Source organism: Colossoma macropomum, unplaced genomic scaffold (assembly GCF_904425465.1).
Source record: "Colossoma macropomum unplaced genomic scaffold, Colossoma_macropomum, whole genome shotgun sequence".
NCBI classification, from domain to species: Eukaryota; Metazoa; Chordata; class Actinopteri; order Characiformes; family Serrasalmidae; genus Colossoma; species Colossoma macropomum.
In genome coordinates, this window is record NW_023494807.1 from 1,109,635 (window position 1) to 1,181,723 (window position 72,089).

The following is a 72,089-nucleotide window of genomic DNA, read 5'->3' on the forward strand; positions in this document are numbered from 1 at the left end:
ATTGACTTTCAGACAAAGGATTATGGAGATGAGATGGATGGAAAACCCACAGAGAGAAAGGGAAGCTGCGCACTCTACTTAAATATATGATGTATTACCTAATATAGTTGGCCTTCAATACAAATCAAGTCAAAATGTATTTATTAAGTGCTGAGTTTAAGCTCCGATGAGCAAGTCAAAAACTTGAACAAGAACAAAGGGAAGAAACCACGTCTCAAAAGGGGATTCTGTTCAACATCACATAGCAAAACAACAAAACAAGAGCAATTTAGATATAGAATAACATTTTACAGCTAATACACAATATTAAATATAAAAAAAGCAGCCTGTCATTAGACAGAAGTATTTAAATTAACCAGTGATAGTTACTGTTAGAGGCCTATCAGAGTCCCAAAGAGAAATAGATCTATGAAAAACCAGTTACTGTTAGACACCATTATGATGATCTGTTAGTATGAGAAGAGCTCAGTGTGTTGTGAGGCAGGTGGCACAATGTCTATGATTAAATGGTTTGAGTCTGTGCAGACACCAGTATCATCAGGAGGGTCAGTGGGGCATGCAGGTGAGGCCTTTTGCAAGCACTGGACAGCAGGAAGCTTCATGGTGGTCAAACTGGTCCAGAAAGAAGGTGAGCAGTGGGCACCCGACCAAGGCAGATAAAGCAATAGCATCAGACCCCACAGGACGGGCAGCTGTCTCTGGCATCCAATGAGAGAAAAGAAGCCTCTGAAAGTCTGTGGTTCTAATTTAATTAGAGTAATATGCACCAACTGCTTAAAAATGTAAAGAATCAGCAAGAAACTAGCAAGATTAGAGTGCAGAAAACAAAGCGGCAACAGTCCCAACAAGCGATTTCAAAAAACAGGAAATGTCACAGGAAATAGCAGTATCTATATGTAATGTCCTGTATGTGTTACAGCCCCATTTCCAAAAAAAGTTGGGATGCTGTGGAAAATGTTAAGAAAAACAAAATGTAATGATGTGCAAATCATTTAAACCCTATATTTCATTCAAAATGCGGTAACACTTTCTGTGAATGTCACCTTTGTAAGCATCTATAAACACATTCATAACATGTTATAATGCATTCATAAGATATTATAAACATAGCTACAAATATTTATAAAAATGCATTATACGTTATAGCCATGTTTATTATGCATTATGAATTGTTAACATAATACATTATAAGTACTGATCATAACAAATTATAAGAGCTCATAAGTGGTATTTGTCCGCTCTAAGTAAAGTGAAGCATACTGTACTAAAGCCTCCTCCAGTGTTCAGAGTGAGGCTTCAAGTTGAAGTATTTACTGAAGGATTTACTGAAACACTAAAACATTCACAGTAAAGCACATTACAGGCTTCAAATGTCAGAGTTTAAACTAGTGCTGCATCAGTGTTTTACCCAATGTGGGAAAGGTAATGTACACCACCGTTAGCTTGGTATTTGTCTTTACTTTACGCTCTCCAAGCTGGGACTGACTTCTTTGGAACTGACATTATACCATGTTATTAACACTATTTATAATGCATTATATTAACAATTCATAATGTATAATAAACATGGCTATAAAGTGTAATTCAGTGTAATTCTTTTTTATAGATATTTATAACCATGTTTATAATGCCTTATGAATACATTATAACGTTATAAATGTGTTTATAGATGCTTACAAATGTGACATTCATAGAAAGTGTTACCGAAAATGCTTCAAAGACAACAAATTAAATGTTGAAACTGAGAAATTTTATTGTTTTTTGAAAAATGTATGCCCATTTTGAATTTGATGCCAGCAACATGTTCCAAAACAGTTGGGATGGGGCAACAAAAGGCTGGTAAAGTTGTGTAATGCTAAAATGAATTGGCAACAGGTCAGTAACATGATTGTGTATAAAAAAGCATCTCAGAGAGGCGGAGTCTTTCAGAAGTAAAGATCAGGAGGGGTTCACCACTCTGTGAAAGACTGCATGATCAAATCAGGCAGCACTGCATTAAAAACAGACATGATTCTGTAGTGGAAATCACTGCATGGACTACTGTCTGTGAAATCAGTTCTTCGCTGCTGCATCCACAAATGGTAATTAAAACTTTCAAACACAAAGAAGAAAGCATATATAAACAGGATCCATATATATCCATATATAAGGCAACATATGCTGCCATCCAGACGACGTCTTTTTCAGGGAAGGCCTTGATTATTTCAGCAAGACAATGACAAACCACATTCTGCATGCATTACAACAGCATGGCTCTGTAGTAAAAGAGTCCAGGTGCTAAACCGACCTGCCTGCAGTCCAGACCTGTCACCACTGATAACATTTGACACATTATAAAATGAAAAATACGACAAAGGAGACCCCAAACTGATGAGCAGCTGAAATCCTATATCAAACAACAATGGGAAAACATTTCACTTTCAAAATGACAGCAGTGTCTCCTCAGTTCCTAAACGCTTACAGAGTGTTGTTTAAAGAAGAGGTGATGAAACTCAGTGGTAAAAACGCCCCCATCCCAACTTTTTGGAATGTGTTGTTGGCATCAAATTCAAAGTGTGCATATATTTTTCAAAAAACAATAACATTTCTCAGTTTCAACATTAGATTTGTTGTCTTTGTACTATTTTAAATGAAATATAGGGTTTCAATGATTTGCACATCATTGAATATTGTTTTTATTTACATTTTGCACCGCGTCACAACTTTTTTGGAAATGGGGTTGTATAAAAACATCTGATCTATAGACGATAGATTATATACTTACATATATATTATAAATATATTGAGGGTAAATTTTCCTCTGACTTTGCCAGAAAATAAAAGCTAATAAAAAGCCTGCTGCTGTGGGTTTGTTAATGCGCTATTCTTTTCTAGTTTCTTTACGATTTGAAGTGTTAATTAGGAAGAATTTAGTGAATAATCATCAAAGCCATATACTTTTAGAATAGTTTTAACATTTGGAATCATGCTGCCAGCTCCTTCAGGTTCATAACGTGTTTTTTGAGTGAACGGCCAAGACGCTGCTGCATCAAACAGACCATATATCACACCTTGCCTTCCTCTCAGCTGCATTATTTAACCTGACAGGTCTAATGCAGGCCAGGTGAGGATGAGGAGCGCCTCTCTCGTGCCATTCTTTCATAGCTGTTGGCTGCACTCCTTCAGTCCCCCTCCACCTCCGTCCCGTCTGAGACAAAGACACTCTTTTATACCCATCACCCCTTCCACAGCGGCCCATGTGTGAATATTGGGGGGGAAAAAAGAGGAGGCGAAATCAAACACCTTCTCCAAACAGCAAAAAGGTCAGAAATGACGTGAGCTGGTAAAGCCAACCCCCCCCCAACCCCACAACCCCCCACTTTTACCCCCCCAGCATGGCTCTGTCATTAAGCAGCAAGTTCTATAAGTAGCCAGAAAGCCACTACCCAGATAAACACGGAGAGCTGGATGCTAGCTGGACGCCGTTACAGTGGTGCATTTGTGTAAGCACTGCACAGGCAATTCACATTCAAAGTCACAAGGGGTAATGAATAAGAACCCCACACCGAGAAGCAAATAGCTCATTTGTGTTTGCTATCTTTCAATCTAAGTTCTAAAATGAGCAGCGAACTCACATGTAGCACAATGAACAACTGCTTGGTTTTGATATGCACAAGTGAATTGCACGCATACAGGACAACGCACTGTAAAACAATGTGCTAACAATATGCTATAATAAGGCAGACAACTAATGTTGTATGTTGATTGTTTAAAAAAACAATTTTAAACACCAGAACTGCAGTGAAAATGATGTTTTAGCACATTTGAGGTGAATGTCTGATGTTTCATGATGTAAAAGTGCTATTTCTGATTTATTTAAATATAAAACACAACATATAAATCATGCTTTAACTTTTGCACTTGCCACATTTTGTGCTTTTTTTCCCCCCAATATGTTAAATTCAGCAAATCAAGAGCAATTGTCTATTAAAATGTTCTCTGCAGAGGATATGTTCACTCGTTTTCGTGCAGAAAATTAACAAAACATGGAATATGTGCACGGGTGCCCAGACTTTTGCATACCACTGCATATACACACAAACCTTGGGAGCTCCTCTGGGAAAATGTACAGCATGTTTACATGAGCTTCAGTGGCTCAGTGGCTAAAGGCCTTCAGTAACATGACTTCTTGGTTAGCTCCCAAATGAGCTCTTCTTAAGACAAATCAACTTTCAATCACAACAGTGAGCTGAAGCAGTACTTGCTGAGTTTATATTAGCATAAGGTTCTGAAATATTAGTACATAGTTCTGTAATATAGTCCATACAACACTCCTAACTCAGAATTTCCCACTAGGAAAAATCAAGGAAAACACCCTCTCAGCTAGGAATTCCTACTCGGAAAGTTGGGACGGTGTTACTAAACTCTGAGCTCAGCGAATGATGGTAACTCTACATGTTTGCTTCTCTAATTCAATATATATCTAATTCAAACAATGCTTTAAATTAGTGAATATACGGTTGGTTAAATATATAACGTTGACCATCAACATTGACCACACTGATCACCATAAACCCTGCTAGAAAAGCCATGCCTTGTCACCAGCAAAACCAGAACATGTTGAGTTTTGGATGCTGGTATTCTAGTCAATCAGTATGACCATGCTGGGTGACCTGTTAAAATTATGTGTGACCAGCACAGGCCAACTTAGACCAGCACAGACCAGAAGGAAGTTCATATTGAGAAAGTAAATACACTATGAACTTATCATTCATCTTTAATGCTAGCTTTTTGCTAACAATACTTGCTTCGATGTTCTTCTCACTTTGTAAGTTGAAAGTTTCAAGCCCAACCTGCTTTCGAGAAAAGTTGAATGCAGCATAACTCCTGCAGCTAGCTAAAATCTATTAGCATCCAAAAATTAGTTCCTACAAAAGTCCTAATGGAAATCTGATGTATGGCAATGTATGGATTCCAAATCCAAATGTCCCTTAAACCCCACTTATATTAGTCACATATGGACAGATATGTGACAAATATGCCAACTTATTTGAAATAGGCCATTTTCAGGTGGATATGTATGAACGGCATACATTTCATATATATGTTAGCTTCATATTATATAATTTAAGGTTTTTATGCATCTTCTTTGTTTCTTCCACATCTAATGAATGACACATTTATATAACATAGTAATAATTATAATGGTGCAGGGATGTATAACGTTTGATCCATATTTAATGTATACATGTGTTCACCCACCTGTCATTCATATATATGTGTGATCCATATGTTGTGTGTATATGTCCAATATGTGCCACTTAAATATGTACACAACATATGTGTTCATATTATATATGTGTGCATTTATGGCCACATATCAGATTTTCAGAATCTCTCACTAAACATTGACACCCGTAATGTGCCCTATGGTGTGATACAATACAAATGCTGTTAGCCCTTTTCTTTTTTTAGATATATTCCGAATGGTCACTACTAAGATCATTTGGTTTATTTCTAAATTACTGAAATGTTAAAAAAAAAACAGTCATTCTAGGCTTTTTGGAAGTCTAACTATGTTTAACCAGGTTTTAGTTAGTTGTTAGCTAAATATTAGGGCTTTTTACTGAAGGAGTCACTGTAAAACAAAAAAACAGCTGTAAACAAGGTAAAATGTGTGGTGATATGTCTGTTGCAAGCTTCAGATGAACAATTGAATGTCTTTTACAATCTCCAAATATTCATTTTTCATCTATAATGGCCAAAATATGTTTATGTAAATTGCAGGTAACTTTGCACTAATGTACTACTAGAATCCCATAGGGGTGCTAGCAGAAATTACTGTTACCATGCTGGTGTTCTTTTCCTTGTTTTTGACCAAGTTTTGACATTTATGGCCCAAACTGAAGACCGAGTGCTAATAGTCACTGCATTTAAACATGTATTATGAATATTTGTTACTGCAGTGCTGAGATAACATATCAACTGTATTTCTGTGGAATGAAAAGAAAAGCTTTACGTTCTGTTCGGGACCAGTGGAGGGCAATCTGTGCAAAGTGATGAACGTCCCATTGTGCCAAGTTTCCTGCGCTGTGCTGATTTTTGCACTTGCTGTTTGCCACCCCAGGGTTTGATTAGTGCCAGAACTGCAGAGAAGAAGAGAGCGAATAGCAGACTTCACTCTCCTTCTCTCTCCTTCACTTTCTGTACCTTTCCTTTCCTCCTCACCTTTCCTCACCTTCACTTTCCTTCACACAGACTCACTCTTTAAATTCTCTGATTCTCTGATTTAATTACCTTTATAAATATGAAGCTGAAAATAGTGAGGGGTGCGTGTGTGTGTAATGTGGGGTCAGAGACAGGTGGGCACCGAGCGGCCAGGACAACTTTCAGGACACCTTTTATAGACCAGGACGGAAAATTTTACCCAGGATCCTCAGGGCCAAAAAGTGGGCAGAGAGAGAGAGAGAGAGAGAGAGAGAGAGAGAGAGAGAGAGAGAGAGAGAGAGAGAAATTTAAGAGAAATCTATTGGATAGAATATGGTCAAACCAATAAAACGTACTGAAATAAACCGAATAGATAGATAGATAGATAGATAGATAGATAGATAGATAGATAGATAGATAGATAGATAGATAGATAGACGGAGAAAAGAGATCAAGGAATGAGACGGAAAGAGAAATGAATGATGAAAATGAAAGAGAGAAGGGAGAGGAATGAGAGAGAAAGAGGACGGAGAGGAAAGAAAGGGATAGAAAACAGAGACAGAGAGCAAGAGAGCGAGAGAGAGAGAGAGATAGAGAGAGAGAGCGAGAGAGAGAGAGATGGGGAAAGAGAGATGTGTTGGACAGAATGGGGTCAAAACCAATAAAATATACTGAACTGAACAGGAACAGACAGACAGACAGACAGACAGATAGATAGATAGATAGATAGATAGATAGATAAATAGATAGATAGATAGATAGATAGATAGATAGATAGATAGATAGATAGATGCAGAGAGAGAAAAATGAGCAAAACAGAGAAGAGGGTGAGGACAGAGAGAGGGACAAAAGAGAGAAACAGAGAAAAAAGGGAGAGAATGAGTGAGAATGGAGAGAGAGAGAGAGAGAGAGAGAGAGAGAGAGAGAGAAGCTAGAAAGAGAGAGAGGAGAAAGAAATACGTAACAAAGACAGTGTAAGGGAAAGAGAGATAAGAGACAAGGGAGAGAGTGAAGACGGGGGAGAGGGAAAGAGAGAAGGGAGAAAGACAAGGGATAGAAAGAGTGAAAATGGAGAAAGAGAGAGAGAGAGAGAGAGAGTGAAAATGGAGAGAGAGAGAGAGAGTGAAAATGGAGAGAGAGAGAGAGAGAGAGAGTGAAAATGGAGTGAGAGAGATGGAGAGAGAGAGAGTGATTTAGTGAATTCTGGCATTTCAGGATAAATAAATTCTGAGTGAAATACACATATAATCCAAAAGCCCCACACTGACCACACATCACTCTCGACATCACCTGAAACCGTAACCTCTCTAAGAGTACGACATAATGCCTGATCTCAGTTTCTGCTGTTTCTATTCACGGCAGCTTATTTTCACATAGACACTCATATAGAGCATAGCTGTGGGATGAAAACGTCTTCAAATAGCCGTGCGAGTTGTGTGGTACACAGGTCAGCGTGGACGTTTTTGTGTAAGGCTGATGTCAGAAAATAACCCATTATCATTATGAAAACCAGCAATGCAGAGAAAAGCCCCACCACACCACTGGAGTGACCACTGCGAGCATGTAGGGATCACATTCATTAACCCTCCGTGTGGTAGAGCGGGAAAATAGAATAAAATAAAGCTCTGGCCGCCTCTGCCCGGCTTATGTGAAGGTAGTTATTGCTGACCCACAAATATATCACATACACCCATATGAATGCACACACCAAAGTGGTTTATAGGTATTTCCAGCTGCAGAAAGGAGGCCAATGATGATTTCTAACACATGTTGGTCAGTGTGTAATCAGAAACTCGTAATTTTCAGGGGTGCACTCTGCAAAGATCAACAATCTGAAGAAAGCTCAGAATAACTTCACATCACAATAGATTATCACAGGGTAGAGGCAGAATTTGACTAAAACAGAGCAATAGGTGAAAGGATCTTGTTTAAAACATTGTGTTTTAGTGTACTTTACACTGCCTGTCAAAAGTATTGCCTTCTTTTAAAATTTAAATTTTCTCTACTGTTACTTTTCAATCAATCAGGGGAAAAAAATACCTGTAAAGCAGCGACGAACTGGGACTATTAGAACTAGGCTTTCAGTTTGGGTCACAAATATGAAAAGGTTGTCAAAAACACCTCTACAATAATGCTCTCGATGGAATGAGGACAGCTCTCCTTTTTAGGATTTCACAATGAATTCTGCAAAATAAAAATGCATGTCTGTAATTTTAAGTTCATTTTTAGTCAATAGAATCATAATTGCATCTAAACAAGTATTACAGCACCACTCTTGTTTCACTGTAATGTTTTGGATGGAAAACATTCTTGAAACGCTGAGAGGATGATTGGCGAATCACGAATAGTTTATCTCCCTGGTATCTAGGTAGATATCAGAGAAGGTGCTGTGAGGAGAACTGCTACAGTAATGTCCTCTAGGGGGCGCTCCAGAGCGAGTCCAAAATGAATGGGTTAATATGAAGCATTTGAGTAAAATCGGTTTGTAAATGCTTAAACATTTTTAATATAGAAATATGCATTAGTTTCCTGAACACAGAACAGTATAAAACATTTTAACAGCGCTGTTATATTTTTGAGCGCTTCTAAACTCGAGTTATGGAACTTTATAACTGTGCCTCAGTATGTTTATGACATCAGTGAGCACAAACCGCTTCACTCAGCCAATGAGCTGCTCTACTCACCAACTGCTTTTTTTAAAAATGTATGTCCATTTTGAAGTTGATGCCAGCAACATGTTTCAAAAAAGTTGGGACGGGGCAACAAATGACTGGTAAACTTGTGTAATGCTAATAAAAAAACCTGGTGGTTATTTGGCAACAGGTCAGTAACATGATTGGGTATAAAAAGAGCATCGCAGGACTGAGATAAAGTAAAAAATGTCCTCTGGTCCAACAAATCAAAATTTGAAATTCTTTTCGTAAAGCATGGATGCAGCATCTTCTGGTCTAGGGCCAAGACCACCCAGCTTGTTATCAGCGCACAGTTCAAAAGTCGGCATTCGTGATGGTGTAGAGGTGCTTTAGAGCACATTGCATGACTGACCTGCACATTTCTGAAGGCAACATTAATGCTGAATGATATATTCAGGTTTTGGAGCAACATATGCTGCCATCCAGACAACGTCTTTTTCAGGGAAGGCCTTGCTTATTTCAGCAGACAATGCCAAACCACATTCTGCATGTATTACAACAGCATTGCTCTGTAGTAAGAGTCCGGGTGCTGAAATGGCCTGCCTGCAGTCCAGACCTCTCACTCACTGAAAACATTTATGGCATTATGAAATGAAAAATACATCAAAAGATATCCTGAACTGTTGAGCAGCCGAAATCCTGTATCAAACAAGAACAGGAAAACATTTCACTTTCAAAATTACAGCATTTAGTCTCCTCAGTTCCCAAACGCTTACAGAGTGTTGTTAAAAGAAGAGGTGATGCAGCGCAGTGGTAAATATGCCTTTGTCCCAGCTTTTTTGGAATGTGCTGCTGGCATCAAATTCGAAATGGGCATATATTTTTCAACAAACAAGAAAATTCTCAGTTTCAACATTTGATATGTTGTCTTTGTACTATTTTAAATGAAATATAGAGTTTGAATGATTTGCACATCATTGCATTCTGTTTTTATTTTGCACAGCGTCCCATCTTTTTTGGAAACAGGGTTGTACAACACTAGCACAGCTGGCAGAAAATAACCTTATGTAAAATGAACTGTAGCTGAAAAAATGCTGGGAAGCTCTACCCCCACTGCTACCAGACTCAGAGGTAGACTGCTCAACAAGAAGCTGGAAGACCCTTCTCTAACAAAAAGTTGGATCTGCATCTTTCAGAATGCTTAATTTTAAAAGCTATTTAAGAAATACAGCAGATTCCTATAGATAAATTTATTGCAGATGTCCACAACTTTTCATGTGCAGTAATATTTCACATTAAAGTTTCCTTCAAATCTACCCTCTGTCTTTTTGGGTAATTTGGCAAGCTCATCAGCAAATCATGCATGGTCTTGTGTGTTTTTGCAGGGTTTCCTGGCCGCTGGCCGGTCTCTGAGTTCCTTCACAGGCTTGACCTCCTCCCCTGGCCACACCAGGCTGTGAATTTTGACAGAGATCTGATGCATGCCTCTTTTCTGTGCATTTCTGGAACCTTCCTCGGTATCACACCGTCTCTTCACAGCAGTCTGAGAGGGGCTGCTATGACAATAGGTCAGCAAACATTCATAAACATTCATGGGTTTTTCAGTAGTAGGTGGAGAAAACATTTATAACCGAGAAGGATGGATTTCCCTTTGAGGTTTAGAACTACAAATGTAAGTGAAGATATATATATTTTTTTTCACTTGACTGTGTCGGGCACTGCTCTCCAAACACATACACACAAACTCACACACACACACACATACACTCACACCCCCCCCACCCCCACCCCCCACACACACACAATTCAACTCAATTTTATTTGTATGGAGCTTTCTGCAATACCTAGTGTCCCAAAGCAGCTTGTCCAGAAATGAGGGTGCAGTCCTCCCTGTGAACATCACAGAGGGAGGCAGTGCAGGAAACACTTCCTAAGAGCACAAGAACATGAAAAAGAACCGAGAACCAAGACTCATAGGGAGAAACTTCTAAGAGCATGAGTAGGAACACTGAGAGGAACCAAGACTCAAAAGAAACCCCCCCAAGAGCATGAGGCGGAAATACTGAGAAGAACCACGACTCAAAAGGACAAACACCCTAAGAGCATGAGGAAGAACCACTGAGAGGACCCAAGACTCAAAAGCAAAAGCCCTAAGAGCTGGGGGAGGAAAATACTGACAAAAACCAAGACTCAAAAGGACAAACTCCCATGAAAAACTCCACATGAGCTTGAGGAACATGCACTTTGAAGAGGAGCCCATTCTCTTCTGGGCTAGTACAGTTACGATAGGACAAGTTCAAAAGAACTATGGAACTTGTAGAAGAAGATCTAGTGGACTATAATACATACAGTTCATCATTATCATCATCAGCAATCACAGGTTGAAAATGATGGTTCACGATGTCAGCATTGGAGGAAAGAATGATGCAAAGCTATTCACAGTTTCAAGGCTGGTACCATCAGTATTGTTGATTTAGTGCTGTCTGGTGGTCACTGGTGAAGAAGTGGTGGAAACTGCCTATTGCCTTGAGCCTCTGGCCACAACATTTAACATTTTGGCTGCTTTTTTGCAGAGCGGCACGGTGGCGCAGTGGGTAGCGCTGTCGCCTCACAGCAAGATGGGGTTTGATTCCCGGCCGGGCGACCGGGGTCGTTTCTGTGTGGAGATGCATGTTCTCCCTGTGTCTTTCCTCCCACGGTCCAAAGACATGCAGTCAGGCCAACTGGACACGCTAAATTGCCCCTAGGTGTGAATGTGTATGTCTGTCTGTCTGTCTGCCCTGCGATGGACTGGCGACCTGTCCAGGGTGTATCCTGCCTTCCGCCCAATGACAGCTGGGATAGGCTCCAGCACCCCACCGCGACCCAGAAGGATAAGCGGTTTAGATAATGTATGTATGTTAACGCAGACAGCATGAGGATCTGGGCCACTTCTGGCAGAGATATGGAGCTGCCAGCCTACTGCATGCTGCATGTGAGCCAAAAGTGGCCCATATATTAAAAATGCTCATATGGCCCATGTCTCAAAACAGATTTTTGCCACTTCCGGCCAAGATTGCAAGTACTACGAGCTAAGGGTCAATCATGTTTTAAACATGTTTTCTCACTATAGTGTCAGCCAATGTAGTGGGAGTGTTTGACTTACTAAAATCACCTAAAACAAGTAAAAATATGAGAAATAAGGTTAAATAGTCTTAAAATAAGCTTACAACAATGAGAAATATTAAATATATCCACTAGATTTAAGATCATTGCACTTGACAAGAGATCAGCGAGATTTTTTGCACTGAAGCTATACATGTGAATGAATTGTAAACACATATAGTGAGATGAGCACCACAGTGACCTGTTTTCCCCCATTATCTAATTTCAAACGAGCAGAAAAAGGCATTTTTCTGCATGTTTGTCTGTTTGAACAGAAAAAGTTGCTGATATCAGGGCTGTTGTATTTTGACATTTTTTCTTATTAATTATTAAGTCATTTTTTTGACTGACTTTAAAGAAAAAGTGCCATTGCTGACCCACTATGGACCACTGGTTCCACCTCAACATAGGCCTGAGAACCACCAGATGGTGCTTCATGGCCCACTTGTGACCTGTAGCCCAATGGTCGGGAAACCCTGACCTAGATCACCGCATACCACAATGGCAATGTTCTTGTTAATGCAAAGTTTTTAATATATAATTCTTTATAAACATATAATTCTCCCTTTTAAAGCAACACCTGACTGTTTTTTAATACTAAGGATATACAGTAAAAATGTCGCTATAGTTCTGACTGCAAATTCTTAATTTTGGGAGACGATTCATCAGTTTGGTGGCCCGTGTTTTCGTATCCGTCCACTCATTCCTCCGATTTTTCTGAATGTTGCGGTGAGACACAAAATGAATGCACTGTAGATCTTGCTTCACCTGAGCTAAGCTGAAGTTATCATCTGCACACTAAGGCTCCATGGGTCAGCAAGATCAGGTCTGGATTTGAATCTGCTGAGGTTGAAGAGTCTGCCAACCGTTCTTTACAGAATTCAAAATTGAGTGGCAGGTTTTTGCCAATAAGATGGAGCAAAGTTGTGATAAAGATATAAATAGGGTGGGAGCACAGTGCGAAACACCTGGGGTCCTGGTGGTCTGGGACCTCCTAATTAACCTCTTGGACCACTTGAATGTCTCTAATTCAGAATTCTGGGAGGTCCCTGAAAATAGAGAAGAAAAAGAAGAGAAAAAGAGATGCTTAAATACAAAATCAGTGAAAGCTCAGTGTTTAGCTGCCTTACCCACAATCAGCACTGCTCTGCCTAAGGATGGCGCTGTAGCAAATTGGCTCACCAAGTTGGTCCTTCATAGCCAAACAACTGTAACTATGCACCAGATCACCTCTGAAAAACTTTAGTGTGCTGCAGCGCATTTGTAAATCTGAAAACTGTGTAAATCTGTGTAAAATCTTAGTTAATGTAAGGAAGAGCGCATTATCAAACTAGAAAAGAGCATTTCCAGAAAAAAGAATCGTTAAACCAAACATTTTGCTGCCATTGAAGCATCAGCGCCGCTATTAAGAGTGTGTTAACATGGTTAACACTCTGGGTGGGAGCAATGATGCAATGACGACCCCAGTTTCCCTGTTAAAAAGTTCTGATTCTCTGCCACCAGTGCAGAGTATAGTGGTTGAAATGTGGTTATGGAGAAGTGTCAGTGTCCTGACATATTTCCCAGAGAAGCCTATGTTTGAAATGAAAATCACTCTGTTGTTCCCACAGTCTGTCTTCTCATCCTTGGATCCTTGGATCCTTCCTCCTTTTGCCAGATCTTCAGGATTAAGGTCAGTCCCACCTAGCTTGAGTATTTCAAATGGAGTCAGAGTAGCATCTCAGAGTAGCGTCTTTCAAGAGGCTAGCTGGATTTGCCCTCCTTCACAATAGTGTCCTACCACTGTGCCCTCCATCAACTCCAGCCCTGAAGTGCCCCTCCAGGAAGGTTTCTCCCATATTTGTGGTGTCATCATTGATCTGAAGCCTCTTCAGTTCCCCTGCAAAAAAGCAGTCTGTCTCCCAAGTTTAGGAGGAGTCTAGAAGGGTTTGCACACTTAAGTCCAAAATTCCTTTTTCATTGTATCTGACTGCATGGAAGGGGATCCCACTGGATGCAGGGATCCAGGCAAGAGGTTGGTCAGGTGGTCTACTTTAGGGGACATTTTCAGCCCTTTACTACTACATGAGCAGAATAGATGTCAAATGAGAATACTCAAACATAGGAACAGTTCCTATGGGGCTTTTTCCATCTCAGTCCAGGAGCTCCTTGCCCTCATCATCTGCTGGTTGCTGCATGCCTTAAAAATGAGAGTGCTGTTGTTCTTCCCATCAGGTGAACACCTATGCATTACATTAGTGTGGGGTGACTGGTGCGTGGTCATCCACCACATTATCCTCCACAGAGTCAGATTCTTTTCCAGTGGAATGGATTCTACACAGCTACATCAGTATTTGTGTTGTTATAATCTTCCATTCAGGCTGTGGGCTGCACACCTCCCCCTTGGCTCTACTGCCTTGGCTGACCCTTCCAAAACGCTTCCAGCGCTCCAGACAGTATCGCACTTGGGATCAAAGGTGCACAGCATTAGCGTCTTGACTACAAGAAGAGGAATAAGACACGGCTGTCCAGCATCCACCAGCAATGGTCATTGTTTTGGAGAGCTATACGTCATCCAAGGTTGGAACAATGACGTAATCTTTTCCGTGTCAGTTTTTGGAGAAAAGGCTGCATCCAGGATGCCTTGAACTACTCTACACACTTAGATGGCTCTTCAGGGGTTCTTTAGTAAAGAAGATGGTTCTACACAGAACCATGAACACTCAAAGAACACTTTGCACGATTAAAGGGTTCTTCGCATCATGAAAGGATTCTTAAGAATGTTCTGTAGATGGTTCTATATAGAGCCCTTTGAAAAGTGTTCTATGTACCACAAAAAAGGGTTCTCCTATTGTTGCTGTGTAGATATTGTATAAATAGAAGAACTCTTTAAAAAGGTTCTATATAGAACCATGTACATCACATTCTCCATCAATCTAAAGAACTAATTCACTATACAAGAAACCTTTTAATCATGCAAGGGGTTCCTTGAGTGTTCATGGTCCTATATAGAACCATTTCCTACGAAAGAACCCTTGAAGAACCATCGTTTTTTTGCATTGCAGAAGGGTTCTTCAATTTGACGGAGAATGTGCTGCAGACGGTTCAACATAGAGCCTTTCTGAAAAGAGTTCTGGGCTCTATATAGCACAAAAAAGGGTTCTTCTATTGTTACAGTGTGAAACTTGTATAAATAGAGAAAAAACTTTTTGGTGATATACAGGACCTTTCTAAAAAAGGTTCTATGTAGAACGATTTTCTTTACTAAAGAACCCTTAAAGAACCGTATTATTTATTTATTGAGAGTGAATGTATCCTGGATTTGTCAGCAGGTTTTTTTTTTTCCATTTCCAGAAGACGTACCCTCCCTTTTCCTCTTTCAAGTGTCCTTTTTTCCTCTTTCTCTGGTTTCATGAAGAGGGTTCTGGTGATCACAGGGTTGTGTTTGACATGTTTAGTCAATAGAAGTACTGTACTAGAGTTAATGTCACCAAACCACTTGATCCTAGTGTTGCCCCTCCTGTGGTCATGTCCAACTCTGGCCACTCTGGAAGTTCCCAAAAAGGATGATTGCACCGTAGAGCATGATTCAAGCTGGTGCTGACTCTATTCATAGAAAGCTACACATACGCACATACATACTTATCACTGGTGTCGAAAGAAAACCTCATATCTCCAAAATGGTAACTTTACAGGAGAAGGAAAAAACCTACTTTACTATTAATGTAAGTCAATGGAACCAGACTTTTTTCCAAGTCATATTGGGTCGTTTCTTTTAGTCCATTCATTGTGAAATTTACACACAATGTAAAGGACAACAGGCATTTTCAAATTATGTCAAAAACTGAAAAATGTCAAAAATGGAGATATGAGGTTTTTATTCATACAACAGCGATATATATACCATTAACAACCTCTTAACCTCATGCAACAAGCTTTCAGAGTTTGTGAGACAGCTTTTAACGCCAACTAAGGAACTTAGAAAAGAAAAACACAGCATGACGTTCCAGGCAGAAAAGAAAAACTTTCACAGGTATCAAACCTTAAATCCTTCTGATGTGTTACTGTCATATTCACTTCAGCATAATGAGATCAGCGTAGATTAGCAGGAAACGAGAGTCAGGGAAGAGTGACGGAGGCCCAAAGCTGCTCTGCTATGCGTGTGTGCCAGGCAGGGAGGAAATGCCATCCAGGATGTGAGATTGAAATCAACACACACACACACACCATCACAATGCCCACCTTTGTCTGCGGTGCCTTTGCTGTGCCAGCAGGGCTCGAGTGTTTTAGCATGAAGTGTGATCAGCTTTCGTTCTTTTTCCCTTCTGCACATCTCAGCTTTTTTAAGCGCTGGAAATCTCCAAGACTAACACAACTGCACTGTAAAAACAATGCATGGTCATCAAGGTTTAGGCTTATTTGCAAAGCATAATAAGCTGGACAGGCACTAATGGTTCAGAGCTGTATTGAAGGGGTTTTTGATCTGCGGTCATCCTAGCATTTTTCTACCTAAAGCAGTTTAGCGGAAAATTTAATTTACCAGGTTTTTTTGTAACACAAATGTTAGGACATGACTGGCCTTTGACTGAATTGCAGTATCAATGGTGCTCCATCAGTTTAGTGCTGGAGCTACAAGGCTAATGTAACTAGAAAGTGATGTTAGCATGTAGCATCATGGAATCTGTGGGTCTAAATCATCACTTTCTTACATAAACTTAGTTTACATGGTGTGTAACACTGTATGATGATATACAAGGGGAAAAAATTGCATTCATAAAAAAAATAGTAGCAAACAACTTGAAACCTAAAGGTACTGGATGGAGCTTTGTCACTTCAGATAAGGCATGGCGACCATAGGCTCTTGTGCAATGACTCCACCCCATTTAGAATCTTGGTCAAATTACATTTTCTTTATTTTTAAGTGAAAAAGTACCAATACTCTACAGAGAACACGCTTCTGCATATTTCAATGCGCAATTACTGTTTATTGTCTGAATTTAGTAGTGATGGGCATTGCAGCTCAGTCAGATCAATCAGCTCTTCAACAACAGTCGACTCTTTCGACTCCCAAAAGGCTCTTCATTCAAAAGCAGGGTCCATTTTTTTTGATTAGCCAAGTTAATAATACAGTGATTCAAAAAGATCAATCCAATTTCAAAGCTTCGTATTTTTACAACTGTGAGGCACCTAGGAACCAATCACAATCCAACTGAAAGAGGGGGTCATAGAGTTTCTGACTGTCAGTGGAAGATGGCTCCCTTCAGTCTGAGAGGAGATGAGACCCCTGAGCAGAAAGCGTTCTGCGTTCTCCACTTCAATAAGAGTGAATCAGTCATAACTGTGCAGCGTGATTTTCGTGGGCAGTGAAGCTCCAACAGCTCAGAGCGTTCGTCGTTGGTTCCACAACACTGGATGATCTCCGAAATCGCACTGAAAGAGCCGTGAGTGCAGCGACACCCGACACGCTCAATCGAGTATGGGATGAGTTTGACTATGGTGTTGATGTTGTCTGTACAGCTGGAGGAGGTTCATACTGAGACCTTGTACAATTACATAATAAACTTTATGCTCATTAAACCATTTACAGTTCACTGCATTGATCTGTAATCATTTACAAGTGAAATAAATCATTTTGAAATTGGATGAATCTTTTTGAATCACCCTGTATTATAGACCATTGGTGTGGAAACTAAACCTTTGTCTACTTTCTAATAAACAACAATTGTGTTGTATTTGTTGTAGAACAAAAAAGCTAGACATTGGTAAGTAGGTTGAATGGATGGATTTCAAGAGGCAGGACTCACGGGACAAAAGCATCAACCAGTCTTCAACAAACAAGGCAGGTCAGAGTCAAAAATCAGAATAACTAGCGAGGTGCGCTTGGACATACAGCCAAGATCTAACAAAAAGCAGGTGTTGGGAATAATGACGGGGCGGAACCTTTTGTGGGAATAATAATTGAGCAGAACCAGCAGAACAAAAAAAAATAAAAATAAATAATAATAATATTAATAATAAAGAGTAAACAAAAAAGGCTCCTTAATGTGAGGCGGCTCCCAACGTTCACCTAAAAGAGCCTCACAGCATAAAATGTGGCCTGTGCAAAAGTTATGGCACATTTTATATTTGATTTTTTTTCCAAAAAAAGGAAAAAAAAAAGAAATTCTGAACTAAATTCTGCAGAGAATTCCATATTTAGGTTTGTTCCCTATGAGGATGTGTTGATTTTACAAGATCAACAAAACACTGCATATGACACATCATACAGGCTATTATACAGGAAAGAAAACCACATCAGCTTTTGTAATTTTCCGGTTTATTTTAATGTAAAAATAGCACTTACTCCTTATTTCATATTACTCAGAGACAGGTTAAATAATAGTCCATGGCCATCTGCCTAACTGATAGCATACTTTTATTCAGCATGGTGGAATAATAAATACATGTAGAAGAATGTCTCGCCGCCCTCATGCTCTCTCATGCTCCTCTCGTGGAAAATTTCTCAAATTCTTTCAGAACGAATTCCTTCCTGGCCTGCCAGGTAACTCCATTACAACAGCCTGAAAGCGCACACTGCAGAACGCACGGTAAGCAGCATTAGAACCAACACTGCTCTAAAAAATACAAAAATAGAAACTTCAGAAACATCGCAACAGGGTGTGATCTCTCTCAAAAGCTCTCGGCTGTTTAAAATATTGTTTATGTGCATGCACATTCTTTTACTTGACATCATAACCAAAACGTTTATGTGCTTAAAATCACTGTACAGAACCACGCCCACCCCCAGCTTCCCCAACCGCGCCCCACCCCCTGCAAAAAGAATAATTGTCAGCAACAAAAGAGATGTTGATCATTTACAACATGATATCATACATAGCACATGCACTGCCTATCAAAAGTTTGGGGACACTTAGCTCTCCTAAACGTTTTCAGTACAAATGAGCTTCAAGTCGGGTTATTTTGAGGGAAACAAGATCCCATGTGTAAATATTTGTTTTTTTATTTTTATTTTTTTAATTAAATGATAATTTAGTAGCCTGCCCATCTTGTTATTTCCTTATGATGTCAGCAGTCAGACCTTTCAGGTGTTTAAAACACTTTGGAGCTAAAAGACATTCAATATGCACTTTTAAGAACAGTTTGGAAAAGAAAACTCTCAAATCATTATTTAGGCAAAAGAAGATACTTTGATGAACATGTTTAAGCTGCAAAAAACTGAAATGTTAAAATTACAGGCAAAGTGTCCCCAAAATCTGATGGTCATCATGCAGGAAAATAAAAGCTGAAGTCAGAAACTTGTGGACGCTTCTTGGGGCCAGATGGAGTCAATGTCAATCTCTTGTGTTGTTTTTCCCCCCATTAAGAAGACTTTTCGGTCGTAAACAAGGCTCAGCGTGAACGAACGCTGTGACTGCTGGCCGCTGCGCTACGAAGTGCTGTGTTTGGATGTGTGTCCTTGGAGTGTGTTCAGATGACTGCGAACACTCTGAACGCTTTGCCTCCTGTGGGATTCTGCAGGCTGAGGGGGAAAAACAGAATAATGTCTAATTTTTTCATTTGGCTTTCGAAGGACAGAGATAAATTATTTATGTGCTTTATGAGTCAAATAACCACCCCCTACTCGACAGGCCACAGCCAGGGTGGTCCGGTCTAATCTCTATAAGCTTTGGGTTCATCTGCCCATTAAACGAAATAATTGGCTAAGCTCGTAAAGACAGGAGGGTTATTAGTTGAATTAGATCAGCTGATTTATCGCCAACCGGTAACCGGCAGATAGAAGAGGTCATCGTTGGCGCACTGTGCTACTAAAACAACCACACAGTGTTCCACTCTTCTTTAAAGAGGTGGTTTGGCCAAAAATCTAATTTAAGCCATTTTCCCACTTACCTCAAAGGCAGTGAACCAGCCAAGTCATGTTTGGCGTCTGTAGTTCTTTGCTTTGGTTTTGCACTAAAGCTATGAGGCTAATGCAGCTAACAGGTAATGGAAGCATGTACGCACCAGTTAGCACTGTGCCTGCATAAACAACCACACACTTCGTTCAAACTGCAGCGACTTGTTTACGTGGTTACTGACACTGTAGGACATACAGTTACTGATAAAAATGGACAGATATTCAAGCTTCAAGGTGGCTGGTACAGCTGTTTCCAGCAACCTGTATGCCTAAATGATCATGCACTTAGGTCACACTGCGTTGAGCTGTTAAAGCTACATTAGGTAAGTTTTGGGGAATTGGAGACCTCTTTGGTGGAAATGTGTAATATCGATATTTAATGTATTTAAAACTTTCACATATCTAGGACAGTTTCCATCTACCTCAGAGGTGGTAATGAAGCCACAAGGCCTTTCACTGTAAGCTTTAGTTTTACAGACAAAAAAAAATGTTGAAACGAGTTTTTTAAAACATAAACATTAACAATAATGGTGTTTTTAAACGTATGGTTTGTTCAGTCCTTTTAATACTCTGAGCTGAAGCAGTGTCTCATCACAAACACAGCTCCTGTGTGAGCTGGCGATTAAGCTTTTTTTAGCAGAACGGGCTGTTACACACTGTCTGCGGCTTTGAGTTGCACTGGCTAAATTATAATTAATAACTTTGTCGCTGTTACTGATCCATGAATACAGTTTTTCTTCCTCTTCTTTAATAAAAAGTGCACCAGATTTAAAGTTTCAGTGTCTTAAAAATCACATCTGCTTTTTTCGTCCATAAAAATCGACTCACAATGCCTAAACATTAAACTACTTAACAAAGAAAACAAAAAAACAGTTTTTCATAACATTTCCTCTGCAGTGCCCCCGTGTGAAAGTCACATGGTAACTCACTGCTGTGTGTGTAAATAAAACCAGGACTGGAGTTCGAGATCACGGATTGGAGCTTCGAATGCTCATACAAAAGAAAAGGGGAAAAAAGCCTAAACTGTGCAGGACATTTATCAATAATTATAGATAAATTAATAAGTGGTCCCAGCCCACCTGCTTATATGGTTTTGGACACTGCATTACACTCTGTTGTCTCTCATAGCTAAAAAAAAAAGGAAAAAAATCTGAATTTTGTCAGTATGTTTGGTTTTTAAACCCCCATTCCCTTTTGGCTACATTAGCCTAGCAGATCCAGTGCAGAACTAAAGAAGCACACTTCTGACATAAACCATGTCTTGGCTGATCAACTACATTTGGGCTAAGGGGAAGACAGTAAAGTAGAAGTAGCAAATTTGATCGGTTTAGGTAGGAAGCATGTGTGTACCTCTCTGAGGCAATTCCATTCTGGTTTGAGCCAGTATACTGCCGCCTTCTGTCCACCGGCATCACGTCCAGGTATCCTCCAGACTCATTCTGAATCACACCGGCATGAATCGCTGCCCGACAGATACTTGAACGCTGATCAAGAGGACAGAGAAAAGACAGTGTGTGTACTGTGCAATACTATTTTCAGCTGGGAATCTCCAATGGCATCACATTTAGTGCAAATGATACCCAAACCATGGCTCCACCTGATTTTGGCTCTGCCCTGGCTCCTCACACTTAGGGTACATAATCACATCTGTCCCATTTTGTTGTGCTGGATTCACTTGGGTTTAGGTTTCTACCTATATGTGTATTCCTCACTGTTTGCCTTGAAAAGTCTCTGTGTTCCCTCCTGTGCTTGGAACCTAAAATGACCCAGGTTTGTAAAGAGATGCCACTAAAACAAGACTCTGCATATACAGGCTCCTTTTATGTTACTATTACGTTGCAGTAATCCAGTCCAGACGCCTGTCTCTCAAAGGTCATTCAACCTAGACAGGGTTTGTGACAAAGTTATAGCTTCACGAAACCTAACAAATGCAACCTCTGTTCACTTGTTTCACGATGGTGGATAATTTACTTAAACTCAGGTTTAGATGCTCAAGCTATGATTAATCTTATTGCCCGTGCACATGAAAGCATGATGTTTAGGACGAACAGGAGTTTCAGATGTTTGATGACATCAGAATCATATCGGTATCAGCAGAATGTTTAGACTATTGTGCTAAAATTTCTACATTTTATAAATGTTTATTTTTTGGCAGATAGGTACATGAAAAATACTGGATATCAGCCCACAGTTCCCATATTGGTGCATGCCTTTTAATAAATAGCCCATCATGTAAAAACATGGGTCGAATGGCTCATTTTCTAAGAAAAAAAAATCGAAGAAATTTAGAGATTACTGGACTAATATTTGCTTATATGATTTCTTTCCTCCGCTAAAAGGCAATATTTTTTATGTGATTGACACCACAAACGTCACAAAGAAGAAGTGACCCAAAAAAGATTGGAGGAAGTCCCTGATTGGTCAGAAACTTGGCCATGATTGCTCCAAGAGCTGTTTATGATCCAAAATCCTCAACTTAACCTTCCATGGAGGAGGTTATGCGTGCAGCATGAAGTGCCGGTAAAGGATGATCCACCGTCACGAGACAAAAAATCCAGTTGAATCGAACTAAGCTTAAAGCTGGCTAAGCAAGAGGCCTCAGGACTAGGTTTAATCCTCGCTGAGATACATCTGTAAATGTCGACAGCCATTAGCAAATAATAAGGACTTACATCTGCATAGTAACGTGTCCCAATGACGCGGGCATGGCTGTCATACAGGCAGTTACGAGGACAAAACAACCTGAAAAAGAAAAACGAATGAACGAACGAACAAAAAAACAATGGTCTTGTTATGTTATTATGTTATTAACTGACAGCATTATTAATAACATGCATAAATGATCTTTGGCTGTCACTGTGGAGCAATTTTGCTGTTGAAATGAAGTCACCTTGGACAATGCCTGACAGGCTTCTTGAAAGGACAGTATTGAGCCACGGTCACGTCACACGTGATGGCTTTAACTGCAAAGGAACAGATGAACCAAGATCAGCCTCAGCTGCAAAAACTAGTCAACTGCTTTCCATGTAGTTGCTAAGTAATAAGCCTTGCAATGTAATTAGCCTGGGAATTTAAGGGGTTTAATGCCTGCAATAACTAAAGCATGTTGTATTTTTTATATTTGTATGTGTATTTTTTTAATGTAGTTAACTAAAATGATCATGAAGTGTGGATTCTAAGCTTTCAATTTATATCACCTTTGTGTTTGTCTGTAGAAGAGAAGGTACACTAAATGGCCAAAAGTATGTGGGTACTGTCTAAAATCAAGCACAAAGCCATGCAATCCTCGTAGACAAACGCTGGCAGTAGAATGAGTCATACTGCAGACCTCAGTGACTTTAAACATGGCACTGTCATAGGATGCCACCTTTGCCACAAATTTCTGCCCTGCTAGATCTGCCCCAGTCAACTGTAAGTGCTATTGTTGTGATACAAGCATTGTGTGTCGTGAAATGGGTTTCCAATGCTAAGATGCACTATGTGCAATGCCAAGCCTTGGCTGGAATGGTGTAAAGCTCACTTCCACTAGACTCTGCAGCAGTACAAACTCCTCTGGAGAGATGAACCACATATCACTATCTGGCAGTCTGATGGTTGAACCTGGGTTTAGTGGATGCCGGGAGAACGCTGCATACTGGTCTGGTAGAGGAGGGATAATGGTCTGGGGCTGTTTTTCAGGCTTTAGGCCCCTTAGTTCCAGTGAAGAGTAATGTTAATGCCATAGCATACAGAGAGATTTTAGACAATCATATGCTTCCATCTTTGTGGGAAGAGTTTGAGGAAAGCCCTTTCATCTTTCCAGCACGACTGAGCCCCTGTGCACAAAGCAAGGTCCATAAAGACATGATTTGATGAGTTTGTTGTGGAGGAGTTTCCGTTGGACTGCACAGACCCCTGACCTCAACCCCAGAGAACACCTTTGGAATGAACTGAAACAGAGATTGTGAGCCAGGCCTTCTCACCCAACATCAGTGCCTGATTCCCACAAACACACTCCAAAATGTTGTGGAAAGGCTTCCCAGAAGGGTGGAGGCTGTTACAGCCACAAGCGAGGGGCAACTCCATATTAATGCCCATGATTTTGAAATGGGATACCCAACAAGCTCATAGAGGTGTGATGATCGAGTGTCCACATACTTTTGGCCATATAGCGTATGCATTATGATTTAAATTTGATGAAAACACACTGTTGAGTCTTTTGTGGATGGAATGTCAGACTTGAACCAGTCAATACAGAACATAAACCAAACGTAATTATGTCATTACATCTGAAGAACAGCAGAACTGCAGTAATAACTCCAGACCTCTAAAAGGCCTTTACAGGGTTTAGAGGGTTAACCAGTCTGTACTGACCTGGTACTTTTGATACGGTGAAGGCATTAGCGCTGTGGTTTTTCCTGCGGAGGAAATGGATGAAAAATAAACATGAGAGCGGTGCTGCATTCCTCAGAGTTAGCACGGCCTGCAGCGTGACACAGCTGTAACTTACGCCAGAGTCTGAACTCCGTTTTTGTAGGACTTTGCAAAGCGCTGCCTTCTGCCCACTCTCGTGATATCCAGCCAGCCTCCATCCTCGTCTATAATTCCAGCGTGTAAACCTGCTCCACAAATGCTGGATTGCTGGAAAAACAGCACAGCGGGTGAGGGAAAAAACTCCAGTGACCTTGGGACGTTCTACAGTAGCAATTTATCTTATATAATGGAATATAATGGAAAGGAAATACGTCCAAATGGTGCTGTCATATAAAACCTTGGATCTATAAACATAACTTTATAAGGGACAGACAAAATGTTATCTTCAGTGTTTAACGCTGAGGCAAAGAATCAGCTACTGCTGCCCTATAATCTACTCTTCTCCCTTTAAAAGGCACATATTCCACATTTTCCTTGTATCTTTATCTTTTTATTTAACGTCCACTTATAATGTCTGTGTGGTTTTAATTCCTTTTACATGATCAATTTCCAAACCCTCTTTATCCCTTAGAATTAAACAGGATGTTTTTGTTACTGTGCCTTTGAAGACTGATTTATGTAAATAACCTCTGTCCCGATTGGCTGTCCTGTATTGTGCCTTGTTCAGAAAGCAGTATGGGCTGAAACACTACTTATAACTTCGACGTGAATGGCTGGAGCTAAACTGCTATAGGCTGAACAGGTAGATGCATGTAAATGGATTGTTTTGTGTGACATCACAGAAACAATCAGTTCAAAATGGGCTGTTTTTGCAACTTAGTTTTGGAATGGATTTTGATATTTTAACGTATTTTAATGTTTACATACTACATCGAACTCTTGTTTCAAAAAAGTGAGGAAAATTTGGTTTTCCAAGATGTGAATCCTTTTCTATTGGTGCATTTGTCTTAAAGTGTTCATGGAATTTAAAATGTTAGTTGGCAATTTCAAATTAATTAATACAATTAAAGACAAGAAAAAAAGAATTTTCTTACGACATTGACAAAGTTTGTAATGGATAACACTAATATAACTTTTCATATCACTCAGAACAAAATCTTGTATCTCCAAAATGGTCACTTTACAGGAAAAGTAAAATACTTTCATGTAAGTCAATGGAACCAGACGTTTTCCCGAGTAATTTTGGGCCATTTCTTTCGGGCCATTCATCATGAAATTTTGACATATAAAGGGAAACATACCGACAGCAGTGATATATATGAAATAAAGACACAACTGTGACACTGCGCAATAGGCTGACAAATGCAGAGGGTCTGACCGCTGCTTAAATACAACCATTCAGCCCATGAAAGTTTTCATAGTTAGCTGAGTCAGACTGAAAATAAGACTGTGCAGTGCTGTATCTCTCCAAGACTGCTCAGAGTTATTGTAGTGTGGAACCTGAGTATGTATTTTAATGTATGTATGCATCACTAACCATATCATAATGTCCTGATCCGATCACTTTTCCATAGCTGTATAAACAACCCGCTGGACACTCATACCTGTTAACAAACATAACATTTTGAACTGTTAGAATCAATTATAGTGAACTATTGTAAGATTTGATGATTATGCACTCCATTTACAATCTCAGGCTATATTCAAATGTGAAATACAACCTCTCCGAGAAACAACAACAATAACAAAACACATGACCACTTTGTGTATTGTTTTTATTTTTCTATCGCTTATATTTCTCTATTTTGTAAATATTTCTTCCAGTCACATCTGCATTTTCAGTGAATTTATAAAAAATAGAAATTTTGAGATGTTATGATTCATTGAATTGTTTTGTAAAGAAATGCAATAAAATCCCATTATAACTAGGTTGTGACTGGATCGGATCCCTCTTCCTTCATTGGTATCGTGCCATGTTGGGGGTGGGTGGGGGGGTGGTTGGGGGGGTCTTTTTACTTTACTAAACAGCAGTAAAAACATATGAATCAATAAATGAATTTGGACACTTTCTTATTAACCTGTGTCATTACTCACTGGATGTCCACGCGAACTAATTTTGATATTTGAGTATCTGTATTCAGGAACCGCGACCCAGAAGGATAAGTGGCTTAGAAAATGTGAGTGTGTGTGTGAGTGTATTCATGAATATGTATCCAGCTTACCACAGAAAAGAAAAAAGAACAATGCCAATAAACAAACAAAACAAAAACAGATTTTGGCTGAAATGAATGTAGAACTGTGTGTTACCCTTTTAGGTGACAACTCTTGTGTTGCACAAAATTTTGCATCACACAGAGGAATGCATTTCAAAACATTCCATTATCCAAAAATAGCCAAAGGAATTGGTCATAATGGAGGCTGCTATTTGAACTATTTCTGGACCTAACATCAGCCTAGCCTATAGCGATAAAAGCAGCTTTATGTCGGCTTCTTCGTCACGTCCTTAACAACATGTTACTTGGCAACATGCCCTCGTTAAGGCAGTACCACATTTGGGTACTGCCTTAATGAGGGTTAACTAACTAAGTTAGCTGGTTAACTAACGTTGGTGGAGCACATAATAGAGCCCACCTAACGTCCATCTGGCTGTACAATGTCAAAAATAAAGAACTAAAAGATGTACCTGTTGCAGGTGGTTCCTTTACACTGATCCCGTAATTTTGTATCGCACGACACTTGCTGTGCTGCAAAAAAAGGGATAATCAAATCAATCTGACTGCATGAGTGAGTTACTCAGTGTGTACAGTGGGCTCTTATTAGGATTCATATACTGTAGCCACTCAAGGTCAAAAGCTAGTCATGTTGAGATTCCCAAGAAGGTGTTAACAATTATGTTTAGTAGTCTTTAAGCCTTAGAAATCTACTGTAAGTTGTTGTTTTGCTATACTGTATAAATGTAATTACATAATTAATTATATGGTTACAGCATGCAAACGTTTCAACAGCCCCAGTCAAATTATACTTGATTTTCTGAGTGAAAATACATCAACACATCCTCTACCAGGAACTTAAATATGGCACTTTTCTGCTAATTTTAGTGCACATTTTGTATTTATTTGCTGAGTTTTTGTGCTGAGGTGTGTTCTCTGTAGAGGATGGGTTATTTTTACTTTGAAAATCAACAAATCATGCAAATTGCCCAAACCTTTGCATATGACTGTTAAATACTGTCTTATAGTAATGTAGTATGAATTCATATGAAAAGCCTTGAGTGCGTAAAACATGAACAGCACAGCTGCTAAACTCATCAGCGCTGACAGCCTCAACACGCCGAGGGGCCGCTCGTAGAGAGGGAAGCTGTTTCTAACCCCCACATCACACAGGTAAACATACACTGAAAGGATCAGTCAAATACAAGTCCAGAATCCTGTCCGAGGTCAGTGACATCACCCAGCCAAAACTCGTACATGCTCCATCTGCACCCATGCTTACTTTAGCACGAATGAAGTCTAGCAGTAGAATATCCCAATACATAGCAGTAAACTGAAAAATAGACTTAAGCTCTACGGGTGGTGGTGGCCTAGGACTGGCATTGTCCCCTCAAGCAAGTTACTTAAGTGCTGACCCTTTATTTTAATGATACACTGTAGACATTTCAACTAACATAGCTTTACCCAACATTCAGTTCAACTCAACATTTCACAAACCCTAAACCAGGGGTCGCCAACATGTGGCTCCAGAGCAACAAAATAAAGCTCTGCTAATCGTTCTAACACAGTTATAACAATAATCATAAACGCTGGAGTTACATGCAGCCTATAACTGCTAATTTACCGTCCTTAAACCCTGAAAGATTGGCACTCAGACTGCTGGTCACCACAGCAATGCAGACAACAATCGTGCCTAGCTAGTAGCTAACGAAAAGGCAAAGAGAAAGATTTAAGACGAATATCAATCATATCGATAATTCAAAGACGATCAGACTTATTTGTGTTTTCAAGCACTCAGCTGGTTTCCTAATACGTTTGATCTGCAAAGAAAAACCGTCAAACACAAAAATCGCGAGGCTGAAATCAGCTTTACATTCGGCAGTTTCTCGTTCAAATTGTCCTGTTCCACCTTAAAGGCTGCAGCAGTTACATTCTGAATTTTTACATTTAAGGTGAAACAGGAAAATTCAGACAAGAAGCTGGTGAATGAGAAGCGACTTCAGCCTAGTAAAAACTTGAACATTGAGAGACATTTTACGAGAAAATGTTCTACCTTTGTGGAAAAGTTTCCTGCCTGAGATGCGGGAAAAGCAGCTATAACTGATCTAAAGCTTAAAGCAGAGCAAAGTAACTCTGTGTTTTCATTTATATTATATTTTTTAGTCTATACTTACATCTTTACAGCCAAAATGGTAAAATGGACATAAAATGTTGTGGCTGTCAAGGTGGGTTGATTTTTGTTGAAAGGACAAAATGGCTCTTCTTAACATTTGGGTTGCTGACCCGTGGACTAGACACTCTATGTAACCTCAACCTGATTCTCAATCAGTTGCAGAACAACATAATGGTCAAAGGTTATTCCATAAACACCAATGGTTTTTAATAACTTGGTGCGTTATTACAATACGGTTTGTATACACTTTGTATTTCTCTTTTTTTTTTTAAAGTTTGGGTTTGAAAGTCAGCTAACACATCCTGTACAGAGAACTACTTCACTTTTTAATGCACAGTTACTGTTTATTTACTGAATTTAACACACTGGGGACAATGGCAACATAGAATGTATAAAACCTATGACACATCTTATATTTCACGTGTATATATATTTTTCCCAATATATTAAACACAGCCAATAAACAGAAACTGTGCACTAAAATGTGCAAAAAAATGCCATATTTAATTGTGCCCAGGGGGCTTCTTACCCCAGGTTGAAGGAGATCTTATAGTGGTAGTGAGGCAAGAAGCTTTATAAGATTTCGTTTTTTTGTGTTATAAAAACACCATTGGCTACAACTACTGTTTACAGGGTTAATGCACCATCCTACAGGCATGGATACGATGGCACTTCACAGTAAATGGGCACTGTTCTTAATGGGGCATTTCCCCCCTTTGTAAGGTAAACACCACCTGAGGCAACAGTAGGCAACTCTGCTCAACACAGAAGTTCAAAACAGTTCAAAACATCTGAACACAGAGTGTCTCAATCCACATCTAGACGTCCGTAAATGACGTGAGAATAATGAGGCAGAAAATCTTACACATTTGGTCAGTGCTGGAGACGTCGTTCCTGTCCAGGCTGTGGCTGGGAGGCGGAGTGGGTGAAGGCTCCGCAGGATGGGACACCTGACTGCGGGCGGGCTCTCGCTCCGGCTCTATATAGTTACTCTCTTCCGGTTCTGGATCATAATATCTCTGACTGCCATCGTCTTAAAAAACAAACAAACAATCAACAACTGCTACTGGCAAAACAGTTAAAGATGAAATTTGAAATCTGAATTTTCTCACTGTGCCTTTTCAGCCGCAGTGTGGTCCGAAAGTCGGAGACCACATGGAAAACCTGGGATATTTTTTTACTTTACGTTTTGAAATAAATAACAGAATATTTTAATTTTAAACAAAAATTCTGCACTTTTTCTAGATCTTTAAAATTTAAGCAAATTTGTGACATTGCTTGTGTTGAGGTCAGCCTCCGCTCTTCCAGTGAAGCTTGTTCTCAGACGACTCTCAGGAGCATTTTATCTACTCATCAGAGGCGTTTGCACCAACTCGTGGAGTTCGTGCTTGCTCATTAAAGCAAAAGGGTCACATACCAAATACTGGGGAATTCTGAAATTCATCTAAAAATGTCAAAAATGATACTTTTCATTCAAATTGTTATGCTGATAATAGAATTTGTAGTGGAAATCTTTATTAAATTAGAAAGAAATAGATAGATAAATAGAATCATTTGCACTAGTGGGGTCAGACTTTTGGACCTCACTGTATGTAAAAATCCCTGCAAACATTCTGTTAGCATAAAACAGCTATTTGTTTCATCACTAGCTTCATTATAGTGTTTTCTTTGGTATGAAGAGCATGTTTGTCTAAATAATGACTGTTTTTTTCCCAAAATTGTTTGATATTGCTTTCATCTATATAAACCTGCTTTGTCTTTAAAGCAGACCTTAGAGGAGGCCGAAACTGACCCGAGCCCAACAAATTTCTATCTGAAACTGAACAAATAGGAGTGATTTCAGCATGCAGTATTAAAATGTTTTATTGAAAATAGAGCAGAAGGCAAAAAGTAAGGAGAAAGCAGAGGACAAAGAAGGGTGTGAGAGCTCAAACATGAAATTTGAAACTGAACCGAACCTGATACGTACGTAGGAAACGACCTCCCAGCCCAACTAAACGTGATGCAAACACTCAGGCCCAGCCAGGTTCTGACAAATATTTCAAATTCTACTCTTTGAGCCTCATCAGTGACCATTTGGGTTGATTTAGTTAATGTGGACTAACATACCTTTATAGCAGAGGTTGTCTCTGCAGCCGCCTCCATAGCTGGCCGGACAGGCGGAGCACGGGTGTCCATGTTTATATGGAGCATGACCCCACCAGTTCCCCCTACAAAAACAACACACTTTTTACAAAACTCCATCACTGTGGAGACCAAAGGTTTAAATTAGCCCTGAACAACCACATCACCATTAAACAGACACCAACTAAGTGTGCCAGCTAAGTGTGATTGAGAAAGGATCCCTAACATGTTCAGTGCTCTTCATTAATGTAGTCAGAAAAGCCTGAGAGAGTAAAATTCTACTTACGGTGGAGAGTAATTGCAGACCAGATAAACAGCTTTGGCCCAGATCATGCCCCAAACGTTCATGTTGTAACACACATTGATGGCACAGCCGATTTTGTTGCTGGTGGCCCAAACCAGCTGAAACCAAACAGCAACACACAAAACATTTTCTAATTAAACGCCTTAAAGCACAATAATCAATTACAACTTTTATATAACAGTTAGTTCTGACCACTGATGACTGATTGCATTCTACCCCTTATTACTGCACGATTTATTTCTCCATACCTCTATCATTTTGATGACCAAAGCCAGTTTAAGGGGAGGCAGGACACTTGCTACTTCCATTCCTCCAAACAACATGAGACTGGCAAAATGCCAAGGGGGCGCCCGCGAGTCTTTATTGAATGGGATGGAGCTAAATAGCTAAAGAGTTTAATTAAATATTTTTCCAGTCGTTCATGCAGAAATATCCGTTAATTTAGGAAAATAGAATATTACAGTATTACAGTATCTTTCCATTTATCTACAGAGGACAGTGCACTGCTAGCATTATTACTACTGAGCGATTTGTAGGTAAAAATAAAATAATCCTCCTTCACAGTAAAATAAAGCTCTGCTGATCGTTCAACACAGTTTAACAATAAATGGTCTTAAACTCTGGAGTTAATGTAGAACTGCTAATTCACCCTTTAACCCTGAAGATCAGCGCAGACTGCTGGTCACCTTAGCAACACAGACAACAGTCTCGCCTAGCTAGTAGCTAATGAAACGGCAAAGAGAAAGATTTAAGACGAACATTGGAGATGAATGGACTTATTTGCGTTTATAATCACTCCAGCTGGTTTCCTGATTCTGATACCAAAAAGTCCTGAAGCTGAAGTCAGTTTCTTGTTTGAAAATTTGAACAAGAAGTTGGCAAATGAGAAGCGCAGCTTCATAAAAAAATCAAACATTGAGAGACATTTTACACGAAACTATTCTACTTTTGCGGAAATGCCAGAGATGTGAGAAAGTCAGCTATAGCTCAGCTAAAGCTTAAAGCAGAGCAAAGTAAATCTTTTTTTGTTTATATAATTTTTTTTTTTGCCTATATTTGGACATTAGCACATACTGAGACTTATTACCAGCCACGGTGTTAAAATGGACAGACAAAATGTTGCGGCTCCTAAGATGATTTGATTTTTTTTAAAGGAGAAATGGCTCTTCTCAACATTTGGGTTGCGACCCCTGGGTGAGTAAAGTCAAAATGATTTGCACTCACATCATGAATTTACATGCAGCACTGTTAGAAAATCTCAAAACTAGAGCTGAAAAGCTTTAAAAATATGATAACAATGTTGAAATATTGTATGCTGGTGTGTGCTGAGAAAAAGAGTGTATTAAAAATGATTAACCATCTATAAATTACAATTTTTCTCAAAAGCTCTAGAGGAACCCATTTATTTTGGACTTCATTCTATGTCTAAATAACAAGTAAATAACAACCATGACTGCTTTTAGGGCATTGCTGACATTGTCAATAACGCTGATAATAAAAACTTGTTGGCAATGAATCGTTATTGATTAGTTGGTTTAACAATGTTTGCGCTCCCTGTTAACTTCAGTTGAATGTAAGAGGGAAAATACAGATATCAAGACTACATTACAGAGTTATGCACCATTATATATAGAATACTTCACTAAAACGTCATCTAAAAGAAGATTTCCCGAGCTCACCTTTGACGGCAGCGCTACTGTCATGTGTGAGGAGTCAAAACTCAAAGAGTGTGGCTGTCTGCTTTCAGCAAGCTGTATTGATTTAGCAAAATAATCAATTACAGCTAAATTATACTTATTCACTGCCAGTTCAAGCCCTCCGACCTGCTCGTCATCACGAATACACATTTTTTTGAAAGTGTAGCTTTTTCTCCTTGTTTTGGCCTCTCGCTCGCACAAAAAACGGAGCTTTTGGAAAATGCTACTGTTTTCAAACACACTGACTTGTTTACTGCTGTTTTTTTTTTTTTTATTTTTACCCGATTTTCTCCCTAATTTAGTCGTCTCCAATTCCACCCGCTAGTTAGGGCTCCCCCAATCACACGATACTATCAACGCTAGGAGGGTGAAGGCTAACACAGGCTTCCTCCGAGACCTGTGAAACCTGCCACCGCTTCTTTTCGAGCTGCCGCTCACGCAACGTCACTGGACAGCCGAACGCGCTCGGAGGAAAGCGCCAACCGCCAGATCTGTTACGTCAGCTAACAGACGCCTGCGCTGACTAGCATCGCGCTGAGAGATGGGGGGAGAAGGAGGGGCCATCCTACCCACCCAGAGAGAGCGAGGCCAGTTGTGCTCTCTCGGACTCCCGGCTAAGGACGGCTGTAGCATCACCAGGGATCGAACTCGCGATCTCCTGATGATCAGGCCAACGCTTAGACGGCTGCGCCACTCGGGAGCCGTTTACTGCTGTTTGACGATCAGTGAATAAGCTTATATTCCTGTGTGTGACATGGCTGTTAGCCAGGCGGCTGCTGTGTGCTTGCTAATATCAGGTTTGTTTATATAATGTTACCAACCCCACAAAAAATAATTTATCTTTGCTTTATCAGGAGGAACAGGGGAAATCATCTGAATAGCAATGCAGAGTTCTCACAGAGAAAAACTACCTCCGCCATGTAAGATTTGTGCATGCCTTGTTTATCTAAAGTTTCTGGAGCTTTTTAAAGGCAAAGCAAAAGGCATCTTGTTGATCTTGATAAAAGTATGATGTAACTGCTAAAGGTCCAGGGCCCACCAGCAGGACACTTCTATAACTAAAGAATAGCTCAGCCAGTTTGCACTGAAGTCCCTGTAATTACTGAATAATAAGCCTTAGTATGTAATAAGTCTGGGATTTCAAGGGATTAAAAGATAGGGCAGGTGTTTTATGTATGAAAGGGCACAAGCAGGAATAATGCTTGTATTTTTAATTTATTTAATAATTGTAGTTATTGACAGACTCACTGGCCACACATTTTCTTTTCCGAATCAACTGATCATGGAAATCACTGTTAGTTGCAGCCCTAGTTGCTTTACTCTAAGTAGAGTTAGAGACTACTGGCACGAGAAATTGCCAATGTTTTTTCTCCACATTGCAAAACTGTACAAAGCCTTTGGTTTACGACAACATACCCTCTTCTATTGTTTCAGTATAGCAATGATCATCACTCTCTGAAGCAATAGAAAGTCAGATTTCCCCAAAGCCTCACAGCACAATACTCATTTTACGGCTGTGATATTATTGCTTTGAACGCTCCATCATATAGAGGTTGTTGCAATGCACCATCCTCTTTTGGGAAACATTGCCTAAGTCAGATGTAACTGTTGCTAATGCAGTACTGCACACTGAACAACAGGTTTATGTTTTGTTTTGTTTTTGTATTGGGACCTAAACAGAGATGTATAGTATAATTTAACCTCTTAAAGCAGTTATTGCTGTAAAATTATATTTCAAACACGAAGCTCAGTGACGATGAAACAGACATTCTGTGTAAAGTGGCAGATTCTAAGCTTTCAATCTACACCTCATTTATTTTTGCAAGTAGAAGATATTTTATTATTATGGTTTGAATTTGATGTTTGGCAGAGAGAAACAAATTATTTTTCCATTTTTTGTTCTCAGCATCAAGACAAATGGAAAAAGGCTGAAAGCAGGCATGAGACATCTGATGTAGAGTATAAAACACTGCATGCACTTGTTTGTTGTATGTAAAAGTAACTCACTGTGTAACTACGGACCTGTGCAAATGTCAGACACCACAATCCATTTATTTAATTTACAGTCAAAACATCCATAAAGTACAAGTATCAGAAAAAAAGCAGAAAACAAAATTACAATGAAGCCTCAACAATTAAATATAATGCATTTATTCTTTTCAGGAGTCTTGCTTTTAGTTTTACAAAGAAATCTGCAGGGATATTTTTCCATAAAAGTTCAGTCATAGAAGTTGGTTTCATTTTCTGCTTCACAATCTAAGCAATCCCAAACACCCAATTCAGTGCAGGTTTGGACTTTTTGACATTTCCCTTCCTTTTGCATCTTATACTGAATTTTCTCAAAAATATCTCCTGAATGAGTAACTTGTACTTAATGACTGTTTTGACTGGAAATTAAACACCTGACTTTTGCACAGTACTGTAATAATTCATTTTTAGTTACATTTATATTGTTCTATTGTGTGATGTAAACCACACATACAGCAAAACAGTGACAACTCTGTACTTCTTAGAGTTAAACAGCACCTGTGCCTATGTGTTTTGTGTATTGAAGAGCATTTATACCTGTGTATAGTGAGTGCAGACGGGTCCAGAGCATCTGTAGGGACAGTAGGGGTTACACTCCTGTGGATACGGGTAGCTGAAATAACGGACCTCATCATACCATGCCTGCACATGAAAGGTTGGAGGCCTGTCTCTGAAAAGAAAAAAAAAAAAACAAAGAAATAACATCAGTCACCATGCGCACTGTGTAAAAAAAAGTTCATGATGAACTGACTAAAAGAAATGTTCCAAAATTGCTTGGAACAAAAATCTTGCTCCATTAACTCAACTGAAAGTTAAACCCTTTTTCCCTCTCCTGTAAAGTTACCATTTTGGAAATACATTTTCTTTTCCAACAGTAATGATATGCTACGGTTACTGCAACGAAAAATGTGATGCACTCAAATTACTTGACTCAAATATTCACATAATTTCCATGTAAATAAAAAGTTTTACATCAGCACAATCTTGTCTTTACGTAAAAGACAATTTAATTTTTTTAATTCAATCAATGAGATGTAAACAGAGTCTTTCACAGTGGTTTGATGTGAAATGGTTTATTGACAGAAAACCAGGGGTCATGAAGCATTCAATGCAAATATAGCTACCTCACCGCAAAAAATATATATGTTTTAGGCCAAAACCTCAGGGTAAGAATTCATAACCATTTCATATGTACACTATATGGACAAAAGTATTGGGACACCTACACATTACACCTACAGGAGCTTTTATGAATCCCATTCTAAATCCATTGGCATTAATATGGAGTTGGTCCCCCTTTGCAGCTCTAACAGCATTTGTGAGGTCAGACGCTGATGTTGGACGAGAGGGTCTGGATCACAATCTCTGTTCTAGTTCATCCCAAAGGTGTTGGATGGGGATGAGGTCAGGGCTCTGTGAGGGTCAGTCAAGTTCTTCCACACCAAACTCACCCAGCCAGGCCTTTATGGAGCTGCTTTGTGCGCTGGGGCTCAGTCATGCTGGAACAGAAAAGGGCCTCCACCAAACTGATCCCACAAAGTTGGAAGCATCGATATGTTTAAAATGTCTTGGTGCTGAAGCATTAAGATTTCCCTTTGCTGGAACTAAGGATTCCTGGCCAACCCCTGAAAAACAGCCCCATATCATCATCCCTCCTCCACCAAACTTTACACTTAGCAAAATATAGTTAGGCAGGTAACGTTCTCTTGGCATTCGTCAAACCCAAACTCGTCCATCACATTGCCAGATAGAGAAGCATGATTCGTCACTCTACAGAATACGTTTCCACTGCTTCAGAGTCCGGTGGCGGCGCTTTACACCACTCCATCCGATGTTTGGCATCGTGCATTTTGATCTTGGGCTTGTGTGCAGCTGCTTAACACATGGTACTGCAATTGTTTATCAAGACTGCAAGGCTGTGTGCTTCATTTTATCCACCTGTTAGCAATAGGTGTGGCTGAAATACCTGAACTCAATAATTAGGAGGGGTGTCCCAATACTTGTGTCCATACAGTGTAGCTTTAAAGGTGCAGTCTGTAAGATTTAGTGGCATCTAGTGGTGAGGTTGCAGACTGCAACCAACTCAATACCCCACCCCTGTCTCTGCAAACGCAGCACTGACAGCAGTCACTGATTCTTCTTCTTTCTACGTCTTCCAACCGTTACTATAGCATCACCAAATTCAAGCTGACACTTCAGCAGAAAAAGTCTAGAGCCAGTGTTTGGTTTGTCCACTCTGAGCTACTGTAGAAACATGGCGGCCTCTGTTAGAAGAGGAGCTGCTCTCTATTTAGATATAAAGCTAATGAAAACACAAAGATTCGTAGTTACAGGTGATATAGATTTTATACACTAATAAAAAATGCTTTTCTATACTTCATGCTAACAGATTCCCCTAAATCTTACACACTGCACCTTTAAAGGCATTAAATGCTTTGGACTTGTGGTTGCTATCACCAACAGTTTCAAATATTCTGACTCTAAGTTTCTCTAGAACTGTGCATTTCACATCAAACCACTGTGAATGACTTTATTTACATCATGATAACTAAATTATGCAGAAAGGAAAGTGCAATTTCCTCTTAATTTTAACAGTAACTGTGCTGATGTAATATCTGCTCCCGCTAATTAACAACTTCCCAAGAAGATGATTGGCTGAATCAGGTGTATTAATGTTAAATAATGGGGCGGGGCAATGTTGTACATACAAGTAGGAACTAAACTCTGCAGGAAAGTGGATCAATGAGCAGCAGGAGGCGGGTTTGTGATCACTGATGGTAATATGTTTTATTCCTGTAGAAATGTTCACCTGAATAAGGTCAATTTAATGCATCAGTGTACACTTAAAAAAAAGAAAAAAAAGTAATTTTTGACTTACAAACAAAAAATAAGGGTAACACTTTCTATGAATGTCGCATTTGTAAGCATCTATAAACACATTTATAACATGTTATAATGTATTCATAAGGCATTATAAACATGGTTATAAATATTTATAAAAAAGAATTACACTGAATTACACTTTATAGCCATGTTTATTATACATTATGAATTGTTAATGTAATGCATTATAAATAGTGTTAATAACATCAGAAGTCAGTCCCAGCTTGGAGAGCGTAAAGTAAAGACAAATACCAAGCTAACGGTGGTGTACATTACCTTTCCCACATTGGGTAAAACACTGATGGCAGCTCTAGTTTAAACTCTGACATTTGAAGCCTGTAATGTGCTTTACTGTGAATGTTTTAGTGTTTCAGTAAATCCTTCAGTAAATACTTCAACTTGAAGCCTCACTCTGAACACTGGAGGAGGCTTTAGTACAGTACGCTTCACTTTACTTAGAGCGGACAAATACCACTTATGAGCTCTTATAATTTGTTATGATCAGTACTTAAAATGTATTATGTTAACAATTCATAATGCATAATAAACATGGCTATAACGTATAATGCATTTTTATAAATATTTATAGCCATGTTTATAATGTCTTATGAATGCATTATAACATGTTATGATTGTGTTTATAGATGCTTACAAAGGTGACATTCAAAGAAAGTATTACCAAAATAAGTCAACATTAACTGGACATGCATTTTATGCTGAGGTAACGAAGTCTGCATATGCTATCTCTGCTCTATTAGACTGCATGAAAGTGTGTGGCATAATTAAATTTGGTTTGATTCATTTTCTGACTGTAGGCAGGCTGCTGTGATTAAAGAACTGTTTTGCCCAAAAATGCTGATGTTGATAAAAATTAGAATGAAAATATATTCATTTTTCCTCCCTTTTACAAGAGTCTGTCCACAGTGCAGAAACAGACAAATACAATTTGTGGCTTGGAGCCAAGCTTGTGAAATAATCTCTTTTCAAAGAGCATCAGTTATAACTTTTTTATTTATTTATCAACAGTACATATCCCTGCAGTTAACTGGTTCACCCAAAAAGACTGAGGATGATGAATGAAAAGCTAGTAGGGGTTCCTAAATGAGATCACACTAACTTGCCTACACTTTTTGTGAACTGTGTCGGGCAGTTTCTGCTTTAAAAGGCCCGTAACATGGAAAACTGAATTTTCTTCACTTTTTTTAAATATGAAAGTTTGATGTAGTATATAACATTAGTGATGACTGCCTACTGTCCTGTGGCATGACTGGCCGAAGGATGGTGCGATGCTTAACAACCAAGGTTTGAATTGGTTTCACAACACTAACACTGCAACAAGCTGATGTGACACAGGTGCAATCCTAGGCCCAATCCCGTTTCTTATTTTTACCCCTACCCCTTGTTTATCGGGTGTCTCCTTACCCCTTGGAACAAGTTACACAGTGTAGTGGTTGAAATCTTCCCTGTGAATTGGGACAATTCTCAAATAAAAAAGAACATTACTTCATTATCAGCTAACAGCGCTGCTCTGTAGGCGACCCTGCCAGTCTGCAGTGATAGTAGAGGAGGGTAAGGTCAGCAACCTCACTGCTGGGCTTTAGTTACGTTTAGGGAATCACATGCCTTCAGAGAGGGGGGACAGATAATCATTTATTATCACCCACCCCTAATTCTTCAGTGATATAAAGCTTCTTGTTCAAGCTTCTGAGGCAGCCGAATGTAACTGCTCCACCATTCAAGGTGGAACGGGAAAATTGCTAGCTAGCTACCAGGATTTCAGCAAACTACTGACAAATTTTTATGCTTATTATAAAGAACCATAATACATTGAAACAACACTGACCTAAGATAGTAAAGTGGTTATTGTCATTTTCTGGAGAAAATGTTCACATTTGTGGGTTTCTTTGGTCGCTTCTTGCCGGATTTTCTTTTTTTTCTCACGACTCTCCATTTGGAGTGAGTCTCTGAAAAACCTCACCCTACCCCTCTATCGCAACAAAAATCAGGACACCCTACCCCTAGAGTCGTGAAGAGGTAGGGGCAAGGGGTGAGATGGGATTGGGCCTTACAGCTTTATGGCCAAACACTTCAACCATTTTCAGTTGTATTTTCAGACACAAAAAGTGACAAGTTTAACAACTAAACATTTGTAGCACGAAACTCATAAGTATATAGTACAATTACTCATAAGTATAAGCAGTACTCATACTGCAATATCACAAACCTGTATTATTTTCAGACAAAAATTCTAGAGGCAAGATAAAAAAACACAGGACTGACTCAGGGCTTACCACAAAGCTGAAGTTGGCTTCTTATTAACATTTTCTATTCCACCTTAAATGGTCCAGCAGTTACAGTTGGCATGATGCCATTTTCATGATGCTAACTAAAGCTATGTGCTTTGATTCACTGGTTCCTGTAACAAACATTCATGTAGCCTTTTTCCCATTTTTCTTTTTCTAGCTGAAGGAGTAGTATGCAACGAATGAGTACATTAGTGCTTATCTCTGACCCTCACCTGCCCCAGTGTGCCCCCAGGTTCTGACCAATCTGCGTAAGCAGGTGAGGAGGGCCATGTTCCCACCGGCAGCTGTGAGCCCAATCCTCCGCACTGCGCTCCAGCTCCGTGTCCCAGACCTGACACAGCACACACACAAAGACAGAGTAAAAGTCAGTGGGGTTAACCTTTAGACGTTTCAAGTCGTAGTTCAAACATTACTGGTGATAAAAGTTGTAGTTCTATATTATTTCTGACTCATAGTTTATTGAAAGAAGCAAAGAAATTCTGTCGAAACAGAATTTCCACCTGTTCAGCCTATAGCAGTTTAGCCCCATTCACACTGAAGTTATAAGGAGTGTTTCAGCCTGAAGCGCTTTTAGAAATGAATGAAATACAAAGCACGGCAATCTGAACAGAGAGAAATTTCATGTATCAGTCTTGTAAGGCAAATGAACAGAGAGTGTTTAGTTCTAAGGGAAAAAGAGAGGTGGAATGTGGATTTAAAAGGAATTACAACTATTTTGGTTTATAAAATTACATAAATATTGTAACTAGACCTCAAGAAAATATTGAATATGGGCTCATAAAAACCCCAATTGTGGAGGAAATTTCTGCCATTAAAACAAAAGCAAAAAAAGCTACAAGACTCAAACTTGATGATACGGAATGCAAACTGAACAAAAATGATGTATTTCAGCATAAAACTACACACTTTTCAATAAGAATATGGAAACCTAATGCATAGCAATGACAGTAATAACTCTAGACTCCTAAATGTTGAATTAACATTGTGGAGTATCATTACTTCCAAATGGCTCAGAGAACACTGATGGTTGTAATTTAACACCAGTAATTTTACTGGGGGGGATTCAAAAGCACAAGACATTAACATTACCCAGTAAAGCTCCTTGCCTGATGCAGCAGTTCACTTTAAATCACATTTATGTTAAGAAAATGTCTTACTCTGTGTGGTAAACCACGTCAGAAAAACAGGCCCCTCTTAAAATAACTACAGTTGCCAAGATTTTTGTTGAATTGTTGTAATTTCTCAAGCTTGTTTCTGCCCTCTGTACGTCAGTTCATGGCTGTTTGGTCACTACAACACTCTGATAGAGATCTGAACGTGGGTCAGCAGCCGTTTAAAAACTATAATGTGTTCCTGCATCGCTGGGTTTGGACAAAGAAGTCAGCTATACCTGAACCGCTGCTGATTTGTGTTAAAGCATACCGCTCTACTGGACTTGTGCTTAATTCAGACCAGGGCTAATTGAAAATTACTGATACACCTAAAGCTCCTCTTAGCTGCTAATGTGTTCCATGTGTGAATGTGTGGCATTCTCATTTGTTCCATATGTGAACAACAGTCATTCTTTAAATCTCAGAACAGTTACTGATTCCAGTAAATCATGTTACATTAAACAAGTTCCTCATACAAAATAAAGGACAGAAAGTCAAGGAGTTCTTAGCCTTTACTGGTGTTCAAGCTGGCGGCTAGCTACTGTTTTTAGCCATGCTATGTACTTTTGTCCAGTTTCATAGATAAAGTGTGTCGTATGGTGTCAGAAACCACGTAATCAAGTTTATTTGAGCTTACTTAGCAACTAAACATGGTTTCAGACAAGTTTGCGATGATTTCGGTAGGCATTCTGCACAGTGCTAATTAGAGTGTTAGCTTCCACTTGTTAGCCAAATTAGCTTCGTAGCTCCAGGTAAAACTAAAGAAGCAAATTTCAGACTCTAAACATGTCTAGGCTGATCGACTAAATTTGGGGTAAGTGGAAAAATGGGTAATTTATTTTTTTTTGCCAAACTATTTCCTCAAACATTTATAAACAGTGATACAATAGTAGAGTGATGACATTCATCAGGATGGACTTTCAAAACAGACACAGAGTTTTTGAATATGAATGTTACACTGCAGAGGTCATGGTTGCTAGATTGCTTCTATGGTTTAAGCCAAAAAATGTTCAAAACCTATATAAACCCTGCATAATTCTGAACAAGATGAAAATAAGACTAAAGACTACGGGTGGGGGGGGAAAAATCGATTCTTAGATGCATCGCGATGCGGATGTGGACGATTCTGAATTGATTCACAAATGTCAAAAATCGATTTTCTGAATATTTAATTTATAACGTAATGTTGACAAAACGCAAAAGGCAAAACTTGGAAGTGGGTAAGTGCAGCGCCCGGACAGTCTGTGGCGACACATAACAAAAACACCACTGGATGAGTGAGAAATCCGACCGGCTCCCTCTGCATTAAAGCCAGGTTAGGTCAGGAGTCACAACACAAATTAAGAAGAGACATTTTGTCCTTTCAACAAACATCAAACCACCTTGGGAGCCACAACACTTATGTCCAGTATGTTTCAGTGTGTGATGAATGTCCTAGTATAGACTAAACAATATAAACGAGAGCGCAGATTTACTTCTCTCTGCTTTAAGCTTCGCCTACAGCTGCTTTCCTCCCGTCTCCGCCAGAAAACCTTTCCTCAGAAGTTGATCAGTTAAAAGTCTCTCAGCATTCGACTGTTTTACGAGGCTGAAGTCGCTTCTTATTCTCCAGCTTCTTGTTCGAATTTTCCAATTCCACCTTTAATTCTGCCCGAGGCGCAAGAATGTAAATGCAGCACCATTTAAGGTGGAACGGGAGAATTCTAAAGAGAAGCGACTTCATCTTCACAACTTTTTAGTGTGTGACAGTCTCTCATTGCAGGTTTAACGTTCCAGGAAACCAACTGCGCTGCTTATAAATGAGAATAAGTCCATTTGTCTCCAAATGTTCGTCTTAAATCTCTCTCTTTGCCTTTTCGTTAGCTATTAGCTAGGCGACACTGCGTCGCTGTGTGACCTGCAGTCTGCACATCAGTTCTCAGTCGTCGAGAACCAGGGCTTTCGCGATATTTGCGATATGAGCCAAGACTCAGCGTCCCTTCTCAAAGATATTACAGCGAAACCAAAACTGGAGTTACAAAATCAAAAAAATATAAAAGAAAACGGGCACAATAGCTGTAACGTGCTATGCGGACGCCCACTGCCACAGAATCTTATATCACCGTTACAGCGCATTTTATCGCAGATGAGTGGCAGCCAGTGTCTCATGTGCCTTCCAGTTCACTTGCCACAACACTTTCATTTGTTTTATTAATAAAAGATATTAGAAGTAAATTCATTGTGGATCATTACAAATACTTCGCTTTAAAAGTACCAAGTCCTCAGACAGTGAGAAAAAAAATCTGTATAGAAAAAAAGATGCATTGAGATGCATCGATAATCATTTTATAATCGCATCGCAGCCTCTGAATCGTAATCGAATTGAATCATGAGGTGCCTAGAGCCTCCCACCCCTACTAAAGACTAGATTATACTTTCCGCATCCAGTGTCACGTGAATGAGGACGGAAGAGGTGCGTTACCTCGCAACGACGAGGCGTTTCATACTCACTTGTGGCATGTCAATAAAGGGGCCACACTATTCTCCTGTCCGCTAGGTGGACCGCTTCAAAAGTCTCCAAGTCCAATTTTCCACGTGCCCGACACGGCGATCGACAGACACACAGAGCTTTTGCGCAGGAGCATGTCTGGGCATGTGACTTAATTTTAGCCGCATGGGCCTTTGCGAGTTTTGCGACGCCTGAGGTATAAACCAGGCTTAATACTGCATCCAAAACCACAGACTACTATTCTACACATAGCGCACTAACGAATGGAGTTCTACTGCTGATGCACTACTGTTCACATACTATCTAGTATGGTAGTATGCAGTTTCGGATGGTCAGATGCACAGTAGAGTAGTGCAGGTTGATTTTCTGTTTCCGAAAATCAATACAGTGTCCAATTACGAATTTGAGGAATAAACATTCTGTACAAACGAGCCACAACCGTGTATGTTTGACCCTGAAAATTTCACATGAAGAAATACATTGTTTGTTAGACTCACCGGTGACTCCCCTAACCCACCTCTTAGCTATGTATAACATTAAGTTACATTAAGTTTTATAAAGTGTCATCTTTGAAAACAGTAGATTTTAGTAACTTTTCTGAGCTTCTCTCTTGCTAGTTTGTGGTTCGTTGCCTGTAGATTTCCTCTGATTTTGCAAAAGAGAACGCAGCATCTCATTCTTGCAGATTCATCATTATTCGATATGTAACTTCTAACTCTCATGGTAAGCAAGCCTTAGATATTATTGTGCTAATGCTATGTATTCTTTACAACACTCCATCCTCCCAGACTTTGAAGTTGGCTCTATTAAATAGGGTCTATCTATGCCATTTTACAAATTCATTTTTTTGCATTTACATAGCTCATCAACATAATTTCAACCAAATATATGAACATTTTGGTGTGTACTTATGGAAACGGTTTGGGTGACTATTGACTTCCAGTGTTTGTTAGCACTGTTAACTTAGCAGCTCCGGTTCTAAACTAAAGAAGCAAAATCGGAACATTAAACATGTCTTGGCTGATCAACTACATTTGGGGTAAGTAGAAAATCATGTGAAATGGATTTTTCGCCATGCTGTTCCTTTAATTTTACTTATCGTCCCAGCTCTACTCTTTACTGAGGGGAAAATCACTGTAACATACAGCCCTTTTTCTTTAAGACCATGTCCAAGCACTCAGCACAAAGACAGTACAGGGCTCCCGCAGCTTTTGAAACTACTTTTTGCTTTTGAGGCTCTCTTTTCAACACTGTTTACTTGACGTAACGCCTCATTAGCAGTTATGCTAGCCTTTTGGGTGCAATCCAACTGAAATATGAATCCTCTGTGACCCACTTGGCTTCCTGTTCACAGCAATTACCCTAAAGTCCCGAGTCGGCGGGGGAGCTATTGTCCCCCTCCTCCTCTTTTGGGGGCCCACACACAGTGGTGGGGTTCCAAAGATGGACAGATTAAACACAGAACAGTTATTAGACCCAGCAGACCACAGATGGCTTCAGCTTAAAAAGAAACTAAAAGCACTGCTCTGAAGAGTTTCTAAAAGACATTTTTCTTTAGTGGACAGGGACAGAGTCCAGTGAGACTACAGCATGGCAGACAGCTCTGTTCTCGGCTTCTGCTGCCAGGCTGTTGTCTCTGTGCAGTGCATTGTGGTTTGGAGTGCCACAAGAAGTGCACCGACCTTGAATTATCAGGAAGTTTCAATAAAACACAATCAGAAAGACTTGTAGGCTCTATAACTGGTAGACTCAAACATTTCTGTGCTAAAAGTTGGTGAACTGAACAGCTGTCTGTGCTAACATACCTGTGGTGTATAAACCGGGTTTATTACATGATTGCTTTGGATTGTGATTAGTAATCAGTATGATTTTTTAAGGTGGACTTAATTGAAGAATAACATAATAAAATGTAAATAATACTTAGATTAAAAAATAATTCAAAATGCTGTTCCACATTTTCACATCACTACTGAATTTTAGTCTATAGGAGCCTTATTTTAGCCACACCCCTGCATTTCAGAGCAGGAAGTGAGACTGCATCCCTGCCCCTCATGGCCACATGGTGAGGACTAAATGTGTCCCAAAGTCTGAAAATCAGTGTGGAACATTAAGAATTGTCACTACCGAAACACATATATTTCTGAAATTAAGTAACCCTTTTTTGTTTTTATGGAAAATATGATGATTTTATGTGTTAACTGTTCAAAGCTGTGTTTGCTAGTCATGTACTGGCTTGTGTTTTTCTAGAGTTATGCTCAAACTTCTAAAATTGTCACTACTGAAACGGTCACTACTGAAACATTATGCTCCAGGGTATATTTTGGTTTGTTCATCTGAATTTACATGACCAAATCTTAAGGCAAATTATTCAGTAACTGCATGAAATAAATGTAAATTTTTATTTATTTATTTATTTTTTGTAAAAGCTCCCCTCAAATTAACAGAACATGTGTTTTGTGATCATAAACATATCGCTATATGATTACAATTTACTGCTGAAAGCCAAAAATCTTAGACGCTCTTTGTATTATTTTATAAAAATCATTTTTACAGAGCAGATCACTGAAGAGACGCCGTCTGTTTATAGTTTACAGCCCAGATTTGTGGAAAAATGGGTCGACTTTCAGTAGGAAAAAAATTGTGAGTTCAGCTTCTTTTATTATAAGGGTTTAAAATTACATCACCCATCTATTTGACTGGATAGAAGACAGTTACAGCTCTCATACGACCCCCACCTTTAGAATGTAGCTTATGAAATATGAAAGTTATGAAGGATATGACGAAGTGCGTTTTGGAACCACCGGTGGTCCCAAGGAGCACAAGAGGCTACAATACTAATAATAATAAGTTGCACAAAGCAAAAGGTCAGTTAAAAGTCCAAAATATGTTTTCAACTTTTGAATTCAGGAAAATGATCCATATACATATATATGTGGCAAAATCAAATTAATATCAGTAGCATTAGCAAAATCAATGTAATTTTGAATGCCATCGAAGCAGTCTTCAAAACACTTGTCATGACCACACATATCATATTACAGTACTTAATGCACAAATCTTCCCTTTATAAGTACAACCCCATTTCCAAAAAGTTGGGACGCTGTGCAAAATGTAAATAAAAACAAAATGCAATGATGTGCAGATTATTTAAACCCTATATTTCATTGAAAATAGTATAAAGACAACAAACCAAATGTTGAAACTGAGAAATTTTATTGTTTTTGAAAAATATATGCCCATGTTTTTATTTACATTTCGCACAGCATCCCAACTTTTTTGGAAATGGGGTTGTAGTAGTGGACCACTACTTAGATCACCACTAAGTCTACGCTAATTTCCACAACCACATATAGAAAAATTTTAATGTTACCTCAATGTTTAAGCTAGTGGTGTACATTCACTTACCACACAGGATTTACTTAGGCTTAGCTCTACTTAAACAAGGTCATTCAAAGCATTTATAGCTTGTGGCAAACATTCAAGTAAAAGTCAGGTTTCTTCATTTGTATGCTGCAATTTTACAGTGGATCCAAGCGCTGAATATTACTGGGGCAAGTTAGTTGTCTGCTGAGGTGGACACTGTCAAACAGACGCATTCATAAGATCCTTTAATTTTTACCCGATTTTCTCCCCAATTTAGTCATCTCCAATTCCACCCGCTAGTTAGGACTCCCCCAATCACACGATGCTATCAACGCTAGGAGGGTGAAGGCTAACACAGGCTTCCTCCGAGACCTGTGAAACCAGCCACCGCTTCTTTTCGAACTGCCGCTCACGCAACGTCACTGGACAGCCGAACGCGCTCGGAGGAAAGCGCCAACCGCCAGATCTGTTACGTCAGCTAACAGACGCCTGCGCTGACTAGCATCGCGCTGAGTGATGGGGGGAGAAGGAGGGGCCATCCTACCCACCCAGAGAGAGCGAGGCCAATTGTGCTCTCTTGGACTCCCGGCTACGGACGGCTGTAGCATCACCAGGGATCGAACTCGCGATCTCCCGATGAGGGCCAACGCTTAGACGGTTGCGCCACTCGGGAGCCCACCATTCATAAGATCCTGCTGGTGTGTGGTACCTCTTTTTCAGTGATGCTTATAAAAGCGACTTGAGCACAAATCTCGAGACTGCACTAACATGGAATGATAAACACTAAAGCGATTAAACGGGAGTGTACATTTAAACTGATTACATTTTTTAACTGACTGAGTAGTCGAGGGGCTGGATAAAACCTCTACAAGGACTTTAAAAGAGTAGCTTTATTAGAAAATCATTTCTCTACTTCCACTCACTGGCCACTTTACGAGCTCCCGTTACTCTTTATTCCACTGTACGTAAGTGTATAAGTGTACTCATAGCTCATTTACTGCTGTGCAATTTCTCAGCCCTCCTCTACTTCATTTATCACTGGTCAGCTTCTGAGCACAGGACCACTGTTGACCAGATATTATTTGAATGGTGGACCATTCTAAGCAGAGCAGTGACACAAGCATTGGTAGTGTGTGTGGTGATCGTATGAATGTATCCAGCCAGGAGTGGATCTGTGGTCAGAAACTGATCACTGATGAAGGGCTGGAGGATGACTGACAAAAACTGTGCATTACCAAAAGGGCTGCAGTCTGTGACTGTACACCTGCAACCTGCGTCAGAAAGCCGCTAGTCAAAGCACAGCCGTGACACCACCTGTGTTGTGTTTCAAAACCTGAGCACTTCATAATGCGATCAAGTGTATCAAAACTGCTTAGTATCTGCTTCATCGCCCTTCAGGTACTCACTGAACTGTTGCCAGATTAGTCACAGCTGGTGTTTCACAAGCTTTTCTTTTAACAGCGCATGTTTGAGTAGGTGCTATAATTGTATAAACGCTATTTAAACAGATAAAACACAAAAAACCTACTTTCAGTCATCAATTTAGGCAACCATATACAGCAAAATTGAATCTACCATCATTCTGATTAATTCTAAACCTATGTGATGAAAAAATGGCCTTCACTAGCCACGTTTACATGCAGCCTGATAATCCGTTAATAATCCGACTAATAGCTCAATCGGAATAGAATACGTCCATGTAAACACCTCAATTGGAGTAGTCCAGTCCGATTGAGGCCATTCGGAATACAATTTCTATCCGATTGAACGAGGTGGGTAAACCTCTAAATAATCCGTTAAATAGAAGAATAATAGCCGTGTAAATGCCTGAATCCGATTACATCCCAATCGGAATGTGTAAGCATGTTCTGATCATGTTCATCGCGTCATGGCGAAAGTTTATACCGTTCAACATGGCGGAGCAGAAACTGGTCTGAGGAGACGAAGTTTATGCTCTGATCTTTAAAAGACGGCGGTGGGACGGACGTCCAGCTTATGAGTCTCAGAACACGACGTCTTCCTCTCGGCCTTCTTTAATAAGGACATGTGAAGGACGTTTTCCTGAGTCTGACGTCATTTTAAAGCAATTAAAAACTCCAGCGCGCCAACTGGAAACTCATCTCACGCGGACTGGACCCCACGTGATGTTCGCTGTCATGGTAACGTTTACTCTAAGCGCTACTCCACGCATGCGCGTGATTTTGCATCGGATTACTTGTAGTGAGCATGTAAACGAAGATTTTCCATCAAATTGTTGAATAATGTGCATATAAACACCTCAGTCTGAGTCTGTAATTGGATTGTATTCAATCGGACTGGCAAAAATCTTTGCATGTAAACACAGTCAGTGATGCCATGAAATCAAAGCAACAGTTTGAACAAAAATCAAACAGGTTTACTGCAAATGTGGTAGATCAGTTAAGGTGCGCCCGGGATCTGAAGTTTGTTTTCATCCAAAGTTAGGGTAGGAATGATATATCGATTGGCCAATTATATCGGTCGATATTAGTGACGTGATTTAAACTTGCAATTTCTCAGTGGTAGGTCAAAAGCTTATAACACTGTCCAGCTCAATAATAGGCACTCTCTGTTGCTGGGCAGCTCTGTGCCAATGGAATTTATCTATTTAGAGGTTTGAGTGTAAGAAATCTGACAACTGGGAACTGACAATAATATCTGCCAATAATACACTGTTTATCTAAAACTCTGGAGTATGTAACTGCAATCTAAACTATGAATATTAAATGATATTAGCCAACACAGCTTCATAAAATCGACATTGCCCAACATATTTTCATACTGGTCAGGCCCTAAGAAATATTCAAAAGTACAGGCAAAATTACAGCTTTAAGATGACAGCTGTAAGAAACTACTGTTTTTTTTCTATGCAATGTACTTTTATCCATATTTACAGATAACAGTATGTCATACAGTGTCAGAAACCACATAATTACAGTCTATTTGCAACATTTACAGAGCCACATCTTGAGTAACACAAAAACAAAACAAAAGATCTAACTTACTGACTGGAAGGAACCTTTAGAGGGCAGCAGTGAGTTTTTTTTTTTTATTTAACTCTCAATCTGTCTGTCATCGGACAGAAGAAAGATACCTAACCAGCAAATTTGGCCACTTTAAGCTTGTACTTTAATAGTTGCACACAATGAACAGTCAGTTAAACTGTTAATAGCAATTATTTACATGAATGATGAGTTTTCTGCTAAGAGATCCTGATCGTGATTAGGGCCAAATATCAAAATTCTATAGTTTTAGGGCACCGACTGAATTACTTCAGCACCACAGAGGACAAAAAAAATATCCATGTCAGTCAATGTTACATTTCAATAAGCACTCAGTCTTAGCATCAATGCCAGGAAGCATGTTTGTTCATAATCTAACAAATCTAATAAACCTATGTTATTAACGTGAACACTGATCAGTGCACATTCATTTCCAGTTTAAGCCACACCCACCTTCGGTTTGCAGTTTAAACTAAAAAAAAAATATCACTCAAGTATCAGCATTGAAGTCAAGGTGTTGGTAGTGGTATTTAACGATGATCTGTCCTAATCGTAATTGTTTGTTAGCCACATTAGCCTTGTATAGGGCTGGGCGATAAAACGATAACGCTAAGTATCGCGATATAACTTTTCCTCAATAGAGCGATAAGACAGGTTCGATAAATGTTCGATATAATACACCATTCTCACACTTCCACGTTTTAGCGAAAGCCCTGGTGGCGCTTTCTACTGCAAGGAAAGCGACACTACTCTGCTGTCGCCAGGAGAGGGCGCACTTCCGAATTTTTCGACTTGATTAGAGAGGGAGGGGGCCACGAGTAAAAAAAGGGCCAAATATACTTTAGCAACGGCTGAAACGCGGAGTTATACATTCCCTGTTTGAGTGAAGCGACCGGCGATCTGTTCTCCTGTGACTGAGTGTGAGTGACGAGGTCAGTGGCGTATCTGTACTGTCCTACAGTGAACTCACCTCTTTCCGTGCATCCTAACAGCTTTCGTGGTGTTAAATCACGTCTGCAGCGCCGTGTTACAGCGCCAAACCGTCATATTTTAGTATTAGTGCATTCTCGAGCAACGAAAGTGAAAGAAAGAAGTGGGTTCATGTTTGAAAGTAAACTGAGGAAGCTGTGAGGCATTGGAGAGCGGGAGAGCGCTGTCTTTCCAGGCTAGCTGTTTTTAGCTGCTGGCTAACTTGAAGCAGCGCTCCAGCAAAACACGGTGAATTGATGATACTGTAGATCAAACAAGACACAAAATCACCGCTTTCAGTTTAAACATGCCTAAAAGGAGGACTCTGTGACTGGTGTGAGAGATTCACACTGCAGATAACGCTTTTACACAGCGAGCGTCAGATACACTGCGGTTCACCCCTTAAACTACTGCGATAGCATAGAGAAACCCAGCCGTCTAGCTGGTGTCTGAATACTGTGATCTGCTCTGACATGGATGTGGTAGGAGTGACCGCAGTGACCTACCGAACCGAGCTGACGTTGTTGAGAAACTAAAGAGTTTAGCGCTGTTGTTGGCCACTTGTTTAGCGTTTGTAACGGGGTAGCCGAGCGCTCGTCACCACACAGCTAAAAATAATCTGTTTTCTTTCTTAAATCATGACTATTACAAAAATTGCAGCCGTGCTTTTCAAGCTGATAAAAACAGCTCAGAGACTTTCTCCCACTGTCCCGAGACAGATTAGTGAAATGTTCCACTGTTTGCCGAGTGTTTGTCATGATCGGACCATAAGTGATAGTTTAAAACCACAGTTAACCACCCAGGAGCAAAATCAGCCTTCAAACTTGAAAGAAATCATGATTTGACATTTATCGCGATATGTATCAATATCGAACAATATGAATTTTGTTTATCGTGATAACGTTTTTGGCCATATCGCCCAGCTCTAGCCTTGTAGTACCAGTGCAGCACTAAAGAAGCTAACTTTGGACACCGAAATGTCTTGGCTCATCAACTAAGTTTGGGTTAAGGGGGAAATTGTGTAAATCTGATATCTGGCTGAACTACTGCTTTAATGTAGTTGTGGAGGACATGGCAATTAAACATCTGACCTTACTCTGAAATCTCAGAGAAAAACTCTCCGAAGCCACAGTGTTAGAGGCACTGTTACTACAAGACATTACAGCTCAGCTGGAAGCCTCATTATGCCTGACTGCACTGTGGGAACTATCAGCAACAGCCAGTGCGCTTCACCTCACTACTGTGCTTTTAAAATATCGTCTCAGGGCGAAAACTCCTGACCTTCTACTTGAACACCCAGCGTTCGTCTCCATTGTACACAGTGCTCTGCAAAAGGACGTGACAGAAGAGTTTAGAGGCGCGTTCCAAGAGCTACTGTGTGATATTTGTTGTAGGCCCACTGCTCCACAAGAAATGAAATCTCTGGCTGGAGGCCAGCAGCAGCAGGCCGGTGGAGGCTGTGGGAGTGTGTGTGTGTGTGTGTGTGTGTGTTATGGGCCCCCCAGACAGCCTAAACTGTTTGCAGTCAACCACAAACTTGTCTGTAGTTCAAGAACCACTTTTTTTGAACCTCTGCTACCCCAGTGTGAAACCCCCGCACTGATTTGGACAGGTGTAGGCCGCATGCATACACTGAGCAGAGATTTACTGAGCATTAACAATGCTGCCTTTGACTCACACAGCTGGCTCAAACTGTTGACCTGTAAGCTCGAAGTCTGATAGATGTTGAGGCCCTTGATTTTAAGAGATGGTGATGAAAGCATGAATGAGAAAACCACAGGGCCCGATAATCACCTACGATAATCACCTGTACGTCACCTTCTCATCATGCATCACCCATATTAGACCTACATTAAAGGAGAATTGCACCACTTACTCAAAATTTCCACCAAATCAAAGTCATTCAGAGTGGTCTGATGTGAAATGCGCTGCTCTACAGAAACAGAGTCAGAACTGTTCACAGTGGTGGTGATAGGAAAGCCAACGTCTGAAGCATTTAACGAATCTAAGAGCGACTCAATCAACTTACTTTTTCAGATTCACCACTGTTTTATGATGATTACCGTAGTGTCTTTGGTTGTTCTGGATAGTAAGTAAAATGGTTGTATTTGCATTGCAGACAATGTTCCTATCACCACCACTGTAAAGAAAATGCAAGTTGGTAAGTTTCTCTACAGTTAACCATTTTACATTAAACCAGTCTGAATGAGTTTCACATCTCAGCGACTGAATTAAGCAGACATTTTGAATAATCTGTAGCATTCCCCTTTAATTGGTCTTAAATGATGGAAGGAAATGGTCCACGCTGAAACTGCAGCTTGTTAGTTAGCAGGCATTTAAAAGGCTTAGAGGAAGCTGGCAGCATTTCTTTTTGACCATTACATTGATTACAATAGGTAAAAATTCTCAGGCAATGTTTTAATGCAGAAAAATACTGTTGAATACTATTGTTTATACTGCAGCATAGTGTAAATAGTTCCTTCAGTTACATTTATACATCCAATCTATTTTTTATATTTTAAATATCTGTGAATAGCAAATAACTGAATCGAGGGCGAATATTGAGATTTTGTGTTCAGTTGACTCGTATAGTGAATCTGAATCAAATTGAACTGTTGTAAGGTCAGAGTTTTACACCCCTACTAGTTAACCCAATATCTTAACTGCTTGCCCAATATTAGCTCAACGTACAGTTAACACAGCATTTTGAGTTGAAATTAAATAATGAATATCTGCGATGGACTGGCGAGCCCTGCGATGGACTGGCGACCTGTCCAGGGTGTATCCTGCCTTCCGCCCAGCGGGGATAGGCTCCAGCACCCCACCGCGACCCAGAAGGATGAGCGGTTTAGATGATGTATGTATGTATATATATATGAAAGGCCAGGAAGACCACATAAAACAACTGTGATGTACTGCAGATGACAGAAGAATTCTTTCCCTGATGAAGAAAAACTTCACATCAGCTCCTCCAGGAGGCATGCGTATCTGTGTCAAAGTCAACAATCAAGAGAAGACTTCGCCCGAGTCATTTCAGAGGGTTTACCACAAGATGTAAACCATTGGATAACACCAAAAACAGGAAGACCAGATTAGACTTCACTAAACATCTTAAAACTGCCTGTGCAGTTCTGGAGCAACATCTTATGGACAGATGAGACAGTGCTTATGATCCACAGCATACCACCTCTGTCAAGCATGGTGGGGGTAGTGCTATGGCATGGGCATGTATGGCTGCCAGAGGAACTGGTTTCCATGCATTTATCTATAATGTGACTGCTGACAAAAGCAGCAGGATTTATTTTTTTGAAGTGTACAAGCCTATATTATCTTCAGATTCAGAATCAGCCAAAAGCTTCAAAACTCACTGGATGGCCCTTCACAGTGCAGATGAACAGTGACTCGAATATGCTGTGGTAGAAAAAGAACAATAACTTTTTTGATGTCCAAATATTTATGGACCTGTCTTTAGCAGAACAGCTGGACTGATGAGGTTAATATTGTTATGCATCCAGATATTGCGTGCATCATGTAAATGCACTCTAAAACACACTAATAAGTGCAAGAGCCTCTAACGCAGCTATAAAGAGGTTGATTTCTGTATTCTCTCACCATGTACTCCATGTTTGAGGCAGGGGGATACACCTGACCCCTCATCTTATTGTGCAGGTCCAGGATAAGCTGCATGTCACTCGCCGAAATTGCCCTTCGGGCCCTCGGTCTCGCTTCCCACCACGACTCTTCCTTCTCCAGGTATCTCTGCAGCATGGCCTCCACCTGTGTTCCGTTCGGGATCACCATGGCAACCGCTGCACGGGCAGACAGCAGCAGCAGAGCGCGGCACAGCCAGGGCAGGGGTGGACGCTTCATGGCCAGCAATCTCCCACAAATCGGTGCAGTCTTGGTTTAGCCTGCAAAGAATGCAAAGGAAAAAGCAAAAAGGAATAAAGAGCTTCTGTTTGAGTTGCAAGATCTTATTAAGACATGTATGGTTTTAGGCCTTTGTCGTCTTTCTCTAGGTTTTGTTTCATGCAACTGGGTTCTGGCCTTATGTGCCAGAGTTCTGCTCTCTTGCAGCTGAGTTGTTTTCATGTAGTTTCATGCAATTTCTCTCATGCAACTAGGTTTTTGTCTCATGCAGAGGGGCTGTGATCTTATATAATTATGTTCTGGTCTCATACAATTGGGTTTTGTCTCAAAGCAACTGAATTCTGGTTTCACGAAAATGAGATTTGATGGCTTGCAGTTGTTTGTTGTCACTTGCCATTGGGTTCTGGTCTCCTGCAACTAGGTTTTGGTCTCACACAGTTGGGTTTGGGTTACATGCAAATATGTACTGGTGAACAGTTTTCATTTTGTTTTCATATGAAATGGATTTTGGCAATAAGGTTTGAGCTTCATGAAGTTGGGCCGTGACCTCATGTAATTAGGTTTTGGTCTCATGCTTTTGGTTTAATGCAGTAGGATTTGGTTTTGTGCAACTGGGTCCTGATTGATGCAACTGGATTTTGATCTCATTCAGCTGGGTTCTGGTTACATGCAAATGAATTTTGCTTTCATGCATTTGGGTTTTGGTTTCGTGCTTAAGGGCTTTGGTCTCATACAGCTGGCTCAAATTCATGCCGTGGGGTTTTGGTTTCATGCAGCTGACTTCTGAGTACACGCAATTATGTTCTAGTGCCATGCAGCTGGGTTGTGATTCATGCAATTGTGTTTTGGTTCAATATAATGGGGTTTTGGTCTAATGCAATGAGGTTTTAGCTTCACGCAGCTGGTCTTATTCAAAAGGGTCCACATTTATGCAATTGGATTTTTGGTCTTATACAACTTGTTTTTGATTTATACAGCTTGGTTTTTGGCCTATATGAATGGTTCTAATTCATGCAAATGGGTTTTGGTTTCATGCAATTGAGTTCTGGGTACAAGCAATTATGTTCCAGCCTCATACAGCTGGTTTGTGATTCATGCAAATTTGGTTCAACATAATTGGGTTTTGGTCTAATGCAATTAGGTTTTAGCTTCATGCAACTGAGCTCTGGTCTTAAACAAATGGGTTCTCATTCATGCAACTGCATTTTGGTCTTACACAAATTGATTCTGATTTATATAATTTGGTTTATGGTCTATACAAACGATTCTGATTCATGCAAACAGGTTTTGGTTTTATGCAATTGGGCTCTAGTTAGATGTATCTGGGTTTTGGTCTCGTGCAACTGGAGGCACGTTTATTTAAGTCTTGCTGGGAATTGCCCAGTAAGCACTTTTGCACAACGAGCTGTAGCAATCATTCCCTACCGGTGAAAAGCTGTTCGTCACACACGTGCAATATTTCATAAGTTTGTGCCCTGCATAAAATGTGCAAACCGCAAACAGTCGAGCAAACGCGCTGTGCACTTTTTTTAAAGAATCAAACAAGATAAACATCATTTTGCACCAATCTTGAAAAGTAATATGAGCGTTTCAAAGAACAATTAAACATACAAAGGAGATCTACCTTTGTTGAAGCTCTGGAAACGATCGTCTCTCTGACGACAAAAAAAAAAATCAACAATGTAAAGTTATTAAACTCCAACTGACCTTCTGTACGTGCACGCGCGCGTGGACTGTCCTTGCCCCCCCCCCTGGACAGTCTTAGCGTCCGGCAGAGAAGTTTTGAGCCCAGCCCGTCTCTGCAGCGCTGGATTATTTCAGGTTTGTTTGATTGCCCTGCTCGACCACCTTGGGGGAATATTTGCGTTGGAACTCGAGTCGCTGAGGGCAGTAAAGCAGCAGTAAGGCTGCCTCTGCTCCTTATATCCTCCATGTGGGTTCAGTTAGGCGTGACTTGTGGGCCACTCCCCACACAAACCGTTCACCCCACTAACACAGAGAAGCCCCCAGGCTCGAGTCCTGACCACGCTTTTTCCTCTAGGAATAGCCATCAGCTCTGCAGTGAAATGCATTGAAGCTGCTTAATAAGAGGATCCGACATAAACCTTTTATTGTATTTAAACACAATGAACTACTTTTAATACAAGCGACCTACACGTTATCTGTATGGAAGCCCACCTCTGGAAAAATATAGCAATCTAGTAAGTCATAATAATGAGAAGATTTTCCATAATTATGACCTAGTATTTCATAATTAAGACATTCCATCTAATAATTATGACTTGTTATCTCATAATAACTTGGTATCTCATAACATTAGAAATATTTCTAATAATTATGAGAAAGTAAGTCATAATTATAAGAAGCTTTCTCAGTATTATGAGATAGCTAGTCATGAGAATGAGATGCTTTGTCAATTATGAGATACTTAGTCATAATCATGAGAAAACAAGTCATAATGATGAGACATTACATCATAATTATGAGATGCTGAGTCATAATTATGAGATATTAAGTCAGGATTATGAGAAATCTTCTCATTATTATGTATAGCTAATTATGATAATGAGACGCTATGTCAATTATGAGATATGTAATCATAATGGTGTGAAAATAAGTCATAATTATGAGACTGAATCTCATGACTATAAGATACCATCATAATTATATGAGAATGTAAGTCATAATTATGAGATATTAGCTCATAATTATGAGACTGAATCTCATTACTATGAAATACCAAATCATGATTATGGGAATATAAGTCATAATTGTGAGATTGAATCTCATTATTATGAGATACCAAGTCATAATTATGAAATGATAAATCATAATTATGTGATAGAATCTTATTATTATGAGATACTGAGTCATAATTATGAGATATTAAGTCATCATTATGAAAAACATTTCTCATTATTATGAGATAGCTAGTCATGATAATGAGATGCTATGTCAATTATGAGATAGTCATAATCATGAGAAAACAAGTCATAATGATGAGACATTACATCATAATTATGAGATGCTAAGTCATAATTATGAGATATTAAGACAGGATTATGAGATATTTTCTCATTACTATGAGATAGCTAGTCATGATAATAAGACACTATGTCAATTATGAGATACGTAATGCTAATGATGTGAAAATAAGTCATAATTATGAGACTGAATCTCATGACTATGAGATACCATCATAATTATATGAGAATGTAAGTCATAATTATGAGACGTTAAGCCATAATTATGAGATACTAAGTCATAATTATGAGATTGAATCTCATTATTATGAGACGCTGAGTCATAAATATGAGATCTCATTTTCATGAGACACCAAGTCATAATTTTGAAATGATACATCATAATTATGTAATAGAATCTTCTTTTTATTATGAGATACTAAGTCATAATCATGAGATATTAAGTCGTATTATGAGATGCTAAGTCATAAGTATGAGACGGTAAGTCATAATTGAGACTGAATCTCATTACTATGAGATACCAGTCATACTTATATGAGAATGTAAGTCATAATTATGAGAAGTTAGGTCATAACTATGACATATTAAGTCATAAATATGAGACTGAATCACATTACTATGAAATACCAAATCATACTTATGTGATAGAATTTTATTATTATGAGATACTAAGTCATAATTATAAGATGAGATCTCATTATTATGAGATAGCAAGTCATATTTATGAGATGCTAAGTCATAATTATGGAAAACTTTCTTTGTATTTTGACTAAATGGCTATATATTTTTTCCAGTGTCAGAAACGGCTGTCCAGACATCTGTGCTACAAATGAAAATGTAAATATGTTTCTAAATATTTTTCCTAGCCATCAAGCCATCCCACCGCGCATACGCACATCATTTTATTGCGTGTTTAATGTTAATTCAGCCTTACTTCGAGTGTTTTACACAGACTCAGTTAAGTGTTATTACTTTCCCTCTGGTAAGGTGATTTTATGTAGGGCGCTACCTATGACAGTGAGACATTTCTACAAGGTAGCACGATTCATCAGAGTGAATCACCAAAAGCAGAGTGAGTGCAAACGTTACAACTTATCTCACAGTTGGGGTTAACTGTAGTAAGACTGAGGGGCCGTTTGTAACTGTTCTTAAAAACCCTGGAAAGATGATTCTGTACACAGTGAATTCAATACAGATCTATGCTGTCTCAACCAGATGAGCTCTCCAGTCTAAATACATCAAAATAGGGTTGGGCAATACAGGAAAAAAAAATTGATTTATTATGTTGGAACATAAATAGAATCTCTAGTCCCCATATGAAAACAAAATAATATAATAATAATAATAATAATAAACCTACAACTACAATGTAATGAACAGGCCTAATTATGCCTCTTTGTATTGAAACATGTAGTTAGTCTGACGATATCCACATTGTGCTCAGAAAAGTTTACTGTGACAAAATTTATCACAATAACGATAAAATATTATCATATTGCCCACATCTACATAAAAACATATTCAATTCAACAAAACATGTTAAATGTGTTTAGTAGTAGAGGAAATATTAGTGCAATTAAACTTAATTTACATGATATTTGTAGTGTGTTTGCATTATCTGTGCCTAAAAACTAGTTTGAATGTATATGGAGGAACCTTGCTGAGAAAAAACAGCAATGACCAGTATGAATTTCATGCTGGTCTAAGCTGGTCTATGCTGCTCAGGTGCTGGTTTAGCTGGTCACCTAGCATGGCATTCAAAACACAACATGTGCTGGTTTTGATGGTCAGTCATGCTGGTCTATGCTTCTAGCAGCGAATATAGACTTAGTTGTAACAGCGTGCTAAAACTAACCCCGCCGTGGGGAGGCCGCACTTTAGCCTGGCTAGCTCTCGCTGTGAATTGTTTACTGTCTTCAAAATGGTGCTATATAAAAGCCACCAATAGGGTGATTATAAGTGTGAATGCTGTGACTTATACTCAAATCTTAGCAACCAAAAAGCACTCATGGTGGGACTTTCAGGGTGCCAAAATGGTCTTTAGGGTGAATTTCTTGAAATATCCGTCTGACTGCTGACAAAATTTGATAGATCTTGGTATGGTTTGACAGTAGTTGGTATGGTTTGGTAGATCTTGGTTTGGTTTGATAGTAGTTGGTATGGTTTGGTAGATCTTGATTGGGTTTGATACTTCTTGGTATGGTTTGGTAGATCTTGCTATGGTAACATAATACATCTGTGTTATAGTTAATCCCATGTTACATTGTGCCTTGCTCTCCCTTACATCTTTATTATTATCATTATTTTCTAAAAATAATACATCAACACAATAATTGGCAAAATAAGCACATTGAAAGGCAAAACTGTGTAAAAATAGATTGTGGAATGTTGTATACAGATGGGAATGTAGTGCATCGCTTTTTTCAGGGCAGGTCTGCTGCTTGTTCCACTGATGACTCTGTATCAAAACCAGTGGTAAACAACTAGATGGTGTAAGTAAAGCTAATAACTGTACACATTAATGCTCTGCTCACTTGGCCTATGTCTCAAAGTAACCGTGCATTGGAAACAACATTGCATTTGGAAGTTTATATGTACCAGTTAGCTTTCAGATTCTGTGATGGTCTAAGCTGGTTTATGCTGCTCTGGTGCTGGTTAAGCTGCTCACCCAACATGGTCCTGCTGGTTGACCAGCATACCAACATCCAAAACACAACATATGCTGATCTTACTGGTACTTTAACATATTTCCAGATAAAACATGGCATCATGGAGGGTCTCTAAGCTAGCTGAGTGTTTCATGTAATAAAACCTAACCCTAAGCCTACCTTGAGCCTAAACTTGATCATAAGCCTAAGTACAGCATTAGCCCTACCCTGAAACCCCAAACATAACCTAGGGCCTAAACCCAACCTCTGGCCTGGTCCTAGCCCAATGCTAAGCTTGAGCTTATCTTGAGCATAAAACATAATATTGAGCCTAAGCAAAGCATTAACCCCAACCCCTAAAAACTCAAACATAACTTAGGGCCTAAACCAAACCTCTGGCCTGGCCCTAACCCAATCCTAAGCGTAGGCCCACCTTGAGTCTAAAATGATAGGTGGGGGTGGTGGGAGGGGATGGTTAAACAAGATATTATTGGTTAATAGTATTTTCCCCACCCACTGGTGCACAGTGATGTAATAAAAACTTAGAAAGCGTTTTTGAAACAGCTAAAGTCACTACAGTTTGATTGAAGATTGCAGAATTACAAGAATTACACTCTTAAAAATGATGGTTCTTCAAGGGTTCTTTAGAAAAGAAAATGTTTCTGTATAGAACCATGTGCGCCCAAAGAACCCTTTGCATGATTAAAGGGTTGCTTGCATCGTGAAATGGTTCTTCAGATTGATGGAGAATGCATTGTACATGGTTCTATAAAGAACCTTTTTGAAAAGCGTCCTATGTAGCACTAAAACAGGTTCTTCTACTGTTACAGGCTCAACATCATAACAATAGCAGAACCCTTTTCAAAAAGGTTCTGTATAGAACAATCAATCTCAAGAACCATTTAACCTTGCAAAGAACCCTTTATTCATGCAAAGCGTTCTTTGGGTGCGCATGGTTCTATATAGAGCCATTTCTTTACTAAAGAACCCTTGAAGAACCGTCTTTTTTTACAGCGTGGACTGTAAAGAGGGTCCTGAATTAACCTAAACTGATTTCAGGTTGACTTTAAAGTAAAAGTTTGAGCCAATAATTTACAAATTTTTCACGAGTTTTCTTTATTATATTTGCATATGGACATAAAACTAATGTAGCTAACATAGAAGCTATGGAAGCTACCCATCCAGTTAGCACCGTGCTAACTGCGTACCTAAATCATTGCCTATAGCGCCACCTTGAAGCCTGAATTTTTGTCCATTTTTATAGATAAAAGTGTGGTAACAGTGTCAGAAGTCTATTTGAGATTACTTGACAACTCTACACAGTTTGAGAGACTTATGTGATGATTTAGCCGTGCAGTTTGATGCTAATTGGTCCCTCCATTACTTGTTAGCTAAATTAGCCTCATCACTCCAGTGCTAAAACTACAGAAGCAAACTCCAAACACAGAACATGTCCTGACTGACCGACTCCATTTGAGCGAAGGTGAAAACTGTAAATGAGATTTGCCAAACTGTCTCTTTAAGCTAGGAAGCTGTCATGTGCCGATGCGGTGCGCCTGTTTTCTGTGTGCCAACGTAAAGACTGAGTGCGACTAAAATCAGCAGCTCTTCCCTCTGTGGCCGCTGCCGTGCATCTGTAACAGCTGGTAACAGTGAGCCCCTCTGTGAGGAGAATTCCCAGAGAAAGCCCACCACACTGCTCTAATTCACCATTCACTGCCGCTCTGCCTGCGACTGCTCAGCACAACAAAAATAAAGCTGGGCAGCTTTTAAAAATAACCTCAGACACAAAAACTCTCAAATACTGTGACATTTATACAGTGCTGCAAAAATATATCCCACGCAAATGAACTGTGAAACGATCAAGAAAGAGAATAAGCAGCGTTAAGTGAACACAGTGTTGAACTGCTGGAGGTGTTAATTTCACTCTAAAATGGCAAAGTCTGTCAAAGCCGTGGCTGAGCGCTCTGAGCTTTCCACTCACATTAGAATATAATATGATATATATATATATATATATATATATATATACATGTATATATATATATAATAATCATGTATTAATATGATAAATTAAAGTAAAATACTGGCCAATTATCTTTCTATCATCCTGCAGTACATATGTCTGCAGTGCTATAGTACACGGTGCAGTGCAACAGTGGATTTGGTCTGATCTAATTTTTTCAGGGAAGCCAAAATCTACCTTTGATTTTAATTTGTTGCATTTGAACAACACGGAGAGAAACTGACCTCTTCAGTGTCCAGTGCAACTAAGTACAGTACAGGCTTTAGGAAGACAAAGTTTATGAACCTTCAGTTTTCTTCTTCATATTATTATTATTATTATTATTATTATTATTATTGTTATTATTATTATTACCGTTGAAAGATTACATATATTATTATCTGAAACTGTAATATCCATAGCAAGCCTTTATAAATAAATGTACATTATTCAACTTTAAATCTATTTTTAAATATAGTAGAATCAATTATGTGTTTATATAAGCATGATATTAAATTGATAGTAAAATTTTGGATAAAATAATCATATTTTACATAATTACAAAATAACAATGTGTTAATAATAATGAAAAATAACAACAATAATAATGACAACAACAAAACAATACAACAACTGACAACAACATTGTTGGTAATAATTATAATAATAATATTGTTGTTTTGTTGTTGTTGTTGTTATTTCCATTGTTATTATTATTATAATTAACATTGTCCTATTTTGTAATTATATATAATATTATAATTTTATGTAAAATTGTGCCTTTAATTTAATATCAAGTTTATATACACATAAATGATTCTACTATATTTTAAAATGGCAAGTTTACTGAATATGATGTACAAATTATCATTATTAATTAAGTGAGTCACTAAATGTCAGCTAATAATAATGATAAAATAAAAATAATATATTATTTTTGTTGTTGTTGTTCTATAATTACATATAATTATACTATTCCAAAAAATCCATTGTTTTTGTGATTATATTTTCCATTTGCAATATTGTTATTCGTATTGTAGTTATTTTATAATAATAATAATAATAATAATAATAATAATAATTATTATTATTATTATTATTATTATTATTATAATGTTGTTGTTGTTACTGTATTTTTTAAACTGGTGATTCTATTGAATATGATGTACATATTATTACTGTTATTAATGGAGCCACTAGATGGCAGCATTGAGAGAGTTTATGAATCCCACACTGTGTGAAACTCAGTAAACCACAGGGGGCTCTATGAACATGCACTTTTATTTTAATGATTTATTTTGTCAATCATGTTTTATGAAGATATCACTGATGACTTTCCCAAAAATCCAGGAGGCAAAAGTATTTTTTGGTTTGTTTACAGAGACAATGTTTTTAAAAAGATTCAGTTTCCTCTGTATATCATTATGCCCTTAGTATTTATTAAACCGAGTATTAAAGGGAAATTCCAGTGTTTTTCTAAAGTTCTCCATAATTAAACAAAGTCATTCAGCTTTGATGTGTTTGTTGTAGTGAAACATACAGATTCAGATTTCTTTACAGTGGTGGTGATAGGAACCAGGGGTGTGTATGTCTAAAGAGCATATATGGGCATCTTCAAAGTTTTTATTAATAATAATAAATGTTAAAACAGCAGTAAATCTGAAAAAATAAGTTTTCTTTAGGGACCTTTAATAACACCCTGCAGGTACTTCTCTATTATGAATAAAAGTTTTGCATTGAAGGCCAAAACCTTCTCTAAACTACTATCAAACAATGTCTCAGACATCAGGCAGCATATTTGTAACCATTTCATGTAGCAACTTTTTGTGATGTAACTTTTTCATTTCACACCAAACCACTCTGAATGACTCTGTTTACAACTTAATGACTGAATTCCGTGTAGATTTTGTAAAACTAGTGGAATTCCCCTTTAATTTATTTTCATTGTTGCATACAAAATAATATGATTAGAGTGAGTACGGGCCCACAAACCATTAATGGAGCGTTACTCCTCCTACTGCTGGGCAGGCCACAGTGAATAAAGTCTAAAAATTTAATTTTAGGCATTTGTTTTCAACAATGCAGCATGTTTTAATAGATTTTGCTTTTATTTTAAATACAACCCCAATTTCAAAAATGTAAATGTGTAAAATGTAAATAAATGTAAATATAAAACAGAATGCAGTGATTTGCAAATCTCACAGACCCATATTTTATTCACAATAGAACATAGAACACATATCAGATGTAGAAAGTGAGACATTTTACCATTTCATGAAAAACATTAACTCATTTAGAGCTTGATGGCAGCAACGCCTCTCAAAAAAGTTGGGACAGGGGCAGCAAAAGGCTGGAAAAGTAAGTGGTACTAATAAAAAAAACAGCTGGAGGAGCAATTTGCGACTAACTCACATAAAAAGAGCATTTTAGAGAGCCAGGGTCTCTCAGAGGCAAAGATGGGCAGAGGTTCACCAATCAGCGAAAACCTGCGTCAAAAAACTGTGGAACAATTTCAGAAAAATGTTCTTCAACGCATAATTGTGAAAACTTTGGATATCCCACCATCTACAGTACAAAATATCATCAAAAGATTCAGAGATTCTGAAGAAATCCCTGTACATGACGATGCTCGTGATCTCCGGGCCCTCAGGTGGCACTGCATTAAAAACAGGCATGATTCTGTACTGGAAATCACTGCATGGGCTCAGGAACACTTCCAGAATTCACTGTCTGTGAACACAGTTCACCATGCAAATCACAAACACAAGTTAAAGCTGTATCACGCAAAGAAGAAGCCATATGTCAACACGATCCAGAAACGCCGCCGTCTTCTCTGGGCCAAAGCTCATTTAAAATGGACTGAGGCAAAATGGAAAACTGTTCTGTGGTCAGATGAATCAAAATTGAAATTCTTTTTGGAAACCACGGACGCCGTGTCCTGTGGACTCAAGAGGAGAGGGACCATCCAGTTTGTTATCAGTGCACAGTTCAAAAGCCTGCACCTCTGATGGCTGTGGAACACATCTGGAAATCAATGCTGAATAGTTTATAGAGGTTTTAGAACAACATACGATCCCATCCAGACAACGTCTCTTTCATGGAAGACCTTACATGTTTCAGCAAGTCAGTGACTCAGGAATGTTGATCAGCTAGAATCCTATGTCAGACAAGAATGGGACAACATTCCTCTCCCAAAACTGCAGCAATTGGTCTCCTCACTTCCCAGACATTTACAGACTGCTGTTAAAAGAAGAGGGGGTGCTACACAATGGTAGACGTGGCCCTGTCCCAACTTTATTACCATGGTAAAATGGTAAAATGTCTCACTTTCAACATCTGATATGTGTTCTATGTTTTATTGTGAATAAAATGTGGATCTATGAGATTTGCAAATCATTTGATTCTGTTTTTATTTACATTTATTTACATTTTACACAGCGTCCCAACTTGGAATTGGGGTTGTAGATAACAGTATGTCACACAGAGTTAGAAACCACATAAGCAAGTGTATTGGAACCGGACGTGGTTCGGGTCAAGCGTGTGATAATTAGATTTAGCGTGGTGCTAATTGGTGGCTATAAGCTTCCATTACTTTTTAGCTACATTAGCATTGTAGCTGCATTGCGAAACTAAAGAAGCAAACTGTGGACAACAGCCCTGCTTGGTCTGATTGACTGTATTTGAAGTGAAGGGGAAGTCGTATAAATCAGATTTTTGGCTGAAGTATCGCTTTAATGCAGCTGAGGTCTGCTCGATCTGCAGTGGCTCCTACAGGCTGGGACTGATGTATTCTTCTGTAGTTTGGGTTTGTCAGTTCCTCGATCACTTTCAGCCTCTGTATGCAGCAGTTTGACCTATATTTTTCCAGTGAAAGCTGAACTAATGTAGATTTGTTTTCCGAAGGAGGGTTATTTTTCAATTTCCGAAAGCCTCTGATGCAGTGCCAGATCTGGAGGCCCAGAAAGTTAGACAAATAAAAAGGGACGCAGGCTCTGGCCAGAACAAACAGATAGCTGATTTGTTGTTTCTCATGGTCCAGCTTGATCAGCAGAGAGGAGTGCTGCAGTTTTATTCACTCGGTCTGTGAGACTATCATGAAGCATGCAGTCACCTATTAGGCGTCATTTAATTCGCATTATTCTATTATAGTAGGCCTGCATAACTTCACAGTGATGCGCAGAGCTGTAGATCAGTGTAATATGAAAGCTGCACAGCATCAAGAAAGAAGTTATAACAAAATTAAAGAGGGAATCTACAATATTTTGTAAATATTTGCATAATTCTACCATTGAAATGTACAGAAAGTTATTCAGAATGTTTTGATGCGAAATGATTAATTGTAGAGAACTATGGAGACTCTGATTTCTTTACAGTGTTGGTGACAGGAACCAGGGGTCACAACGTCTACAATGCAAAAATAAAGTTTTTTTTTTATTTACTATGCAAATTGACCTAAACATCTTATGAATTTTTGTAAAGTTAATGATGGTAAAACACTGATAAATCAGAAAAATAAGTTTTCTTTGGGGGCTACTTTGTCTTGGAATGTTCTGCATGTATCACTCCACCATCAATGTGTTTAAAAAGATACGTTTTAGACCAAAACATTGTGTTTACACCGCTGCATTAACATGCGTTTTTGGTGACCGGATCACATTCAGGCTTCACTTGATGAAAAGCCAGGTGTAAACACACCGAGGACACACTGTGAGCGGATTGTGATCTGATTACTAAAACCACGTTGGGAATTGGTTTCGTGATTATGTAGATTACGTTAACAGAAATGCGTCTGACTAGCAGGTCAGAGAGTTAACCAGAGGTTTAATGGGAGTCTGGCCTCTTCCTGTTTTACACTTTATATCAAAAACATGACTGCAAAATACCACCAGAGGGCGCCTGTAAGTAAGTTCTTAATAAGTGAGGGAGAGCTGAGCTAAACAGCTAAAAAGAAAAAATTTTAATAGTTTCCAAACATTTGTCCAGGAAGTTCCTTTAATTTTGGAAAGTACAAGGATGTATTTCACTAAAAAGGCAAAACAGCTGCGCATTTCCTTTTTTTGCTAGAGCAAATGGGTTTTGGGCCATAGGAAGCTAGCATTACTGCTACTGAGTGCTGATTGGTTAGCATTACTGCTACTGAGTGCTGATTGGTTGGCATTACTGCTACTGAGTGCTGATTGGTTGGCATTACTGCTACTGAGCGCTGATTGGTTGGCATTACTGCTACGGAGTGCTAATTGGTTAGCATTACTGCTACTGAGTGCTGATTGCTTAGCATTACTGCTACTGAGAGCTGATTGGTTGGCATTACTGCTACTGAGAGCTGATTGGTTAGCATTACTGCTACTGAGCGCTAATTGGTTGGCATTATTGCTACTGAGCGCTAATTGGTTGGCACTACTGCTACTGAGTGCTGATCGGTTAGCATTACTGCTGCTGAGTGCTGATCGGTCAGCATTACTGCTACTGAGCGCTGATTGGTTAGCATTACTGCTACTGAGCGCTGATTGGTTAGCATTACTGCTACTGAGAGCGGATTGGTTAGTATTACTGCTACTTAGCACTGATTGGTTAGCATTACTGCTACTGAGTGCTGATTGGTTAGCATTACTGCTACTTAGCACTGATTGGTTAGCATTACTGCTACTGAGTGCTGATTGGTTAGCATTACTGCTGCTGAGTGCTGATTGGTTAGCATTACTGCTACTTAGCACTGATTGGTTAGCATTACTGCTACTGAGTGCTGATTGGTTAGCATTACTGCTACTGAGCGCTGATTGGTTAGCATTACTGCTACTGGGTGCTGATTGGTTAGCAGTACTGCTGCTGATTGCTGATTGGTTGGCATTATTGCTACTGAGTGCTGATTGGTTAGCATTACTGCTACTGAGCGCTGATTGGTTGGCATTACTGCTACTGAGTGCTGACTGGTTAGCATTACTGCTACTGCTGCTGAGTGCTGATTGGTTGGCATTACTGCTACTGAGCGCTGATTGGTTGGCATTATTGCTACTGAGTGCTGATTGGTTGGCATTATTGCTACTGAGTGCTGATTGGTTAGCATTATTGCTACTGAGTGCTTTGTTCAAATGCTCCATATTAATCCCATTAATTTTGGACTCACTCAGGTGCGCCCTCTAGTGTTTGACAAACAGATTACTGTGGCAGTTCTCCTCTACAAATTCTCTAAACGTTCTCTTTAATATCCAGATAGTATTCAAAAGTGGTGACTGAATCCTGAGACGGATAACGTGACGACACTGTTGTATAATTACAGTGTATATCACTATTAACTTTTGCTGTGTAAAACACACTATATACGCCAAAACTATATGAACACCCCTTCTAAATAGTGGGTTTTATGTAAACGAACACAGCTTTTGGACTGAGAAGAGGAAACTTTCTCTGGAGTGATGAATCATGCTTTACCATCTGGTAGCCCGAAGAATCTGGGTTGGGCGGGTGCCAGGACACCCTGGCCGAATGCAGCATGCCAACTGTAAAGTTTGGAGGAGGAGGAATAACGATCTGGGGCTGCTTTACATTAGTTGCAGTGAAGGCAAATATGCTACAACATACAATAACATTTTAGTGTGCTTCCAACTTTGTAGTAACAGGTCATTTATTTTCCTTTGATTTTCCACTTTCTTATGCAAGTGGAATATATATACAGTAGCATGCAAATGTTTGGGCACCCCTGGGCAAATTACATTTTAATGCATTTCTAAATATGTCAACACATCTACAGACACATTTTAATATGCAATTACTCCTTATTTGCTGGATTCAGATTTAATATTGGAAAAGAAAGTTATGGCACATTTCATATTTTATATTTTAATGGTATTTCTTTCCGTTAAAATAAACACAGCAAATAAACAGAAATTGTGCTAAATTTTGCAGAAATATGCCACATTCAAGTTCTCTGTAGAGGATGTGTTGGTTTATTTTTACTTGGAAAATTAACAAAGTGTAATTTTACTGGAAATATTACACACAATGTAATATGACACACAACATTTATGCTCATAAACATTAAACCCCATACATAAATCTAGTCATTCACATTCTTTACTACACAAACATCCGGCACATTATAACTCAGCACCACTTTATTGATTCATTTACAGTACAAAATCTGAATCGTACACTTTGGGCAAAAATAATACAATAATATAAAATAAAATAAAATAAATATACATCCTCAGTGCATTCCCTGCCTAGTGATGACTCTCTTGACAAACGTAGAGAGTTAACATTCTCGCCATCTACTAAACGCACACATGCACTGTGTGCTCAAAACAAACTCACAACTCAAAGCAGCGTAATGGAGCTCCTGTCCGGATGATGACGCTGTAACTGCAGGGTAACAGGATATACTGATATTTATGACGCGCCTATCTTTGCTCAGCAGAGGCAACTTAAAAGGGTAAACTGCATGGAAGTTCAATGTAGTATGTAAACATTGGTAAAGTTTCTTAACGTACTGCTTATTTCCCAGTCCATATAGTTTATATACAGAAACTAGTATTGCTGTTTAGCCCCGCCCATTCATGTTGAAGTTATAAGGAGTGTTTCGAATGGGCAGCCAATCAGGACAGAGGTCATTTACATATAACAGTCTCAAAGGCACAGTTGATTCTGAGGGATAAAGAGCTGAAACTGGTTGAGTAAAAGTTAATTAAGACATATTTTTGGTACAGAAAACCAAGTGGACCTTAGAGAAAAAATAAAATACAAGAGAAAAGTAAGATAAGGGCCGTATAAATAAAGGCCCAACGCAGCCTATATCACAGACAGCATTCAGCAAGTGGAATACTGTAACAAGGTATTGTATTAAATTGCTGGTAAAAGAAACTGGCAGCTGTTTGAAAACAAAAAAAAGCATAAAACATTACAAACTACAGTGAATAATTACAAAAAGTAACAAAAGTTTCTGCTTTCTGATGCTATTAGCTTATAAGTGCACAGACTACCTGATCCTGGATCTCTGCTACTTGTTATACAGATGTTTTTAAGTGTTGAATGTGTACAGAAATCAAACGCAGTAAAATGTAGTCTACTATAGCATTAATGAGCACCATTTGTGATCAGAAGTAATAGCAGTAATCATAACTAGGGATGCATCGATATCATTTTTTTCAGGCCGAGTACGAGTACGTTTTGGTATTTACCGACACCATATTGAGTTACCTACTTAGAATTAAGAATTTGCATTAGCTGTTAGTGTAAATAGGTGCAATGTACATTAACAGTTAAATCATTCAAATCTAGCTGATTTTAAATGATGTGCATTAGTTCGCCATGCTACATTAATTACCCCAAATCAAGTCACGCTGCAGTGAATAAGAGCAGGTTTTGTTTCACACCCTAATAGCGCTTCTGTACTGCTGTAAGTAAAGCATGTTTCATAGTTTTGATCCTCATTTATCTCTTTCAACAACAGTCTCTGCAGCACAGCCCCAGCAGGATTTAGCAGGTTAGCGCTTTCAAAGAGCTCACACTGAATGCATTTACATGCACTCAATAATCCAATCATTATCAGATTTCTGCCGTTATCTGATTATTCAAATGGTCATGTAAGCAGCACACTCCGATTTCTAAGATTGGAGTAAGGTCTAGGAGATCCGAGTAAGAAATCCGATAAAGAGAGCTGGATTTTAGCTCAGTAATCAGATTTCTCAGTGCAATATGAAACCTTACTCTGATTTCTTTCGGATTTCTCTGCTCTGCGCATGTTCGAAAACAGACCGGACATAAGCAAGCAGCGTTGCCGCAAAATGGCAGCTTGTTCTTTGGTGTTTGAATAGACCATCGTGTTCAGACAAAGCCTATACGTATGTGAAACATACAACATCTACGTGAAACAGAGCCCCTACAGACAGCTCTTCTATCAATACAATTATCAGTAAAGCTGCTTCATTCAAAATAACAAACTGTCCAAGTGCTGAGCTGAAATGCTGACAAGCTGAGCTACTGCAGCTTTGCTAACTTGTACCACTGTGCACTTAAACTAAACCAGGCGGTGACCCTGCAAGAAAAACCAGTCAAGACCAGCATGGCTGGTCACCTGTAAAACATAGCATACGTAGCATTCTGAATGATGGTAGTTTGGCCAGCAGCAATGGAAGCTGACATGCTGATCACCAGCAAAACCAACACATGTTGTGTTATGGATGCTGGTATGCTGGTCAACCAGCATGACCTTGCTGGGTGACTTGCTAAACCAGCACCAGATGAGCACTAGACCAGCATAAACTAGCTTAGACCAGAATTCCATGCTAGTCTATGTTGGGTTTTTCAACAGGAAGTGTACATGGGTAGGACAATCCGGTCACCCTACAGCCTCTGTTACAAGGACAATATTAACGTTTATGCTTAACATATTAATGTTTATGCTTCTCAATTCTATTCAGTCAACGAGAGTAAAGTCAAAATAGACTTTTTTGCCTTGCCTACTTATCTCTACCCGTGTTGGGGAAGTGGTTGGGAGTGTGTTTGTGTCCCTCTTAAAAAATGGACAGTCTATGTCTGATAGGAATTTAAATGTTCCAAGGTGGTAAGTTTAAAGTGACCAATGGCATCAGCAGTACCTCACTGTGTGAGCGGACCCCTGTTCACTGCCAGCTTGAGTCATTTTTACATTAGCGCGGTAGTGTAGTGTACACTCGGCTTAC

General features: G+C 39.2%; 2 protein-coding genes across 2 annotated transcripts in view; both read right to left on the reverse strand.

Annotated features, from left to right (window-relative positions):
* Positions 1-19,194: 19,194 nt before the first annotated feature.
* Positions 19,195-54,775, reverse strand: crispld1b (cysteine-rich secretory protein LCCL domain containing 1b). The gene is made up of 14 exons (XM_036556256.1): positions 54,518-54,775; positions 40,127-40,245; positions 35,263-35,395; positions 30,983-31,098; positions 30,682-30,782; positions 29,438-29,605; positions 26,873-26,933; positions 25,727-25,793; positions 24,326-24,456; positions 24,190-24,233; positions 22,727-22,799; positions 22,509-22,578; positions 21,187-21,320; positions 19,195-19,461 (listed from the first exon to the last, which is right to left on the reverse strand). The coding sequence occupies exons 1-14, from the start codon at positions 54,773-54,775 to the stop codon at positions 19,410-19,412; spliced, it is 1,527 nt and encodes a 508-aa protein (XP_036412149.1). The 3' UTR covers positions 19,195-19,409.
* Positions 54,776-71,087: 16,312 nt separating this feature from the next.
* pi15b (peptidase inhibitor 15b) overlaps positions 71,088-72,089 on the reverse strand; it is a 15,635-nt gene continuing 14,633 nt past the window's right edge. Inside the window, exon 5 of the mRNA XM_036556773.1 lies at positions 71,088-72,089. This exon is cut by the window's right edge and continues 2,023 nt beyond it. The gene's annotated coding sequence lies outside the window, so the exon portion shown is untranslated.

What these genes read in the sequence shown, in the direction of transcription:
- crispld1b (XM_036556256.1), bottom strand. Translation starts at nt 54,775, where the DNA reads ATGAAGCGTCCACCCCTGCCCTGGCTGTGCCGCGCTCTGCTGCTGCTG. An exon ending in GTCTGCAATTACTCTCCACC is followed by an intron (nt 30,783 to 30,982) that starts GTAAGTAGAATT and finishes TTGTTTTTGTAG; the next exon opens with GGGGAACTGGTGGGGTCATG. An exon ending in CTCCAGCACTGACCAAATGT is followed by an intron (nt 26,934 to 29,437) that starts GTAAGATTTTCT and finishes CTTTTTTTGCAG; the next exon opens with CACAGCAAGTGTCGTGCGAT.